The sequence below is a fragment of the Emys orbicularis genome, chromosome 3 (assembly GCF_028017835.1).
Source record: "Emys orbicularis isolate rEmyOrb1 chromosome 3, rEmyOrb1.hap1, whole genome shotgun sequence".
In the NCBI taxonomy this organism is placed as follows: domain Eukaryota; kingdom Metazoa; phylum Chordata; order Testudines; family Emydidae; genus Emys; species Emys orbicularis.
Genome location: NC_088685.1, coordinates 130,128,381 through 130,200,184, shown reverse-complemented (window position 1 = coordinate 130,200,184; position 71,804 = coordinate 130,128,381). Strand labels below are relative to the sequence as shown.

Genomic DNA, 71,804 nt, shown 5'->3' with positions numbered 1-71,804 from the left:
TCACTGTATTATTGGATGTGATAAACAAAAATAGAAAATAATTCTTTTAAATGTCTAGTTCCACTTGTTAATCTTTTTTCCTTGATGTCCAGCACCAGAGAGTATATTTACTAGGAGCAATTACACATCATGAGTGCTTAATCCAGATCAGTTTAAAACACCATTTTTATTTTGATTCTAAAAAAAATCAGATTATCATTAATAAAGTAATGTTGCATATACATAAAATGAGGTTTAGTTTCTGATGTGACCTTTCAAATGCCCAGATTAAGAGAGACATCAAGCAGTTTAACTAGCTCTCACAGCATTTTCCTGCTGTTTCCAAGCAACTTTCACAGGCAGTGGTGAAGATGAACCAGGCACAAATGCTATTTCACTGCTCTTGGTAAAGCAAATTCAGTAAGAAGAATGACAATTAATACTTATCATCTGTAGCATGTCCCATGTTCCAAATGGCATTCAAACATTCACAAATCCTCAAAACTCCCATGTCAGACGCAGTATTGCTCTCCCAGTTTTGCAGATGGGGCATCTGACCAAGAGAAATGGAAGTGACTTAGGGTACGTCTACACTAGAAATGTAAGTCAACCTATATTAGTCGACTCACAGCCACTGTAGTAATTACTGTGGTGGTGTATGTCCACTCTGCCCTCCTTGGGTCGATGCTGCACATCCTCACCAGGAGCACTTCCACCGGCCTAAGAAAGGCAGTGTGGGGAGCTGAGAGCCAGACTCTCAGCTTCGCTAGCAGCTCCCTGCTGGGAGCTCGGCTGCTCCACAGACTCCCGGCGGGCTGCCTGCCCTCCACTCCCCGTTCCCCACCAGGAGCAGGGGAAACTGCCCGGGGCTTCTCCCCTCCTCATTCCCCGCCAGGAGAAGCTGATGTAAGGGATGAAGTGTCTACACAGACACTGCGTCGCCCTAACTACACCAACATAAGCCTTACACCTCTCATGGAGGTGGAGTTATTATGTCAATGTAGTAAGGCACTTACATCAGCGGGAGGAAGGCTGTAGTGTAGACATTGACATAATGAGGTTGGCATAAGGTGCCTTATGTCAACCTAACTGTGTAGTGTAGACCAGCCCTTAGCCAAGTCAATTAGCAATGCACTTTGATAGGACTTAACACTGCTTTGCTAGCTACTCAAGATTCTGTTTACATTAGGCTCCTGGGACAGTGGGGAAATCTCATAAAGGTTATAATTAAGGATGTGATTTTTGTCCCAGCATGACCACTTCTCAAAAGAAAAGCACAGCATAATATAAAAGAGAATCCAATCACTATGTCTAACTGACCTGTGAATCTGGGCCATTATATAGAGAATAAAACATGCTGAGCTACATTTTATTCTCACACCCTGTGCAGTGCCGTTGATTTTGGCCCACTATGTTTTTTATAATTTTAATAGTTAAAACTGGGTGCAGTTGCAACTTGGCAAAATATGCAAAACATGTATATTGCACAGAGGAATAGCATAGCAGGAGACACCACGTATGTCAGAGTATATTACTACTTTGAAAAGAAATGTAATTAGTATTTAGGGCACATTGCAACTTACAGCGCTCTTCAAATGAAACCTCTGCCATTTACCAAGTTTGAAAAATAAAAGCCTTGAGCAGGTGGTGTTATGAAAGTCTGTTTGTTTTTCTTTTTCAGATGTCAGCTTTTCCACTTCAATCGGTTGTCCAGACTTGTTTCCACCATTTCTCCTGGAAGATTTTCCTGACTCTGGGCTTGTCTCGACCTTCTGATTAATGCATACACGATTGAAAGAGCTAATGTCTATTTAAGTGCCTAAATATGGAGTTAGGAGCGTAACTTTAAGCACCCAGGTTTGAAAAATATTGGCCTAAAAGCTAAAGCATTTGTGTGAGCGTCGGTTGTTGTTTTTTTTAAAGAAATCAATGTATTCCATGTGCTGTGGCAATAGCTGCAGAAAACTTGTCGAATCACCTCCTAGAATCTAAACTCAAATTTCTTTCTGGTTGGGTAGGACCAAGCAATGTGCTTCAAAGGCACTTTTTGGCCACTCCTCTCACAGGAATTTTAATGTTGAGTTTAATAACTCTGTTAGGGATATTTTCCTATCTAAATAAGAATCTAACACTAAATATTTATTAAATTTAATATTATGGCAGCATGCTCCACATAATCCTAAATATATAGCTTCACCTGATGTGACTCTTCTGTTTTTACTTCTTATTCCCATCTATTTTTATATTCTAATGATGGAATATGCAGTAATTTTGATCATGTAATATTCCTGTTTAACCTCTAGTTTGTAGACTTTTTATTTTATCTCTTCCTCCCACACTGCCACACTTCAGATCTATCTGGTCCTACCATCTTGTGATTCATTATCCATCATGACATGTACCTGATAAGAGAGAAATTTAATTAAGACAAAAGTCTTTGACACTAGATCATCTATCAAAGCATATTTCTGCTGTATGGCTGTCTGTAGGTTTGAATATGAAAGATCTGACACTTAAGAACTCAACCAAAAGCCTCTGACGTAGAAGATTGGGTCTGATGAATTAAGAAAAAAATAAATGGGGATAATGTGCTCAGTTGGCCAAAATATTCACCCCAAACAATCGTTGACAGTTATCTGTTGTAAAACTCACAAGCTGTCTGCCAAATGCGGTGTTTGCCAGAAGCTGGGAATGAGTGACAGGGGATGGATCACTTGATGATTACCTGTTCTGTTCATTCCCTCTGGGGCACCTGGCATTGGCCACCGTCAGAAGACAGGATACTGAGCTAGATGGACCCTTGGTCTGACCCAGTATGGCCATTCTTATGTTGATCCTCATGATAATTTCAGGGAAACAGCATCTGTTTCCCTGCTCCATGGTCCACTATGGGCACCCACTTATAGGCTTCTGGCTCCCAGATATTGCCTGGCTTGGGCAGAGGCCCACATCTCATTCCCTGCTGCCTGAGTTATTTCCAGGCTGCATAGCTCCCTGCCTACACTGTGGTATCCCCTGCAAGCCAGACTGCCTAAAAGCCCAGAATATGCACTTTGCTTTCTCTCCGGAGGCTGTGACCAATGTATTGCCAGCAGTCACAGGTTATCAGACAGCTCTTTCTAAGCAAGTACATTTATTCTGCAGGTGAAAGCATTACAGAGAGAACATATTTTAAAACAATAAAAGAATCTACACAAGACATCACCCACAAATCCAACTTGGGGCTCTGGTAGGTGTCAGTCCTTCAACGCCCACAAATGTGTTTTTTCCTGCAGTTAATGCATAACTATCTCACATGCAGAACCAGAACATCAAGCTGGGTACTCCAACCATTTCTTTATACAGCTTAGGCCTTTGATCTCCAGTCTCCAGGAACAGGTAATCAGCAGACAAAGGCCCTCTTCTCAGGGTGTAGCTTCAGAAGGCTGGGATTTTGCATGACTGGAGTTGGGGTATTTGCATTAACCTCTCCCTAGAGAGTCCCCAGGAAATCCACTTAATGTGTATTGTCCCAAAAGTTCATACTTGTCTGGCATATTTTCAATATAGCCTTTTGAACTCCCAGGTCTCACATCTGTCACATTTCCCTCCCTACAGAGCTTATGTACAATCCCAGCCCACAGTAATACATAAATCATTTATTTAATAAAATGGAGCCCAAACATATTTTAAACTTAATTCAATAAGGTCTCCCAAAGATATGCAGGAAATTGCCATGTCTGTTAAAATCCTCATGACCTCCAGGCTTCATTATTTTTATTTTCTCTATCTAGAAATGAAACTGCCATTTCTACAACTATTCCAGAACACAGGACCCTATCTGCTTATCCACATGGGCCACCAAATCAAGGTTTTAAGGACTGATCCAAGCTACCAGCAGAATCTCCTTACTGCATGATCATGACCTCATTCAACAGCTATGTTACACTGGAACAATGAGCTGTCTGCCTCAAGAGTGGAACTCATGTGCAGGAGACATTTGGAGGAGAGAATAATTCATCCACCAAAAATACCTGAGATGGGGTAGCAGAACACTAGAGCGTCCTCCCACAAGAAGACAACAGCTGGTAGGGTAGCCAGGGAACTATATGTGGGAGAATATTGCATGCCTTGGTGAGTTCTTCCATAAGTTCAGCCAAACATCCAGGCTTTGAAACATTTGAAGTTCCTTACATCACTAGATGTGTGTGTAGTGTATATATGTGGTGAGTCTTTTGTTTGTGAGTGAAATTTGGCAATGTTAATGCTGGGGTACTGCTCCCCTTGAAAGTTAATTAAAGAGAAGACACTAGTGGTCCATGAAGCACTTATTACTGGTGGTTTCAGAAGACCTGGCTGGTCACATGGTGTTGGTTCTCCTCCTTATTTCCAAGTGCTAACTTTAGTTTAAAAGAGCTCAAAATATATTTAATGTTTTTCTAATATTACTTGTCTATGGAAGCCATTGCTGAGGTTGTCCCAGGGATGTTATGTGTTCATGATTGGAAAGGAGGCATCATGGTACAGAAGGTCATTTCTCTATGATAAAGCTTGAGAATCATTGGTGTCGGGCTCTGAAGAATCAGTACTTTCTTCAAAGAGCTTACATTCTGATTATAAATATGTCTATGGTGCCCTGTTCCTTCTCTCAAAGGAATTTACCAAAGATGGCTGCAAGAAATTTAAAATGGATGAAATTGTGAAATCTCAAGCTATACATGAATATTTCAAATAATTTTTGCCAACTCAAAAGTGTGTGTGCGCACACACCTGTGTTCATACAACTACAAATCCATTAAGTTTATTCCAATAATAAAAAGTTGAAACAATACCAGATAATTCTCTAAGGGTAAAGTTCAGGCCTACAAACCACTTAAGTCTGACTTCAACCCTATTTTTAGGAATTAGATGGGATTTAAATGAAGCATAAGATTTGTGCTGGCCCTTTGCATAGGAGTAAATTTTCAACCTTGAGGAATTGCCTGGTATAAACTGATAAAATTGAATAAACTGAAGTGATTTGTTACCATACACACATGTGTGCACCCAGACTCTAACACAGTTGAGGTTGACATGGAGGATGCTAAAGAAAAGGTTTTCTGTGCATTTAATTTTGCTCATTGGCAACCTTTACTCACCATGCTGACTCAGGCATGCGGGAGCCAAGCTACCTCATTATTTGGACTTTATTGACCCATTTTGTGATACTGAAATGTAGTCTGTCTGTTGTGACTGTGCAGTATACTTGCAGTAGTCTGTCCATTGTTGTGTGATTGCCTATTTTCAATTATTATATTCTTAACATTTTACATCCTTTTATTTTTTCTTCCCTAACTGTGATTCTCTAAAACAATTTTTCAAAAAACTATATATTAGTATGATGTCAGCCTGAGCCACAATTTTCCTTCCTTAGTAATGTGTTAATTGCATTTGTGAGCTTGCAGTTACAACTTCAATGCAAAGCCAGTCTAGACTCTCTGGAGTTATCCTTGTTAGTCTGTGTTCCTTTCACAACCACCCCCAATGTTGTGAAAGAAACAAATTAAATCGGGCAACATCTGGCTTTTTCAGCAAAATAATTTATTCGGATTATTAAAATCAGAGCTGTGAGCAAGAGCTCCCCACAGTTCCTAGCGTCTACCTTCTCCCAGTTGGGGTTAGCTCACTTTATATGTGATCTTCATTTTAAAAAATTTGTTATTCATTCCCATCCTGGCCTAGATCCCTGCAGTTAAATTCAAGAATCCGTAAATCTCTATTACCCCAAGGTGCTCCTCACTCTGCTTTCATGTTGAGCTTGTTTATATAATATTTCTTTAGTGCATTAAATCACTTTGCCAAGTAATAAATAATAATAAATGACAGTTCTTTAATGTTACATCCCTGTTCTCCCATCTTGTCTGTAGTTTGTATAGGCCAGATTGTAAAATCTTAGGGACAGGAAATTGGCCAAGATTTTGAAGAACGGCTAGTGATTTTGGGTGCCTTAATTTTTGGGTGGTCAACTTAAGACATCTTAAAAGGTCTTGATTTTCAGTGTGTGGATCCTTAGCACGTTCTGAAAATCAGGACCCTTCAAGGTGTCTCTAGTTGAGGCACCCAAAATCAATAGTCACTTTTGAAAATCTTCACCTTTGCCTTTGGAAACATCTGTGGAATACTATGTGCACCAGTGGCATTGGAGCTTACCAGATTTTGCAGTTCAGCAGGTATACATAAAAACTCCCTTAATAAACAGTAATACTGCGTCAAACAAATATACAGTAGTACCTTGTTAATCTGCACTGCACTGAAGAGGATAGGGGAGGCCCAGTACACACTGTTGAGGTTTCTGACCTATGAGTGCCAAGGTTGGGGAAGAGTATTCTTAACACCAGGTAATTTTAAATGCCCTAGTCCTGTTTCAGGGTATTACTGGGGGAGAGATTGGGAAGTGAAATTTTGCTCCCCTAATGCCCGGTGGTGAGCATGATGTCAAACACGTTAGTCTGCCCTCAACACAGCAGCAGAATCTGTGCTTCAGTGACCTGCAAACCCAATTGTCAATGCAGATTTTTGGTTTACCTAAGTGGAGGTTAGTGAGGTCTAAACTGTATTTTAAAATAGTAAACATTCTGAGCATCAGAGTCCTCTTCTTATGGACTGAAAAGCCAACTCTTCTGAGGAAACGTTAATGGCCTGGTTCTCATTTCTTACAGGGCCCCTATTTGTAGGCAGGCAGCAATGCAAGTTTAGCAGAGTTAGCCTACCAGGGAGCACCAGTAACATGTTGCCAGTCTATGTGAGAACTAATCTCAAATATTAGCAGTGCTATAGTGGTACTAAGCCAATAGATCCCTACCCCTCTGCTCCGACTGAAATAAGTAGATTGACCTAGAGTGTCATATGGGTAAAGCATTTGAGACTTTACTGTCACAAACCACCATTCGTAAGAGCTTGTAACCCTTTGTTGTCAGCCTCAGCAAGGGCCAGATTCAAATAGCCAGGGGTCCCTCTTAAAACTGACAAACACCACTGGTTCAAGCTCCCACCTAGAATTTCTGGTATCCCTAAATACCTTCCCTAGATGCCCTTAATTGGCAAAACTTCACCACTCACAAGTACTGAGTCTGTGTATGAAACAAGGAAAACTTTATTAGGAGAAAAGGGAACGCAGCATTGACTTGGGAAAACACAGTACCAGTATACCTATGCAAATGATCAATAAAACACTCCCACAGGGTAACTTTGGCAGTAGTCCTCTAACTGTTCCCCACCTGCCGGAGTGAACATCCAACAGGCACATGTCTTTTTACCACGTCACTTCCCTCTGTCCCATCAGCTAAACCCCACTCATGGTTTGGAGTCAGTGGTTAAGGTAGGCCTGTCTCCAGTCCCTGATGGAAGTGCTGCCAGATTCTGTCCTGAGGCTCCATCACCTAACCCAGCTATAGCAATTTCAGCTTTATTTAGTGGCTGGGTGTGGGGGGGCCTCACTGGAGTTCACTCAGCTCTGCTGCTGTCCTCTGCATCTTCAGCAAAGAGCCCTCTCTGCATTGCACCCTGCCAAGGAGCCACGTCTCATTGTTGAGTCCTCCCAACAGTGTACAATCCTCAGTGGAAGAGAACCAGTAGCATATACAGCCCTTGAGCAGAGTTCTTGCCATAAAGTAAGGACTCTTTCTCAGTTCAGTTCCACTAAACAACCAATTCTGAGTTTGTGTACCATAATGGTAACTCCCAGGGTGTCACTGGAGGAATTCTGGTTAGAAGGTTTATGCAAATGAAGCTCTCTCTTTAGCCATACTTCTCACTTTTCATTAATCAATGGGGGCAGAGAGCTCCTTTCAGGCTGGAGCTTCTATCTATCTGGAGTTCTGGGTAAATCACTTATGCAGAGGAATGAGCTCTGTGGCCATTCCTTACCTGTTCACCAACAGATGGGAGCAGAGAGTTCCTTACCCTCTAGAGCAGGGGTGGGCAAACTTTTTGGCCTAAGGGCCACATCTGGGAATAGAAATTGTATGGCGGGCCATGAATGCTCACAAAATTGGGGTTAGGGTATGGGGGGGTGAAGGCGCTGGTTGGGGGTGCGGGTTCCGGGGTGGGGCCAGAAATGAGGAGTTCACGGTGCGGGAGGGAGCTTTGGGCTGGGGAGTGGGGTGTGGGGGCTCTGGGGTGGGGCTGGTGATGAGGAGTTTAGGGTGTAGGAGTGAGCTCTGGGCTGGGACTGAGGGGTTTGGAGGGCAGGAGGGGGATCAGGGCTGGGGCTGGGGCTTGGGGTGCAGGAAGGGTTGAAGGCTCTGGCTGGGGGTGTGAGCTCTGGGGTGGGGCTGGGGATGAGGGTTTGGGGTGCAGGAGAGTGCTTCGGGCTGGGACCGAGGAGTTTGGAGGATGGGAGGTGGATCGGGGCAGGGGCACAGGGGCAGGCTCAGGAGTGCAGACTCCAGGCAGCACTTACCTCAAGCGACTCCAGAAAGCAGCGGCATGTCCCTTCTCCGGCTCCTACGCAGATGCAGCCAGGCGGTTCTGCATGCTGCCCCATCTGCAGGCGTCACCCCTGCAGTTCCCATTGGCTGTGGTTCCCGGCTATGGGAGCTGCGGGGGTGGCGCTTGGGTGGGGGCAGCGTGCAGAGTGGAGCCCCCTGGCTGTCCCTACATACAGTAGCTGGAGGGGGGACATGCCACTGCTTCTGGGAGCCGTGTGGAGCGGCCCTCGACCCTGCTCCCCAGCTGGAGCAGGGCAAACCCCAGCCCCTGCTTCCCAGCAGGAGCTCGGGGCAGGATTAAAACAGCTGGCGGGCCAGATCCGGCTCGCGGGCCATAGTTTGCCCACCCCTGCTCTAGAGCTTTAGACCACAGGGATTACACATTTGTATGGCTTTTCCTGCCCTAGCATGAGAGTTTGTTTGCCATATAATAAAGATGGAATCAATTAAAGCATGTCTGGTCCTGGCTTAGTACATCATTGCAACCACTTGGAACTGGCAGCATTAGACAAAGCTCCACGCCCCACGTGCATCCTCTCATTGGCTTAATTATTAACTGTCTTGATAGTCACCGCACTAACATGAATCATAAGCTCCTTCTTGGGTGTTAATGAAGGCGCACTGTATCATTTCATAGGAATTCCATTGTAAGGGCAAAACTTTCATTGTAGCACATGAAGGATTATGGGCATACAACTCCTGCAGTTAGTAGGGCGTTCAGTGCATAACAGTCCTTGTGCACCACACGGAAATTCCATTCAGAAGTGTCTCATGAGCAATGGTACCATTACTCCATGTACAAGCGCTGAGGATAATCAAATTCACTGCTTATTCATTTAGATGCATCTTGTTTTCTTCTTCATGATAAGTGTTTCCTGAAAACTTCTGTTCTCTATGGCTGGAATTTTGAAAGGGGCTTAAGGAAGTTTGATCCTCAGCTCCCATTGAAAGTCCGTGGGAGTTGGGCCATCTAACTCCCCTGAACCCCTTTGGAAACTACAGCCCAAGCTAATTAAGAACCATTTATTATAGTGTCTTGATGAATGACACAATGGATATCTTATCACCACTGGGTATTCACATACCATGTGATTGGGCACAGTATAAAAACCTGGAGAAAACATAGTTGCTTTCCTAAAGCCCTTACGGTTAAAGTAAAAGCATAGGAAGGAATAAGCACTGGACACAGCTGGTAGGAGGGAATGCAACACATAACCATGACTGAGTCTGAATCTCTGCTTAACTCTTCTTATTTGGAGTACTGCAAAGAAGATGCTAGTAGCTCCAGAAGGAGACCATTCCACTACACCTTTTATCTTTACTATTAGTGTTGGGGTACAGATGATGAGTGACAAACAGAACTCTGCTTCTAATGTCACTGAATTTGGAGGGGAGGTTAATTGCAATGGATTGTATACAAGCAAGGCTGCCGAGAGCGGGTTCAGGCCCTGGTGAAAAAAAAATTTCGGGGCCCCCAGCAAGGGCGGACTGGCTAAACAGAGCCAAGCCGACAAGGGGGGGGGAAGCCAGGCCCTGGGCCCCCTTTCGGACCGCCAGGACCCAGTAATTTGTACCGGCTTCCCCCCCACCTCCTCTCGTCAGCCATGCACACAAGACACAGGGCAATGAGGAAGTTTGCTCTGCAGGGCCAAAACAGGCCTCTGTCAGGAGGATGAGCGTGTGAATCAGACTGTAAGTCTAACCAACGTTCACACCATGTGATTCTTTATCCCCCTCTAGTGGCTAGACTGTATATCTCACTGTGTAGAAATTTATGAGTCTGTGCCTTTGTTTGAGCTAATAGAGCTGGTCCTTCAGCTCAACCAGAAAACATTTACACTTATAGATGTAGAGGTCTTGGATTCAGTTCCTGGCCTAGGGTGTCACTGCATATAGAAAATTTAATGTAGAAATTGTAAGTACTCCATGAAAATTCAGGGCTAAAAAGTCCCTACCTTTCTCTGTCACCCAAGATTGCTTGATGGATTCTCACCAATGACTTTGAGGTAAAAAGCTCTGCAATGTATTACTTACAATCTGAACCATCCAGTGCCTCATTGTACTCAAAGCTATGTAGTACTGTTACTGTGCAGTAACACCCTACACCAGTAAGACTTGGGAACAGATACAAATACTGCTCAGTCCACTTGCCTATATTGATTTGGAAGGAGCCTTGAAACACGTGGTATCAAGGTGCTTTTGAAAATTCCATCCTGAAGTTCCAAAAATAGACAAAATGAATGTGTCTACAAAAAATGAAGATGCAACTGTTTTCGTACTTGAATGCAACACTTGCATCTGCTCCGTCCTCTACTCTTTCCCTTTGTCTACCTGTGGTATGGAATATAAAGCAATGTAACACACTTGATAAGATAAGATACAATTTAAACAACATTTTAAAAACTGGTCTCTCGTCCCACCTCTCTCCCTGTCATAGATAATATATAAATTCATGTTGTCTGTGATAAATCCCTCACTTAATTTGTATAATGAAGCCCTTAGCACAGGCTCCTGGCTGTGAAGTTGTGCCAAAACACATTTAAACCTGATGGTATGGGCTTTTCGCACCATCAGTTCTTATGGATTGCTCCAAACTTAAATGAGTTTAAAAGCATTAAGTCTCTGGTGATTTTTCATAGCATTGCTCCCTAAAGCATAGCTACTAACAGAAAGCAAAAAAAAAAAAAAAAAAAATATGGATTTTAGCACAGCCTAAACGAATGCAATTTGCCAATCTCTGTGAGTGACATTTCCCATAAAATCCTGCTCTGTTTAACCGACCTTTTAATCACCTCAACACTGTGAACAAACAAAGCTCCTACAGATAGACACCTGTGATGGAAATACCTTCTAACAAGCTGCTCCTACTAGTAAGTGGTCCTGAACCAAAACCCCAGTTCTGCAATGTTCAGGTGTTTGGAATCTGATCCGAGATACAGAAAATAATTTTGCAAAAGATTCCTGACTTCACAATTAAAATACCCAGATCCAAACACTGCTGAAATCTAGATCAGGATCCAGATTTTGTGACTTCCTCAGAAGTCAAATTACATGATAGATCTCCAAGTTTATTTTGATTAACTTTTAACTTCCCCTGTCTTTTCCACATCTTTTTTGAAGTATACCGACCAAAACTACACTCAGGATTCTTACTGTTAAAGTAAAAAAAGGGATAATATAACCTTTCTTGTCCTTTATGAAATCTCTCTGCAGTATATACATATCCCAGGAGTGAATTGGCCTTTTGCAGCAGAAATACACTAAGAATGTATAGTCAGTTTGTTATTGACAGTTACCCATATGTCTCTTTAGACATGGTTGTTTTTTAGGTAACATTCTCCCCATGTGTATCATCTTATGCTTCTGCACACTATATCTCATCTCACACTAGTCCAACAAGATCTCCCAGTTGCCTAGTTAAATGTGTATTTGTGTTCTGCTTTCTTCTTTACTTGCTAGATCTCCCAGCTTTATATCATCAGCAAACATTGTTGAATTTACACTAGGTCTCTAGTGAATATGTTGAATAATATTCATTGCAGAACAGGTTCCTTTCATATCCCTGCCCAACCAACCCAACTCCCTCACCCACCAGCTTATCGTGATGTACAGAACAGTCACACCATTGATAACAGCTAGTTGTTTCCTAGCTGTCAACTGTTTTTTGTCTACTTTTATTGTATTATAATTCAGAAAATACATCTCCAGCTTCTTGGAGCTTCCTGAATGGTGCTGTCTGAGAGGTCTTGCTGAAATAAAGACAAAGTATGTCCATCACATTCTCGTTATCCACCCACTCCATTACTGCACTGAAAAAGACTATCAAGTTATATTGGCATGATCTGCGTTTCATAAACTCTTGTTGGTTGTAAGTCAGGTTTGTCCACAACCCTTATGTCTAGGAAGACAACAGCTCTATAGTAATATCTTACTCTTGATGTGTGTGACTCTGTCAATTTAAACAAAGTTATGCCAGAAATGAATGGGCCCCACTATAATTTGAGTCTGGTGTGAAAATGAACTGGTCTAAAGTGGGGTTGCTGCAACTTGTCTCTAAGGCCATGTTTACACTGGGAAAAATGTATCATGTGTTATATAAAATATTTGTAACATGACACATTTTAACTAACGTGGTGTTGAATGTGACACAAAACAAAACCTTATGTAAACAGAGGCAAGTCATGTTTAAAAATGTGTTAGACGGTCATGGATAATCCTGAGGGACTTTGTTCACACTGGCTATGTGTAGACAATGAAGAAGAGTGCTATCAAAAAGGGCTGTGTGTTTTTAACTCAGGTTAGCTAACTTGGGTTACAATAGCAGTGAAGACATGGGAGCTTGGCTTTTAACTCAGGTTAGCTGTTTGAGTTCACCCCCAGGCTTTATCTTGAGCTGCTAACCTGCGTTAAAAGCTGACTTGCCATGTCTTCACTGCTATTACAACCCAAGTTAGTTCACATAAGTTAGCTAACCTGAGTTAAAAACACACCTTTTTTCAGGGAAGACATACCTGAAGTTAGTTTGACATAGTTAGAAAACCCCCTGCATGCTCTGTAGACACTTTTAACACCAAAGAATCATGTTACAACATGGCCAGCTAAAATGATTGCAAAGGAGTTAAATTGGGTCTACCTGACTGTTAAGGGGACTTCACAATCGTGTGGAGCTATTTTAAAAAGCACATTTTTGTCGTGTACACTGTGCCACTAGTGCGTAGATTGTGTTTATCATGTTGATTAATATATTCTGTAACCTGGCATATTTTCCCAGTGTAGACATGACCTTGATGTCACTTCAGGTCTGCTCCTGCTCCTGTTGAAGTCAGTGGCGAAACTCTCAAAATTTCAATGGGAACAGAATTGTAATCTTCAGCTACAAGGAAAACTGAGAAAAAACTACTTGTCTCATAGCCAGTGTTGCCAACTCTTGCAATTTTCTCACAATATTCAGTGTAGAAAGCCCCAGCTTTTGGAGTCATGTGACTACCAGAAGATCTCAGGTTTCATCTTTTAAAAAATAGTTCCAGCCCTCCTGGCTGCAGTGAAAAGCTCGAAAACATGAAGACTCTCAACTAGAGGCTCAAGAACCAGAAGGCAAATAAAAAGAACCCCAGTTTTATTATTTTTAAAATCTCTTGATTTTTAAGCCAATCTTCTGATTCTTGGGAGCTTCATTCCCGTTTGTTGAATGCTTGAGGTTGGCAATACTGCAGATCACTAACAGAATGCCGTAGCAAGACACAGATCTCAGGGGGAGTTTGACCTAGGCTTGGAGTTTAGCAGCTGTTAGGTAGACATGAAGCATCTGGATGATATTAATTTGGATTGATCAGGTAGTAGTGATCATAAGCCACTTTTAAAATATTGAGCATTTTAGATAAGGTAAGCTATTACTTTTAGCATTTTTTGTTCAGTCCTATTCTTATTTGGCCTGATTCTCATTTACACTAACAACCCTTTATATGCCTCTACCAGCAGATATCCCCTTTAAAGCCTCTTGGTGCAAAGAAGACTTAATGTAAATGAGAACTGCATGCACTGAGTCCAAACAGAACTGTGGTTGAATCACCTCTAGTATAAATCTCCCCATAAAGGAGCATAGTATAATAACAGCATGCACCCAGATATCCAACACTGAGTTGTTTCTCTATTTGTTCCTTTTAATTAGCTCCTTCAGTTCCCTGGTGCATTCAGTTTATTACTTCAGTTGTAAACAAAACATTATTCAAGACTGTTTGGGGTTAATTATGCTGTAAATATTCAGTCTGGCTGCTAAATGGCCATAAATGACTATTTGTAACTATAGGACATTCAGTAAAAAGAATAGAATTTAATTGTTTAATGAAATATAGCTGACTGGGTTTTTTTTTTCTATCGTTTAATCGATAATTAGGTGCAGTGCATGTGACCGTGCTTTTAATTTCTATTGAGACCTGCCAAAATTTTAGCTGCCCATCTTGGAAATCTCTCCCTCTCTTTCCTGCTCTTGAAACCCCTTTTCTCCACAGGCACTCTGGGTGAAATTAAACCAAAAGTCCAAACACCGAGGCACCTAAAATCGCTAGTCAACTTTGAAAATCTTGGCCTTAGCTCTGCATTAGGTACCTAAATGAAAGTCTATGGATCTGCAGTTGCTTAGCAGCTCTGAAAATGAGACCGCCTATTAGGTAGCAAAACATGTATTTAGGTATGAGTAACAACAGAAAAATGTGCTTCAAAAGAAATGCCACTCACTAAATTCAGTCAGAACTAGAGAGGTAGGGACAGATCCTCAGCTACTGTAAATCAGCCAAGCCTATTTACACCAGATGAGGACCTGGCCCATAGTTCATTACACAGATAAACAATTTCACATATTATTATTCTATTAAATGGTGCTGGAAATAGAATAGTTCACTGTTGATTAAACCCAGGCATGTTAAGATGGACACTGGATAGTTTTAAGAGCTATGTAAATCCCCAGACACATAGACACTTCTATAGGCATCTTAATCTGTCAAGTGACTTGTAATACTGACTAATTGGTTCAGAAGCCATGGTAAGGGTTCTGTTTCTGATCTCACACCCATTTTGTTGGGGAAATGCAAACAAACATTAATCTGCTAATGTCATCAACTGAGTACTAGGCGCTAGAGGAAGTTCTGACCCTTTAAACCCCATAATCCTCAAGGGAGCAACAGGCCCACCAACTGCATTAGCTCCTAAAACTACTCATTTTAACTAGTATAAATTAGATTGACTGGACGACATTCTGCTCTCTGCTACTAAAGACCATTCCCATAGATTTCAGTGTGGGGGATTACACAGGTGTATCAGAGCAGAATTCGACCCATTATCTCTAAATGAAACAAACTGGAAAACGGATTGGCGGGTGAATTTATTTGAGCGATTCCTGTTCATGGTCCTTGTCTGAGATTGAACTAGCTGCAGTTTGGGCCCCAATCCTGCAATGAGCTCTGTGGATATAACTTGCTATTCATGCAAGGGGCTATTGATTTAGGTACTTACAGAGCCCCCATCACTGTCGAATCTGAGCACCACACAATTTGTAATGTATTTATCCTCAGAAAACCTTTGTGCCTCAGAGTAATACTATTATCCCAATTGTACACATGATGAGCTGAGGCACAGAGAGACTACATGACTTATCCAAGGTCCCACAGGGACAGGGCAGCAGCAGCAGGGAACTGAGACCTAGTCTCCTAAGTCTCAGGCTAGTGCCCTGCCCCCTGAACCTTCCATCCTCACCGTATAAGCGCAGTGTGCATGGGGCTCACTGAAGGAGCCGGGCTTCGGTTTTACTATTGCATGTGTAACTAATCACCTTAAAAATAAATAAATAAATAACAAGCTCTCCTGCAAAGGTCTAGTCACTAATTAAGTGGTGACACAGGGAAGCGTGCAACAAAATGAAAAGTAATTGAGACAAAGAAGCCATCTGTGTTAGGTCTGGGATTTGTTTGGTTGTTTTTTTTTAATCAAGCCAATTAGCATCTTGGCATCTTTCCAAATACTTTATACTAAAATTGGGAATCGTAAATCATTCACCTCAGTCGGTTGTGATCTTTATTGTCATTGCTCGGAGCCCAGTTCTACAACCCTTCTTCGAACACAGTCACACTGAAGTCAGCCATATTGTTCAGGAGCCAGGCTCTCTGACACGAGTGAGGGTTGCTGGGTCAAGCCCTTATTGTTGCAGTGCTGACACTCTCCTCCTAATATTAGCAAACAGAACTCCGATGGTTTGAAGGGTGGCTCTACCCTGAAAGGCGATGCCTTCTTATTCTGCAGGATCTGTTCCCTGGGTGTATTCAGTGTCCTATCTGCCGACTTTACTAGCTAAAAGAAGTACTCAATACTTTTACTCCTATTAGGACTTTTGTCTCTTATAACATTGCTCCCTGGGCCCCCTCTGCTCTATCAATGCTAACAACCTCAACTACATGTTTCTTTGCTCTCCAGTGCATATCTTCCTGCTTGTCTCTGGGCCACCCTTTCTGCTTGGAACACTTTCCTGGGATTGTTCCATGGCAAATGAGGAGGTGAGGTTGAGGAGATGGGTGACAAAAGGATTGGATGAGATGCCAGCATGGGATGAGGATGAGGGTAGTGGATTGTGAAGAAATGAAGTGGGAGAGCCAAGAGTCAAAGCTGATGGGGAAGGAGGTTGAGGAGTAGCTGGGGAAGACTGTAGATGACAGCTACATGAAGAGAGAGAGAAGGGTCAGACGTAGTGTTGTTCAAAGGCAGATAAGGAGTGGGAAATGAGAGAGGGGATGGAGATGGTAAGAGAAGAAGAGAAGTGTGGGATGACAAAGGGTGCCACTCTGTCACCCTTCCTGTTCAGTTTATATATGTGGTCATTAGCAGGGTTAGTAAGGAGGCCTGGAGTGCAGTGTCTTCAGTATGCTGATGACACCCAACTGTACATATCTGTCTCATCCAACTCAGATGATGCAGTTTAGCGCCTTAGCCAATGTCTAATTAATACAGGGGCATAGTTGAGGGCAAGTGGATGAAGCTACTGAGGTGATAATGCTGGGTTAGGAGAAGCAACCAGCGGAGTTGGTGGAGCTAATATTGGTCCCTTTGATTGAGAGTGTGTCTATCATTAGTTACTAGGGTTCATAACTTAGGGGCAACTTTAGACCCCCAGTTGTTGTTGGATGATCTGTTACAATAGTAACCATGTCTGCTTTTTACCAACTACAGCTGAAGAAATGAAAACATGGAGAATGTATTTGCTTGGTATATGTTTGCAGTATAATATATGTATTATATATACAAAATGCAGAAGCAGCCCCTTGCCCACAAGAACCTTCTTCTGCAATGTCCTGGTCCTTACTAACTCTCCCTTGTCTTTTGATTGAAATATTTTTCCTATATGCCTTTCTGTAGTAGACCCTGTAAATTAGGTACAGACAAGAAGTTGTATCCAAAGTTATCCTCATTATAAAAGTCCACTGCATACCACAGATAAACTTGGCCCCATTTATTTGTGTGGTTATGACTGCATGAAGACTTTAGTCCTTTGGGAGTAAGGTGTAAATTAATCCCACCTATGTAAGTAAGTTGTGATCAAAGATTAAATGTGAGTCAGAATTTGTGGTGCAGAGTGTACAAAATGAGACAGGTGTGGTCTGGATTGTGGATCCAGGATGCAGCTCAGTAATGTGATTTATTGGCCAGGTTTGTGGCACTGCCTGGCTTGCAGAGTCCATTGGGAAAGCTGTTCTCAGATGCATCACATTTCAGAGAGGCTGGTGGCGAGCCAAGTACTAATGTGGAAAGAAAAAGTATCATTTGCAGCTGCTTGGACAAAGCAAGCCCACAGAAGATCACACTCTCAAAGACATCCCATAGAGAATTATACACATCGTCTAGAGCCACCATGCGCACTGCTGCTGGGGAGGTTGGGGATGTCTCCAGTGGCACTGGTGGATCATAATGCTGTGTGGCTGCTTTATTTTGTGGCTTTCTATTATTCATTTTTGGATTGTTTACACCATTGCAGTTAAGGCTTAGTGGAACTTCCCCTGGAGCCAGGGTTGTTTTTCCAATCACATCTCCTTTTTTTCTGATAGTTACCCCACTTACACTCCATTGACATGAATGTGGCATCTCATGGAATGCCAAATCCATGCAAGTTACCATAACTTTGCCAACTTTACATCCATTTTCTAATAACTCACACCCAATGACTACTCTACACTACCACATGACTCACTGACGAGCTTTGCCATTTGTGCAGGTGTTGAAAGAGCTTGAGAAGATGCATGATACCAGGACTGGGAAGAAAGAACTTCCTGCTGCCAAGATGGTTCTTGCAATAATTTGCAGGCTGCTTACACCCTCCTTTCTTAATTCAGATCTGTAGGGGAACCATGTCATTCTCACAGATAGACTAAAGATAACAGGCAGTCAAGAGACCATGAGTCTGCATCACGCCTGATAGCTGAGGCTAGGACTTTAGCCAGGAACATCCAAATGCCTGTCCTCACATTGTAATGAAGAAGTTATGCCATCACCAATGCCGTTTTGAAGAAAAATGACCTCTTCAGAATTGAATAGGACCCACAAGAATGATCGTAAACCTTACAACATTCAAAACTGGATGTAACACCCACCTCTGTGCCCAAGCTTTCCTGTAACAGTACCTCTACTCACCCCAAACCACCGCCCCCCATTCAATACTAATTTAAAAACAAGCAGAGAAACAGAAAACTAAGTCTGCCTCTTGTCATCAGGGAAGGAGGAGAGAGATATCAGTCATGTTCTCACATCTGGGAGATGTTCAGATACTATGAGGATGGGCATCTGTATAACAACCTAGACAGTTCCTGAGATTGTTTTTATACAGAAAACTCACAAATAAAACCAGGGAGCAGGTCCAACAACCATAGAAGTCAGCTGCAGAATTCCCATTGATTTCAATGGTGCACAATCAAGTTCCAAGAGAATAAACTGGCTTTTGATTAGTTTGGCCAGGAGTTTTGCCTCAGAGAATATTTAAACAAACAAAGAGTGTTAGCTGTTATCCTGTTCACAATCTCTGCGATTTGAGGCCTCTGCCATCAAAAGAAATAAGGAGGGATGCTACCTGTCAATAAAAAGGTGAGCTTGTTGTGAAGGAAGTTACTTTAGGTTCTATTTACTATTCAGAAAGAGTCAGAGATGTCTCTCCAAAGTTTTCTCTGTTTGTCTTTAGTTTGTGATTTCTGAAAAATAATAAGTAATTTTTAAACTCTACCATTGAGTTGCATTCATTTTCTAAAATGTTAAAATTCAAAAATAACTTCTCATAAAGAAAGGTCTTTTTGAGCCAGTCACAGCATGTTTGCATTGAATGCAGAGGGAAGTATTCTAATGATCACCTGAAAGTCAAGGAGTCTGACACATTTTTTTCCTGATTTTTTTTAAAGGAGTCATTGGCTGAATTTTCATCTGATTGGGTCACAAAATCATGATCACTCAAAACTCCAAAAGTTAGAGGGAAGACGCTGGATAGCTCACAAGGCTGCTAACTGGTCACTGAGGATATGTCTACACCGCAATGTAAACCCAGAGTTAGTGGGACTCAAGTACCCCTTGACCCATGTTAGGGAACCCTGGGCTTGAGCGCCGACACTGTATTTTAACCCTACCTTAAGAATTTTCTGCCCCATGCTCGAATCTAAGGCTCTGGTGTCCACACTGCAGTGTGCAAGACCCAAGTCAAAGTAACCATATCCCAGAGTCCCTTGAGGCCCCCCTCCTGCCTGAAATGTGGCCACTCTATCCCCAGGATCCTGGTGCACTGTGGGAAAACTTTACTGCCTGCCTTGCACATTACCTGGAAGCAGCTCGCTTTGTAAAAGGCTTGATCAGTTCTCTCTCCACTGCAAACTGAGAAAGCTCTCTGATAGTGTGCTTGCAGATCGATGATCAGAAAATAATGGGTTAACACTGACCTGAGCTGCTGCTGCTTGCTAGGGCAGGGGTATGGGGGGGGGGGGAGGGGCTTCTATTTTCAGTACAGTGGATTGCAGATTGTTGGGATAGAGAGGACTAAGGAAGTTGTCCCATGGAACTGAGGGATACTTCCAGATGAGTCCTGGGACTTGAGTCAAGTAGGGCTGTGGCTACACTGCAAAGCAATAGGGCTCAGACCCTGGGTCCCAGCTTGACTCAAGCTTGGATCCTCCAGCCTTGCAGGGTCTTGGGAAACGTGGGTCCAAGCCCTGGGTTAATGCAATTGCAGTGTAGACACAAAAGGGAATAGCCTTGAGCATAGGCTCAAGCACAAGCTTACATACACTCAGAGTATGTCTACACTGTAATGTAAGCTCAGGGATCAAACTCAGGCTCAAGCCTAACCCCCCTACACATCAATTGCCCTAACCTAGAGCTTGGATCCAGGGTTCTGGGACCCCATGGAGTGCAAGTTCTGAGCCTGAGTCAAGCCGGGACCCAGGGTTCAAGCCCTGTTGCTTTGCAATGTAGATGTAGCCCCACTGGACTCATGCTCTGGGAGTTCACCAAAAGTATTCCACAGTCCCACAGGCTGACTTCCTTTGTCCTCTTGATAATCATGTTAGATGGAGAATCAAGTTTTCCCACACTACATCACAAACAAAGGGCGAGGGTGGCCACATTCTGGGAGGGCACTAGGAAGTCTGCGATGTGGGTGGCTGGACTCAGGCCCACATAATGCAGTGTAAACGCAGGCTTCAACAGTTCCTAAGCTGGGGCTATAAATGAGTGTAGACACTCAAGCCCTAGGTTAACAAACCCAGGGTCTGCTAACTCAAGTTCTACTAACCCTGAGCTTACATTGCAGGGTAGACAAACACTGAAGCCTTTCACTTCTAATTCTGATGGGGTGTGACTGAAGGTCATTATGATCCAAATGCCTTTATCAAATGCATCGGTGATTTGACAGTTCCTAGTGAACAAATATCCACACAAAATCCACAGTCACAACTGGCACTACCCTGTACTGCTTGTTAGCAGTTTTAGTAGAGAAACCAGTGTGTGAAGGGATTTAGAGATTGAATTATGCCCTCTCACACTCTAGAGGTGCTCCTTACAGGTCAAGGTTGAGGCATATTTGTAGAACAGGGTGGGGATGGATGAGCTACTGCTGTCCGTTCTATACCTGTTCTGTGGATAATAAATGCCTTCAGGCCCTAGGGCAATGAATCTGACAATCTCATCAGCACTAAAAATTCACTCGGAAAAAAATGGGTATGGGGGAAGAATATTTCAAAATCACAACAGTCAAGTCATAATCTAAGAATATGAGAACCCAATACCTCTGAGTGCTGTTAGAGATTAAATCTCCCAGAGTTAAAGTTAACACAAAAGATCTTTAGTTTGCTGCAACTTGTTTCCATGCAATTTCAGTTGGAAGCAAGGAGAATACTGTTTGCCAGCTGAAATGAAATGAACATCCTGCTGTGGGATATTTCGCTCTTGCTTTCATAGAGTTGTTGAAACAATAACTGCCCTGTCCTCTGTAAGGTAAATTACCTAACCATAAAGTACCTGCAATGGCATTTCTTTTTGGCTTTTTATTGAGGCCCAAATAAAGCTATAAATACAACTAACCCTAATGGAATCAGAGGATACCAACTTGCTAACCCAATGTGTAACCTTGATTTTTAATTGTTCAAATTAATATTAAATTGTTATATCTAAGGAGGCAATAAATCAAACTTAGCTGTTCAGGGTCAAGCCTCTAGGTTGGTTACAGACAATTTAATTTAGTAGAGGACCTTGGATGACACTTTGAACGATAAAACCAAACTTTATTTAGAAGAATGATTAGTTCTGCAAACAGGCATACAATTAACATTTACACAGGTACTACAATTATACTCACATTAAAAGATGGAATGGTGTAACAGGGTGATCAGTCCACTGATAACCAAATGAAGTTATCCTTAAGTTATTAATTGGACTCCTCCAATTTAGCAAGGGTACTCCTTTTATACCCCATTAAAATATGAATTAACATTAAACCTAGCTATTACCATAGTCACATTTCCGCCACCTGTTTATTGGCTCTTTACAGTACAGTATTTAAATTAACATCTGCACCAGTATCCTTCCCATACTGTCAATATTGATAGCATTTTAATAAAACATTCCAAATTCTCAAAAACACTCATTAGAAACCCTGTTAAAATCAGTTATAACCAAAACCTTCCCAAAACATAACCCTGGGTCAGATCCTTGCTAACTTCAGTTTTCCCATCGTACTGTCTCCAACTTATCTCTAACTTTTGCTCACACTAACAAACTCAATTTCCCAGGCTCCTCTATACTGAGCCTAACTTCAGCCAAAGCTTAATTACTACATATTTCTTAACCTAACACATTGTATGGGTTACACCTGCCTTGCCAGTGTAACCGGTGTAGACATTGGTGGCTCTTTAAGAGATTTGATGGTGGTAAAGATGATGATGCTTAGAGAGACAGTGGAAAATGTGACACACTTAATTGTTACTTAAAATCATGGGTGTTGGCAGGCAGCTTCCATATGCACCATGAGTCTGCTTTAAATTTCCTATGGAGTTTGTTTCCTAAGTGATTTGTTGTATGTTTTTTATTCTTTTATTTTTTATTAGCCTTTTATTAACATGCTGCCATGCACTTGTTGTTGTTTCCTGTAACAGTTGTGTTACTAATGCCACTCTTTGTCATTATATATTTTCCATATATGAAGAACAACAGATACTTTCATTAGAATTACCTTTGGTATCATTGTGATGTTGCACTCTATATGATTTTATGAAAATATGCTAATGAGTGTGAATATAATGTAACTGGAATATGCTTCCATGCAAAAGGTTTTTTGTAAGGTATCATTACAAAGCTTATAATCTACTGTGTGGTCATCCTATTTGTATAAATGTATCACTCTTGTATCTAAAACTAAAAATATGAAATATAACTCTGAGGTCCTATTGTAGTTATGCAAAATGTGGGCCATTAATGGTGGTTTGGAATCTTGATGGCTCCCATCAACCAGGACAATTGACTGTGGATGGCTCTGTTTACTTGCAGGCCTTCCTGTGAGTCAGGCTGGGAGGAATGAGGGCTTGAAGTCTTACAGTGACATGTGATCATGTCACCTGAACTGGAATCCATCTTTAAGCTGGTGCTTTTCCATTTATAAGGAGGGGTGGGAACCCAAAGAGGGAAAAAGGATTCTCGTCTTATGCAAAAGATATATATAAGGGGATGGAACAGAACAAAGGGGGCTGCAATCATGAGAAATCCCCTAGCTACCATCTGAGCTGGAACAAGGGCTGTACCAGGGGAAAGGATTGTGCCTAGACTAGGAAGACGTCCAGTCTGTGATAGAAGCGTATTGAAACATCTGAGGGTGAGATTTTATCTGTAATCACTTTCTTACTGTATCAGGCTTAGATTTGCATGTTTTGTTTTATTTTGCTTGGTAATTCACTTTGTTCTGTCTGTTATTCCTTGGAACCACTTAAATCCTACTTTTTGTATTTAATAAAATCACTTTTTACTTATTAATTCACCCAGAGTATGTATTAATGCCTGGGGGGGTGGGGGCAAACAGCTGTGCATATCTCTCTATCAGTGTTATAGAGGGCGAACAATTTATGAGTTTACCCTGTATAAGCTTTATACAGGGTAAAACGGATTTATTTGGGGTTTGGACCCCATTGGGAGCTGGGCATCTGAGTGCTGGAGACAGGAACACTTCTTAAGCTGTTTTCAGTTAAGCCTGCAGCTTTTGGGGGACATGGTTCAGACCTGGGTCTGTGTTTGTAGCAGGCTAGCGTGTCTGGCTCAAACCAGGCAGGACACTGAAGTCCCAAGCTGCCAGGAAAAACGGGCTCAGAGGTAGTCTCGGCACATCAGGTGGCAGTCCCAGAGGGGGGTTCTGTGATCCAACCCATTACGATCATTCTTTATGTTAACATAAAATCTTCAGAAGAGAACACACAGTCTGAGACAGTCTTCCCTGAAATGAACACAAAATGGTCATCTTTACCAAGACCTTGATGGTTTAAAGGACACAGCACACACAAGACAAAGATACAATAATTACATATACATCTATAATGCCAGGTCTACCTAAGGAGACTATGGGGATGAAGAGGTTAGCAATGTATTTGCCAGTGTGAGTATAAATTTCATATCGTTAGCTAGGCTCTTGGTTGAAAGAAGCTTATCATGGTGGGTGGACTATTTTGCAGAGTAACAGACATTTTTTACTCTATGTCCATGTACATGCTCATTAAGATGGAATATTACTTAAACAGAGAATTTAAAAAACATGCATAAGTTGTTCTGATGTTTTAAAAATTAATTATCCTTTATCTTATCATTCCCACATGTCAAGATTGAGAGGACTTAATTGTGTACACTTTTAGACCAACCCTTGTTGCCTCTATGCCCTATGCAAAGGGGTAGAACCTATCACTAAAATAAATGCATGTCTGAGACATATTTAGTGTGTTGCCTAGTACTGGAAGAGCAGACTGCTCCTCCATTTGTGTAATATAGCATTAATGAATAATCAAGGCAAAGGCAGATCGATAGCAATGTCTGATTCTACACTAGAAGAGTATGGTGCTTCAGGAATAGGAATGCAGCACCTCAGATGACAATCCCTCTTGAAAAACCCAACCCCAAACAGAACTCCAGAAGCTCACAAGAAATAATTCATTCCATGACGATGCTCGTAAGGGAGAGTATAGTTTCTCCCAAAATGTTTGTTCTGAATGGAAAAGGAAAATTACACAGGTTCTGCCAACAATTTGTCCAACTGAAATGGCATTAGGGACCTAGGCATCTCTGGTCCCTCCACAAAAGAACTTTGCCACCTCGGCAGAGATCACTTGAGGACAGCTTTCCAGAGGATAAACAAGACTGCATTATGTTTGGTTACTGTTAACAGGTATGTGTAGTAAGCAATTCATGCTGGTAAGGACTAGTGATCCTTCGGGCCTTAAAATCTATGATAACTGTGTAGCCTTTGGGCCAAATTCTAATTTGTGTTATACTCATGCAACCATGGGGTTGCCTGGTGTGATAGGATGTATAAACCCTGCACTGGATAACAGGATCCTGAGCCCATTTCAGCCACTTGGTTGCACTTGGACTGGTATCAGGTGATCAAATACAGCTGAGAAGGACCTGGGTCTTTGTGACGTCATTGACATAAACGGTGACCGTATAGATCATGTTGCAACCACTGTTATATATTTGCAGCAAATATTGTACAAAGGTTGTCGTGTGACGTGTCTATGAAAAGGTTATTATTTGCTGGTTATGATTATGTTATCTGTATGTCTGTACCATTTCTGTAGTTGAAGTTATGAATATTGGCTATGTCCTTGTATCTCAATGTGTTTTGATTCTAAGTAGCCTCAGTGAAGCATTTGGTCAGCTTCTTGCGAAAGGACTATTATCAGTAAGTGCCCAATCAGGAAACACTTAACTAACAGTGAACTTTGGGAGACGCCAATCCACATCTGAGCTTTCCTGGAAACATTCAAACTAACATGTAAACAATGGCGTCGGCCTGCAAACTGAGTCATGCACGGACATGTGACTTGCCCCTGTGACTCCAAACTCCATCTTGCTGCTGTGATTTTCCACAGTAAGAACAAAGGGGTGTCCTTCCACAGGGCAGAGAATATAAAAAGCCCTGGAAACCTCTCCATTTTGTCTTCAGTCCTGCTTCTTACTTTTGGAGGAACCTTGCTACAAACTGAAGCTCTGAACAAAGGACTGAATGACCCATCCCAGCTGTGGATGTACTCCAGAGACTTGATTTAAACCTGCAGTTTATTCCAACACTGCTACAAGCCTGAACCAAGAACTTTCCCATTACTGTATGTAATTGATTCCATTTAACCAATTTCAGCTCTCTTCTATATTTCTTTTTTTTTAATGAATAAACCTTTAGATTTTAGATTCTAAAGGATTGGCAACAGCATGATTTGTGGGTAAGATCTGACTTGTATATTGACCTGGGTCAGGGGCTTGGTCCCTTGGGATTGGAAGAACCTTTTTCTTTTTACTGGGGTATTGGTTTTCATAACCATTCATCCCCATAACGAGTGGCACTGGTGGTGATACTGCAAAACTGGAGTGTCTAAGGGAATTGCTTGTACGACTTATCGTTAGCCAGTGGGGTAAAATCAAAGTCCTCTCTGTTTGGCTGGTTCGGTGTGCCTTAATGGTAAAGGAACCCCAGCCTTGGGCTGTAACTGCCCTGCTCTAAGCAATTTGTCCTGAATTGATACTCTCAGTTGTGTCCCACCAAAGCCAGCATTGTTACAGTCTTCATAAAGGAAGGTGCACAGGGCAGTGGGGGAAAGGCCAGGGACAAGACCAAGTTGAGAGAGAGAGAGAGAGATGGGAGTTTCTTCCATTGGGCTAAAGGCAGAGAGAAGCCTGGAGCAGTGGGTCTTGAGCCTCAAGGAAGCCTGGGCAGCCATGGACAGTGAAGCCTGGGGCTAGAGGTGGACTGTCCTGAGCCAGGAGGAAGCCAGAAGCAGTGAAACCCAGGAGGCAGTGACAGTAAAACCTAAGGGGTCTTTTAACTAAAGTTTGAGAGGCTGCAGGGAGAAAGAGAAGAAATCTGCCATCACTCTTAGTAGTAGAGAGACCAGTGGGGAACAAGAAGTCGTCTTCAGGGTGAGGAGGAAGCCCAGCGGGGAAGATACGTGGAAGTCACAGAACTGGAGCAAGCTCCTGTGTCTGACCCTGTCAAAGCTGATTCCCCACTCTGGCACTTTGAGTACAAAAGGTGGGGGCCTGCAAGGATTCTAAATTTAATACTGGCCACTCCAGGCTTGTATTAAACTCCCAAGGTTACAGCTTCTCTCTTACCTTGGATGGGTAGATGCTGCCACCACCCAAATGCAAAACCCCTTGGAACCCAGGAAGGAGCACTTGGGAATTCCTTCCTGTGGGGTACCCTCAAGCCCTTTCACACACACCCCTCTGGGGAAGAGCTGAGAAAGAAAACAAAGGAAATTAGCTGTTGCCCCCAGCTAATTAAACAACATGCACAAACCTCTTAGGACACCAAAAATCCAATCCTGTTCTTTAAAAAGGTAAATTTTATTAAAAACAAAAAGAAAGAAAATACATCTGGAACTTAGGCTTTTGCTAGATTTAAAAAACCCACTTACAAAAATTAAACATCAAGAATAACCTTGTAGAGGTCCAGCTTAAAGGTTACAAGCAAAACAAAAAGCATTTGGGGTTAGCACAGAGGAGTCCACAAGCTAATAAGAAATAAACAGAAATAAACCTAATCACGTCTTTCTAGACATTTTCTGATTTATGAGTAGGATTTAGGTATGATCTGATGATTTCCATACCTGACAAAAAGCTTTTTACAGCATAGTCCCAGCCCTGTCTCTGCTCTGTCCCCTCTCTCTGGAGAACCACAACACCCAGACAAAGGGAAGTTTTTTTCCCCAATTTTAAAAAGTTCTAGATGGCCCATTGGCTCTTTTGGTCAGTTGCCCACTCCCTTTCTTTTACCTATGTGTAAGGGGACTATTGTCCCCTTACTAAAACTCAGTGGGGGTGTTTTGGTTGGCTAGCTCCCAGTACCAAAAGAAAGGGGAAGAGTCGATGGGAAATCAGGACCCTGAGGCTGGGTCTACACTACAGCGGGGGGTCGACCTAAGATACGCAACTTCAGCTACGTGAATAGCGTAGCTGAAGTGGCGTATTTTAGGTCGACTTACCTGGCTGTGAGGACGGCGGCAAGTCGACCGCTGCCGCGCCGCCGTCGACTCCGCTACCGCCTCTTGCCGCGGTGGATTTCCGGAGTCGACGGTAGAGCCATCAGGGATCGATTTTATCGCGTCTTCACTAGACGCGGTAAGTCGATCCCCGATAGACCGATTGCTACCCGCCGGATCGGTGGGTAGTGAAGACAAGCCCTGAGACTGACAGTCCCCAGAAACAATGGGGAGAGGCCAATGCTCCAGGTCAGCCTGATTGACAGGGTGGGCAGGCTAATCAGGGAGTCCTGAGGCCAGGGGGGTCCCGTCCTCCGTGTGAGCTGGAATTGCCTGCGTCAGACAGAGTGGGGCCGAGATAAGGAGAAAGCAGGGGCCCAAGCTGAGCTGGGGAGCAGAGCTGTGCCAGATCCAGAGGGGCCAGAAAAGCAGCCCAGGGAGCAGATCCTGTGCTGGGAGCAGAGCTACAGCCACAGAGCCAGAGTCACAGCCCAGGGAGGAGATCCTGTGCTGGGAGCAGACCTGCAGCCAGAGGGGCAAGAGAAGCAGCCCAGGGGCTGGAGGCAGAGCAGCAGCATCAGTGCTGAGGCAGAGTGGAACTGGAGCTAGAACAGTGGAGCTGGAGCTGGGGTTGGAGCAGTCTGGAGCCGGGTGTGGTAAGCAACTGGGGCCAGCCAAGGGGGGACCCTGGGCAAAGGGCCCAGCGCAGAAAGACACCCCAGCCAAGGGTCCTTGCAGGCCAGACTGGGAGGGGGATCTTAACCCGACAGGGGGCTGACGCTGGGAAGAAGGGTCCCGCCACCCAAAGCCCGGAGGTGTGTGGCCACCACCAGAGCAAGTGTCCAACCCGCAGCATCCCTGCAGCATAGCCAGGTCCTGAGAAGGAGGCCTGGGACCTACAAGGAACAGACTGTGAACTGCTTGACATTACAGACACTGTTTGTAATGTTCCCTGCCACAGAGCGGGGTGATGTGTTTTCCTTTAACCTTTCCCATTTTTCCTTATTTTTTTTTAAATTAATTGCTAATTAAATAAATTGTATTTGCTTTAAATTGTATGTAATGATCAGTGGGTCAGGGAAGTGTCCAGTGCTGAGAGAGCACCCCGAAGTGGGGACACCCTAGCCCCTGTCCTAGGTGACCACTATTGCAAGGTTGGGGGTCGACCACCCCAGGAATCCTGGGCCCAGCCTTGTTGGGGTTACAAGGACTCTGCCAGACAGGAGAGTGGAAGGGGAGTCCTCGAGGGCAGGGAGGCCTCTGGGTAAAGGAAGTGGGAGCGAGGACTCAGATCCTTTCACTAGCCCATTTCACAGGAGTAGTGCAGAAGCCAGGAAAGTTCCCCACAATAGCGGGACCATTCTCCCGCTTACATATGCAGGGACTTTTTTAACCCTTTACAGGTAAAACAAGCAGAGAACAGCCACCAAGAGGGACTTTATAGCCAACTGGCTGGCTGGGTGTCCATAAAAGGGAGCTACCCCACCTCTCATTCATCACAGACCCTGACACAAGGGCAGGAACTGGACTTCTGGGGAGAAGCCCTGGGAGGTGCTGTTCATTACAAAGAGCCCAGGAAGGGGATGGGGGAAAGGCTAATGGTAGGAAGGAGTCCAGGGAGCCAGCGGCAAGGTGTCTGATGGAGTAGGCCTTGGCTGCCCATCATAGGGTCCCTGACCTGGAGCCCAGCTGGTGTAGAGGGTGGGCCTGGTTTTCCTAACCAGCCAGCGGGAAGGTGGCATGAAGCCCCTGACCTCAGGGCATAAGGATGATTTGAAAGGACCTGGGGGCTGAGAGTGGGGTCTGAGGACCAGATGTAAGGACGTTGGGTTTTCTGCTGGACTTTCTGTTACCCCAGAAGGAGAGGAACTAAAGCATGACCTGGCAAGTCACGAAAAGAGGCCAACCACCACGAGATCAGAGTGACTGTCAGCAGGGGCTGCTAGAGAAGAAAGAGCTGGTGTGGAAAGCTCAGCCTTTAGGGTTTGCATCAGCAGTGAGTCCCTTCTTCTACACATGGGTGCAACTGAGAATAGAATTTGGCCATTTAAATGCACCAGATCACTGCATCTTTAGGGCTAAATTGGTTCTGACTTATGCCCATAGGAAGAGCAGAATTTGACCCCCTGGTAAAGTATATTAAATTTAAAATTCCTTGCATCTGGGCATGTTAGAATGATTGAGACAGTTTCCCACTTTCGCTACAACAGCAATTTTTTTACCATACCCAGCTGTTAAATCCTGGAAACCCCACTGGGATCTGCTAATACAAAAAGATTTTGAACATGAAGTCACCCCTTTTCCATTGATGGAAGTTAGTCTGTGGGGTATATGCCAGCACACAGATGAACTGGCAATGCCATGGTAGGATTAATAGCTGCACCATTCAGCTGAAACAATAAAGAAGGACAGGTTATTTTCCATCTTGATAGGCTATATTTTTTGCCATGTGCATGTGCCAATAAAAAAAATACCCCACAATTGCTGGGGATGGGGCAGGAGTTAACTTTTAGGGTAAAATAAATCAACCAAGAAAGCACAATGAGTAATTATGCAGGTTTCATTATGAGATATTAATTCCGTGATAGGAGCTATCTTGTTATCCACATACCAAGGTGTTATATCTAAATCATCATCAATGTGGTTCAGGAGTTTATCTGACGCCAGAGGATGCTGCTGCAAAGGGGAACTGAGGTTAGCCTCTTTGGTGACAGTCTAGTCTCACTTACCATTTGAGAGATACTCATTTGTCTGGTTGACTAGATCAGGATCAGCTGTTCTGAAATAGAAATTATTTTCAGTCTAAGGCTATTGCAGTACTTTTTCTTCAGTATAAAATTATTGCATCTTGGGTCCTAGTGATATTAAATGCAATCATTATTAGCTTTATTATTCATAGAAGCACTTATTTACATTGCTCCAGTTTAAGGTAACCAGATGTCCCGATTTTATAGGGACAGTCCCGATATTCGGGGCTTTGTCTTGATATAAGTGCCTATTGCCTCCCACACACACACACACCCTGTCCCGATTTTTCACACTTGCTATCTGGTCACCCTACTCCAGTTGCTAGTAATTGGAATCTAAGTTTTGAATGCTATGGATCACGTATGATGGTACTCAGAGAGCTGGCTGACTACATGATGTTGGTTCTCCTCTTTGTTTCCAGTTACTGCATTGCACTGAAGACAATTGAAATATATTACCGGGAAGTATTTTCTGTTTGTGTGAATTAGCCCTTGGAGAATTGCCTGGTTTACAATTTGTTAGGTGAGTATATATCATCAGTAAAGCCCATTCTGACTGAATCTCTCTCTTGAATGAGAATCACTTTCTTATGAGTATTTGCTTCTTAGTGATTATACCTAAGCAAGTTCACCAAAATTAATTATAACCCTCATAAAAGGTCTTTGTATACACACATATAACCTCTTCAGGTTACACAAGTTGAACACTACATTGCTGCCAATAACCTAGATGTGCTTGTCTTGTGGTGCTGTCCCTTCTCGGTTATGGTTTAAAACAAGGCATTTTTGTTCATATGGGAAGAAAAATGAACAGATTCCCCAGTTCTTCACCAGTTCTCTGTGCAAACACACAAACTCCTGGTGCATGTGGTTTGTCACAGGGTAAGAGAAATGTTTGGGGGGTTTTTTAAGTCCCTTGTTAAAATATTGGCAGCACATCACTGGTGGAGTGCAAGCTTTTCTCAAGCTGGCACAGGCATTGCCTTTTCTAGATTTGGAAACTTAAGACTACAGCTCAAGATCTAACCTCGCTTTTATAAAGGGTGCACTTTGCTACCATTTAAATACAATGAGCACTGTGCAAATGATCCTTGATACATGTTATCACCTGCTTTAAAAAAACCACTCCAGCTTTTCATAGGCCTTCTTAAAAGCTTTTATAGTCTTTCTAAGCACAATCTGTAAACTTTTGCTGCTTACATGCCAAGTCGGCCTGGAAAGCAGGGAAGGAGAGACCACAGAAAGGAAAACCAGACCTCCAACTCATCTAAAATTGCAGGGACTGTTAGAAAAACCTGGTGCATGTCCAGATACGATGAAGAAAAAACTACTACAAAAGCATTCTGCTCCATTTTAACAATATAGATTCCTCCATATCAAATTCCTTTAGAAAGAAGAAAGATCCCAAAGAGCTGAAAATATGATCAAATATAACACCTTTATTCACAAAGGAATCTAGGGGAGATCCAGGAAATAGAAAGCTGGCAAAGCTAAACTGCAGCACTCAGGAAAATACTGGAAAGATTAATCACAGAAGAGTAGGACAAAACCTATAGAGCTGTGATAAACAAAACCATAGTTAGAACTGAGTCACAAAGGGAAATAACATTTTTAACAAAGGACATGTCTATACTACAAAGATAAGTCAACTTGATTTAAGTTGACATCCAGCCACTGCAGTAATTAAGTCAGTCGGGCGTGTCCACATCACACTCATTGTGTCGGTGGAGCAGTGCAGTGCATTGTGGGTAGCTATCCCACAGTGCAACTAGTTGCAAGGAGTTTGGGGTTGGGCTTGCAATGCCTCATGGGACCAAAACATTGTCGCAGGGGGAAATGGGAACATGGCTTCAACCTCCCATGATGCAGTTTCCACCCTCCCTCCCCTGATATCAACGGCAAACAACCCATGTTTTTTCACACCTTTTTTTGAAGGCCTGGCTTAGCTGCGCATACGCCATAGCCTGAGAAGCATGGACCCCGCTCAGCTGTGTACTCTTAATGTGAGCATTATAATCACCTACTGCCTTATCCTGCAGTATTTCCAGAGCCGAGACAGGAGCCGCCATGTGGAACATTGCAATGTCATTGAAGCAGCCCTGTTGCAAGCCATAGAATGAAACAATTCCTGGTCGCTGTGGAGCACCATTTCTGGTCCTAGGAAACAAGCACTGATATGGGATTGCATCCTTATGCAGCTATGGAATGACAAGCAATGGCTGCAGAACTTTCAGATGTGGAAGGTCACTTTCCAGGAACTGTGTGCAGAGCTTTTCCCAACCCTGAAGCACAGTAATACTAACATGAGACCTGCTCTGATAGTGGAGAAGCGAGTGGCGATAGTTCTGTGAAAGTTGGCAATGCCAGACTGCTACCGGTTTGAGTGGAATCAATTCAGAGTTGGTAAATCCACCATGAGAGCTGTTGTGGTCCAAGTGTTCAGGGCCATTAATCGACTTCTGTTAACAAGGGTAGTGACTCTGGGCAACGTAAAGGACATAGTGGATGATTTTGCCGCGATGGGGTTCCCTAGCTGTTTTGGGGCAATAGATGGCACGCACATCCCTATCTTGGCACCAGACCACCTTGCCAAAGAGTACATAAACCAAAAGGGATACTTTTCAATGGTGTTGCAAGCGGTAGGGGATCACGGGGTGTTTCACCAACGTCAGTGTGGGATGGTCAGGAAAGGTGCAAGACGGGCACATCTTTAGGAAAACTGGTCTGTTCAGAAAGCTGCAATCGGGGACTTTCTTTCCAGATTGCAAAATAATCACTGATGATGTTGAAATGCCAATAGTGATCCCGGGAGACCCAGACTATCCTTGCTCCTATGCATAGGTGCTGGAAGTATGGGTGTGGGGGGTGCGGTAGCACCCCCTGACTTGAAGTAGTTTCCATTATATACAGGGTTTACAGTCTGGTTCAATGGCTCTCAGCACCCCCACTATAACATAAGAACATACCAAAGGTCCATCCAGCCCAGTATCCTCTCTTCCGACAGTGGCCAGTGCCAGGTGCCCCAGAGGGAATGAACAGAACAGGTAATCATCAAGTGATCCATCCCCTGTCACTCATTCTCAGCTTCTGGAAAACAGAGGCTAGGGCACAGGTGGGCAAACTACGGCCCGCGGGCCACATCCGGCCCACAAGACCCTCCTGCCCGAACCCTTAGCTCCTGCCCCAGGAGGCTAGCCCCCGGCCCCTCCCCTGCTGTTCCCCCTCCCCTGCAGCCTCAGCTCACTGCGCCGCCGACACAATGCTCTGGGTGGCGGGGCTGTGAGCTCCAGGGGAAGCGCAGCTGCATAACCCGGCCTGACCCAGTCCTCTGTGCAATGTAGTGGCGTGGCTGCCTCCAGCCACGCGGCGCGGCAGCAGCGCCGCCACCTACCGGTGCTCCAGGCAGCGGGGGAAGGGGGTAAGCAGCAGGGGGGGTTGGATAGAGGACAGGGGAGTACGGGGTGGTGGCCAGAGGGCAGGGGTGTGGATAGGGGTCGGGGTGGTCAGAGGGTTGGGAACGAGGCGCAGGAAGACAGAATGTAAGAGGAAAGGCAGCAGCGGGCACAGACCAGCAACGGAGAGGACGCAATTCCGCGTCTGGGCGCCGAGCACCCGCCCACGCACCTTCTGAAAGCCTGTTTTTCTCCACTTCGTCGGGAGCGAGAGCAAAAGCAAAAGCAGGGCTGTTTCTGCCTGGTTTCAAACCACGGACCTTTCGCGTGTGAGGCGAACGTGATAACCGCTACACTACAGAAACCAAGGGCCAGCCGCCACTGGGTAGAGGGGCCGGAGCGGCCCCCTTTGGCTGGCCCGAAGGCCACCTCCGGCCCCGGCAAGAGGCAGAAGGAGCCTGGCAGGCGTTGCCCAAAGCCCTTGGTGGAAAGCACTGGCTCCGCTTGCAGACGCAAAGGAGCAGGGCATTGGTGGTTCAGTGGTAGAATTCTCGCCCGCGATTCACGGCCAATGCAGCGCCTCTCTTGCGGGGGCCCCGGCTCTTTTGGTGTGCTTGGCTCGCCAGCGGCTCCCCGCCCTAAGCCTCTGAGCGCCAAGGTGCGCTTTATTTGCTGAGGTTCTTGAAGGGGCCTCTTGGCAGGGGTGCTGCTCCTCTTTGCCCTTTCCTTTCTTTTCAAGGAGTCCTGCCGTGGGGCCAAGAGCAGCTTGCTGAGAAGCATGCAGTTTCAGGTGGAGTATTCAGCCCCTTCCCGCTCTTAAGCCGGGGGCTGCAGCATGTGCACGCGCGTGGGCTGGGAGAACTCCGGCCACCAGGTCAACCCGCATACGGCTCAGGAGCCTGCTTCACCCTGAGGGAAGGGCCCGACGGGTCACTTCTCAGGCCTGTGGGTGCGGTTCCCATCCCGGCGGCTTGCTTGGATGGTGGGCATGGTAAGTCCTGGCTCACGCAACACGAAGGAAAGTCATTCTGCCCTTCCACCCCCCCAATCTCCCAACCGCCAAAAGCTCTCTGTACCACCAGCTGGCCTCGTGGCGCAACGGTAGTGCATCTGACTCCAGATCAGAAAGTTGTGTGTTCAAATCACATCGGGGTCAGGCAGGTGACTGTTGTGCCTTTGTCCTGGTGCGCCTTACGTGGGGAGGGTTCCCTTCCAGAAAGGGCCATGGCCCTGGCTTTTAGCAGCCCTGTGCAGGGCCCAATGAGCTTGCTTTTTCTTTGCAAGACGTCAAAGGGAGGCGCAAAAGCAGGGCCACCACACCAGATGGGCAGCAGGGGCACGTGCCACAAGCCAGGCAGGAGTCGAACCTGCAATCTCCTGATCCGTAGTCAGACGCGTTCTCCGTTGCGCCACTGGCCCCCGGGGCACGGCCGTTTGCCTGGCGTGGCCGCGCTGCCTAAGTGAGGCGGAACGGTAGCATGAGGGCAGACCCTCTCTCTCTCAGCCCCGCTTTCCTCTCCTGCCAGCGCAGGAGAGAATGCAAAAGGAAAGGCAGCAGCGGGCACAGACCAGCAACGGAGAGGACGCAATTCCGCGTCTGGGCGCCGAGCACCCGCCCACGCACCTTCTGAAAGCCTGTTTTTCTCCACTTCGTCGGGAGCGAGAGCAAAAGCAAAAGCAAAAGCAGGGCTGTTTCTGCCTGGTTTCGAACCAGGGACCTTTCGCGTGTGAGGCGAACGTGATAACCGCTACACTACAGAAACCAAGGGCCAGCCGCCACTGGGTAGAGGGGCCGGAGCGGCCCCCTTTGGCTGGCCCGAAGGCCACCTCCGGCCCCGGCAAGAGGCAGAAGGAGCCTGGCAGGCGTTGCCCAAAGCCCTTGGCGGAAAGCACTGGCTCCGCTTGCAGACGCAAAGGAGCAGGGCATTGGTGGTTCAGTGGTAGAATTCTCGCCCGCGATTCACGGCCAATGCAGCGCCTCTCTTGCGGGGGCCCCGGCTCTTTTGGTGTGCTTGGCTCGCCAGCGGCTCCCCGCCCTAAGCCTCTGAGCGCCAAGGTGCGCTTTATTTGCTGAGGTTCTTGAAGGGGCCTCTTGGCAGGGGTGCTGCTCTTCTTTGCCCTTTCCTTTCTTTTCAAGGAGTCCTGCCGTGGGGCCAAGAGCAGCTTGCTGAGAGCATGCAGTTTCAGGTGGAGTATTCAGCCCCTTCCCGCTCTTAAGCCGGGGGCTGCAGCATGTGCACGCGCGTGGGCTGGGAGAACTCCGGCCACCAGGTCAACCCGCATATGGCTCAGGAGCCTGCTTCACCCTGAGGGAAGGGCCCGACGGGTCACTTCTCAGGCCTGTGGGTGCGGTTCCCATCCCGGCGGCTTGCTTGGATGGTGGGCATGGTAAGTCCTGGCTCACGCAACACGAAGGAAAGTCATTCTGCCCTTCCACCCCCCCACTCTCCCAACCGCCAAAAGCTCTCTGCACCACCAGCTGGCCTCGTGGCGCAATGGTAGCGCATCTGACTCCAGATCAGAACGTTGTGTGTTCAAATCACATCGGGGTCAGGCAGGTGACTGTTGTGCCTTTGTCCTGGTGCGCCTTACTTGGGGAGAGTGCCCTTCCAGAAAGGGCCATGGTCCTGGCTTTTAGCAGCCCCGTGCAGGGCCCAATGAGCTTGCTTTTTCTTTGAAAGAGGTCAAAGGGAGGCGCAAAAGCAGGGCCACCACACCAGATGGGCAGCAGGGGCACGTGCCACAAGCCAGGCAAGAGTCGAACCTGCAATCTCCTGATCCGTAGTCAGACGCGTTCTCCGTTGCGCCACTGGCCCCCGGGGCACGGCCTTTTGCCTGGCGTGGCCGCGCTGCCTAAGTGAGGCGGAACGGTAGCATGAGGGCAGACCCTCTCTCTCTCAGCCCCGCTTTCCTCTCCTGCCAGCGCAGGAGAGAATGCAAGAGGAAAGGCAGCAGCGGGCACAGACCAGCAACGGAGAGGACGCAATTCCGCGTCTGGGCGCCGAGCACCCGCCCACGCACCTTCTGAAAGCCTGTTTTTCTCCACTTCGTCGGGAGCGGGAGCGAGAGCAAAAGCAGGGCTGTTTCTGCCTGGTTTCGAACCAGGGACCTTTCACGTGTGAAGCGAACGTGATAACCGCTACACTACAGAAACCAAGGGCCAGCCGCCACTGGGTAGAGGGGCCGGAGCGGCCCCCTTTGGCTGGCCCGAAGGCCACCTCTGGCCCCGGCAAGAGGCAGAAGGAGCCTGGCAGGCGTTGCCCAAAGCCCTTGGTGGAAAGCACTGGCTCCGCTTGCAGACGCAAAGGAGCAGGGCATTGGTTGTTCAGTGGTAGAATTCTCGCCCGCGATTCACGGCCAATGCAGCGCCTCTCTTGCGGAGGCCCCGGCTCTTTTGGTGTGCTTGGCTCGCCAGCGGCTCCCCGCCCTAAGCCTCTGAGCGCCAAGGTGCGCTTTATTTGCTGAGGTTCTTGAAGGGGCCTCTTGGCAGGGGTGCTGCTCTTCCTTGCCCTTTCCTTTCTTTTCAAGGAGTCCTGCCGTGGGGCCAAGAGCAGCTTGCTGAGAAGCATGCAGTTTCAGGTGGAGTATTCAGCCCCTTCCCGCTCTTAAGCCGGGGGCTGCAGCATGTGCACGCGCGTGGGCTGGGAGAACTCCGGCCACCAGGTCAACCCGCATACGGCTCAGGAGCCTGCTTCACCCTGAGGGAAGGGCCCGACGGGTCACTTCTCAGGCCTGTGGGTGCGGTTCCCATCCCGGCGGCTTGCTTGGATGGTGGGCATGGTAAGTCCTGGCTCACGCAACACGAAGGAAAGTCATTCTGCCCTTCCACCCCCCCACTCTCCCAACCGCCAAAAGCTCTCTGCACCACCAGCTGGCCTCGTGGCGCAATGGTAGCGCATCTGACTCCAGATCAGAAGGTTGTGTGTTCAAATCACATCGGGGTCAGGCAGGTGACTGTTGTGCCTTTGTCCTGGTGCGCCTTACTTGGGGAGAGTACCCTTCCAGAAAGGGCCATGGCCCTGGCTTTTAGCAGCCCCGTGCAGGGCCCAATGAGCTTGCTTTTCCTTTGAAAGAGGTCAAAGGGAGGCGCAAAAGCAGGGCCACCACACCAGATGGGCAGCAGGGGCACGTGCCACAAGCCAGGCAGGAGTCGAACCTGCAATCTCCTGATCCGTAGTCAGACGCGTTATCCGTTGCGCCACTGGCACCCGGGGCACGGCCTTTTGCCTGGCGTGGCCGCGCTGCCTAAGTGAGGCGGAACGGTAGCATGAGGGCAGACCCTCTCTCTCTCAGCCCCGCTTTCCTCTCCTGCCAGCGCAGAAGAGAATGGAAGAGGAAAGGCAGCAGCGGGCACAGACCAGCAACGGAGAGGACGCAATTCCGCGTCTGGGCGCCGAGCACCCGCCCACGCACCTTCTGAAAGCCTGTTTTTCTCCACTTCGTCGGGAGCGAGAGCAAAAGCAAAAGCAGGGCTGTTTCTGCCTGGTTTCGAACCAGGGACCTTTCGCGTGTGAGGCGAACGTGATAACCGCTACACTACAGAAACCAAGGGCCAGCCGCCACTGGGTAGAGGGGCCGGAGCGGCCCCCTTTGGCTGGCCCGAAGGCCACCTCCGGCCCCGGCAAGAGGCAGAAGGAGCCTGGCAGGCGTTGCCCAAAGCCCTTGGCGGAAAGCACTGGCTCCGCTTGCAGACGCAAAGGAGCAGGGCATTGGTGGTTCAGTGGTAGAATTGTCGCCCACCACACGGGAGGCCCGTGTTCGATTCACGGCCAATGCAGCGCCTCTGTTGCGTGGGCCCTGGCTCTTTTGGTGTGCTTGGCTCCCCAACAGGTCCCCGCCCATCATTTTAATCGGAGCTGCATTGGTTCTTTAATATATTGAATGACGTTGTGTACAACTACAGAGACCATTTGTCCCTGTATATGGTTTTTATTATATATGCATCCAAGTCTGCACTGCAATACATGCCTCTCACTTTTCAGACTTGCTAGTAATTCGTGTAGGGTTTATTGTGTTGGGAGAGGAACAGGGCTGTGATTAGGGGCTGAGGCTTCCCTGATGAGGGGGCCTATATATGCGGCAATTGGTCAGGCAGCGGCACAGATGCAGCAGCACAGGAGCCAGCAAACAGAGCTTTAAACAGGGGAGTTTGAATGGGAGTTCGGAAGGAGAGAGAGGGGAACAGAGCCCTACGTGCGCCGAGTACGGGCTGCTGCATTGGTGTTGTCGGCGTCCCCGTGACAGGAGCATAGGTGTGAGGGCCGCGGCCAGTATGCAGGGTGCATCAGTGACGACCCAAGCAATGGAATATACAGGGCAGATGACCAGATGTGCAAGCCGCGCAAGTACATGACCCCAGAGCAGGTTTGTCTGTGTGCAGTGCCACCTGCTAGAACCCTGGCTGTCATGCGTATAAGAAGCTCTACTGTTGATGCTGAACAAACCCAAAGTCCCATGGCAATATACCCTTCTTTTCTAGTAATAAGTTCCCATTCAAGCGTATGGACCTTGCTGTGTCACACCAGAGCTGTTAGCCTGGGTTGCTCCCAATCAGCATTATGTTGGGTTGTTACTGGGAATACCTTCAGCTGTTTCTCATCTCGTTCCTCTGGCTCCACCCTTTCCTTTGTCCTTTGGGCATATGCCTTTTCTTTCGGGTCATCAGTCTCATATCCGGGTGCTTTTTTATAATACGGTTAGTGCCTCTCGGATTCTCCACTCCCCTCTCAACCATCCAGCCCATCTATGCTGGTGTCTGTTAGCATGCCATACATTCTTCACTCACACACAAAACAGTAAATAATTTACAAAGCAAGAACTGCAGCCATGACACCTCTATCCTTCTAAAAGCAATAATTAACACATAGAGCAAAGAATAAAACCACAACATTTTCTTCTTACTAAGTGAAGGCTAACAAAATAAGCAAAATGGAGTACACTTGAGACAATTTCTCCCCATTAGGCTTTTGGGCTACAATAGAAGAGAAGATCTGAGGTTCAGAGATGCAGGTAGAAACTATGACTTAGTTTCTAAGTGGGTTTGAGCAGTTAATGTAGGAAAAGCAAGAAGAGGAGGAAGGGAGAAGTCAAGACTTGCAGATGCAAGCTGGACTGGGGATGGGGAGTCTGCTTGGGCAGGAAAGTGGTCCGTGGAAGCATGTGTCTACAAGAACCAGGCTGAGGAAAAGACAGGCTAGTGAAGGAGAAATAGAGCTCAGGAACAGATTTGCTGAGCTGGAAAATGAAGAGGGGGCACAGCAGACCGTAACTGAAGGTGGGAGAGCACAGACGAAGAGCAGAGCATCTACTTCTATAAGAAGAAGGGAAGACCTAACGGAGATACCCAGTGTGACACTGCACCCCATATTCTTCCCAGTGACATTATTTTGATGCGATTATGACATAATTATAGTGTATTTTATGCAAGATAAGTCATGTGAGGTGGCATTGAAAAAGTTATGATTTGCTGAATATGATTATCCTATTTGTATGCATGTATCATTTTTGTATCTGGAATTATGAATATTGTCTAAGTATCTGTATTTCAAATGTAGTTACATCTCAGTAACACCCACTAGACAAAATACTTTCAATCCAGATAGTTTGAGGGGAAGGGCCTATTCAGGGCAATGGGCCATTAGGAAAAAAAACAATAAGTCTTAGGAGAAGCTTATCTCCCACCTGCAGAGCCTTCTTGAAAACACTACAGACTGTCTCCAAGTAATGGCTGTTACAAGTGGGATTCTACCTGTCCTTAGAAAAGGAGAACGAAGGTGAGGCAAGATGATGATAATCAACAGATGGCTCAGGCAGTGTTGCTATAAGGAGGGCTTTGGGATGTCTGACCGCTGGGAGGCATTCATCAACAGAGGACTGTTCTCTTGGGATTGATTCCACCTGAGTAGGGAGGGAAATAAACTTCTGGGATGGAGGTTGGCACAACTCATTAAAAGAGCTTTAAACTAGGAACTCGGGGGAGAATGTTGGGAGATGCTCATGTATTTTCCACCTCCGATTTTCACATTGAGAGGGAGAAAAATCAAGTAAGAAAGGATAGAGCAATGGAGAATGGAACAGCAATGAGTAGTAGAATGGACATTAAGAGGAAAGATTATTAGCTTCACTGGTATCGGCACTACCAGATATGCAACTCTGGCAGGAGAATGACTGTACCCAATCAGGTGAGGAATGTGGGTGAAGACAAGCAGCAACAGTTCAGATGTTTGTACACCAATGCAAGGAGCCTGGGTATCAAAACGGAGGAATTAGAACTACTGGTGCGGGAAGTGAAAACAGATATTATAGGGGTAACAGAAACATAATGGAATAGTAATCGTCACTGGAGTACAGGTATTGAAGGGTATGTGCTGTTTAGGAAAGATAGAAATAAAGGCAAAGGTGGTAAGCATTGTGTATTAATGATGAGGTAGACCGCAAAGAAATTAGAAGTGATTGAATAGATAAGACAGAGTCTATTTGGACCAAAATCACTTTGGGGAAGAAAGCTACCAGAGGTTCCTCGGGGATACTGCTTGGGGTGTGTTACAGACCACCAGGATCTGATTTGGATATGGATAGAGAGCTCTTTAATGTTTTTACTGAAATAAATACTACTGGGAATTGTGTGATCATGGGAGACTTTAACTTCCCAGATATACATTGAAGGACAAGTGCTACTAATAACAATAGGGCCAAGATTTTCCTGGATGTGAAAGCTGACCGATTTCTTCACCAAATAGTTGCTGAACCAACAAGAGGTGATGCCATTTTAGATTTGGTATTGGTGAATAGTGAGGACCTCATAGAAGAACTGTTTGTAGAGGACAACCTTAGTTCGAGTGATCGTGAGCTAATTCAGTTTAAACTAAATGGAAGGATAAACAAAAATAGATCTACAATAAAGGTCCTTGATTTTAAAAAAGATAGCTTTAATAAATTAAGGGAATTAGTTTGGGAAGTAGACTAGACCAAAGAATTCAAGGATCTGAACTTGGAGGAGGCTTGGAATTACTGTTAAGTCAAAGTTTCAGAAGCCATCTGGAGCCTGCATCCCAAGCAAGGGGAAAAACTGTAGGGAAGTTATGCAGACCAAACTGAATGAGCAAGCATCTTAAACAGGTGATTAAGAGAAAGCAGAAAGCCTACATGGAATGGAAGAGGGGATGGCTCAGCAAGGAAAGCTACCTCCTGGAGGTCAAAAAATGAGGTATAAAGTGAGAACTGCCAAAAGCCAAGCAGAGTTGGACCTTGCAAAGGGAATTAAAACTAATAGTAAAAGGAAAGAAGAAGTGGGACTGCTAAGCACTGAAAATGGGGTGGAGATTAAAGATTATCTAGGCATGGCCCAACACCTAAACAAATACTTTGCCTCTCTTTTTAATGAGGCTAATGAAGAGCTTAGGGGTAGTGGCAGGGTGGCTAATTGCAATGAACATATGAAAAGTTGAAGTTACCACATCCAGGGTGGAAGTCAAACTCAAACATCTTAATGGGACTATACTAGGGGCCTAGAAAAATATCCATCCAAGAATATTAAAAGAACTGGCACATGACATTGGAAGCGCAATGGCAGGGATTTTTAATGAATCTTTAAACTCAGAAGTCATACCATATGACTAAAGATTTGCTAATATAGTTCCTATTTTTAAGAAAGAGGGGGGAAAGTGATCCAGGCAGCTACAGGCCTGTTAGTTTGACTCCACTTGCATGCAAGGTGTTGGAACAAATTCTGAAAAAAAAAGTAGTTATGGACACAGTGGTAAATGGTAATTGGGATAAAATACAACATGGTTTTACAAAAGATAGATCGTGCCAGACGAACCTGATCTCCTTCTTTTAGAAGATAACTGATTTTTTAAACAAAGGAAATAAGTAGATCTAATCTACCTGGATTTCAGTAAGACATTTGATACAGTTCCACATGGGAAATTATTAGTTAATTGGAAAAGATGGGGGTTAATATGAGAATTGAAAGGTGGGTAGGGAACTGGTTAAAGAAGAGACTACAACAGGTCATACCTGTGACGTTGTGCAGTCTACATGGTTTTATAAAAACATGATAATAAGTGAATATAATGTAACTGGGATAGTTTTATAAAAAATTTGATAATAAGTGACTATAATGCAAATGGGATATGCTTTGTGCAAAAGGTCTCTTGTAAGGTATCATTACAAAGCTCATAATCTACTGAGTGTGATCATCCTATTTGTAGAAATGTACCACTCTTGTATCTAAAACTAGAAATATAAAATGTAACTCTGAGGGCCTATTGTAATTATGTAAAGTGTGGGCCATTAATGATGGTTTGGAATCTTGATGACTCCCATTGTCTGCAGATGGCTGTTTACCTGTGAGTCTCCCTGTATATGTGTGTGCTGGCAAGTGAGTAATGAAGTCTTGCAGTGACATGTGATCATGTCACCTGAACTGGAATCCATCTTTAACCTGGTGCTTTTCCAGTGGGGGTGGGTGGAAACCCAGAGGGACAAAGGGTTCCCGCCTTATGCAAAAGATATATAAAGGGGTGGAAGAGAACAGTGAGAGGAGCCATCATGGAGAATCCCCTAGCTAACACCTAAGCTGGAACAAAAGCTGTACCAGGGGAAAGAATTGTGCCCAGGCCTGGAAGGTGTCCAGTCTGAGAAAAACTTACTGAAGCATCTCTGAGGGTGAGATTATCTGTATTTAGTTTGATTAGGCATAGATTTGCGCATTTTATTTTATTTTGCTTGTGACTTACTTTGTTCTGTCTGTTACTACTTTGAACCACTTAAATCCTACTGTCTGTATTTAATAAAATCACTTTTTATTTAGTAATTTACTCAGAGTATGTATTAATACCTGGGGGAGCAAACAACTGTGCATATCTCTCTATCAGTGTTATAGAGGGCGAACAATTTATGAGTTTGCCCTGCATAAACTTTATGCAGGGTAAAACGGATTTATCTGGGTTTAGACCCCATTGGGAGTTGGGCATCTGAGTGCTAAAGACAAGCACACTCCTGTGAGCTGGTTTCAGGTAAACTTGCAGCTTTGGGACAAGTGATTCAGACCCTGAGTCTTTGTTAGAGCAGACTGGAGTGTCTGGCTCAGCAAAACAGGGTGCTGGAGTCCTGAGCTGGCAGGGAAAACAGAAGCAGGGGTAGTCTTTGCACATTGGGTGGCAGCTCCCAAGGGGGTTTCTGTGATCCAACCCGTCACAGTGGCGTAGTCGAGCAGGATCTGTGCACAGCTGATTGCTTTGAGATACTGGTAGTGATTTTAAGTGAGTTTTAAGTGTGGTGGCTGGAGAACAGACAAAGTAGTTACTGGTTTGTTATTTTCTGTTTGCTTATTTCGGGAAAGGGAAGTAGGGACAGAAAAGGAAGCAAAATAAGTAAGACGGAAGATCAGAAGAAGCTAAAACTACACAAGTTTCAAATTGCCCAGAAAGACTGAACAATGGGTGCTGGGAATGTCTCTGTTAACTAAGAAGCCCCTGAGCTGAGTGATCTCAGTTTCAGTGAACTGCAGATGGGTGTGGCCCAACCTCTGTCTGTGCTGAAGCTGACTGGAGTGTCTAATTTAGCAAGACAGGAGTGGAGGGGTGCCTGTTCTGGCAGGAGGGTGTTCTCTGTGGTATCCCAGCTCATCAAGTGATGGTCTCAAGGGAAAACAAATGGAAATTGATGTACAATTTGCCTGGAAAAAGGCTGACCTGGAAAAAGAAAAGGCTGCCCACCAGCCTGGACTTAAGAGACAAAGCAAGTAAGACCCAGAAGCATGACCTGGCTGTAATGGAGTGGAAGAGGTGCACAGAGACATGTATCCTGGAGCTGGAAGTTGGGGTCCTGGTGACTGCTGCGGTGGGAACAAACCCCAAGGACTCTAGCTGGAAGCAAACCCAACCTGAGTGAAAGGGGGGGGATTTTGCTGGCCAGCGAAAGGTCCCTCATAGCTGGTAGCTGTGAACCTACAGCTGGGTCAGGGTCTCTTTCCCTTTTGGGGGACACAGGAGTGTCTGCCCAGTAGGGGAGCCCAAAAACAAATTTTAGGTATACTGCCTCCGCCATGGTCAGTGTCCAAGTCTCTGGCAGTAAGTTCAGGAGGAGGGTGTGACGTTGTGCAGTCTACATGGTTTTATAAAAACATGATAATAAGTGAATATAATGTAACTGGGATAGTTTTATAAAAAATTTGATAATAAGTGACTATAATGCAAATGGGATATGCTTTGTGCAAAAGGTCTCTTGTAAGGTATCATTACAAAGCTCATAAGCTACTGAGTGTGATCATCCTATTTGTAGAAATGTACCACTCTTGTATCTAAAACTAGAAATATAAAATGTAACTCTGAGGGCCTATTGTAATTATGTAAAGTGTGGGCCATTAATGATGGTTTGGAATCTTGATGACTCCCATTGTCTGCAGATGGCTGTTTACCTGTGAGTCTCCCTGTATATGTGTGTGCTGGCAAGTGAGTAATGAAGTCTTGCAGTGACATGTGATCATGTCACCTGAACTGGAATCCATCTTTAACCTGGTGCTTTTCCAGTGGGGGTGGGTGGAAACCCAGAGGGACAAAGGGTTCCCGCCTTATGCAAAAGATATATAAAGGGGTGGAAGAGAACAGTGAGAGGAGCCATCATGGAGAATCCCCTAGCTAACACCTAAGCTGGAACAAAAGCTGTACCAGGGGAAAGAATTGTGCCCAGGCCTGGAAGGTGTCCAGTCTGAGAAAAACTTACTGAAGCATCTCTGAGGGTGAGATTATCTGTATTTAGTTTGATTAGGCATAGATTTGCGCATTTTATTTTATTTTGCTTGTGACTTACTTTGTTCTGTCTGTTACTACTTTGAACCACTTAAATCCTACTGTCTGTATTTAATAAAATCACTTTTTATTTAGTAATTTACTCAGAGTATGTATTAATACCTGGGGGAGCAAACAACTGTGCATATCTCTCTATCAGTGTTATAGAGGGCGAACAATTTATGAGTTTGCCCTGCATAAACTTTATGCAGGGTAAAACGGATTTATCTGGGTTTAGACCCCATTGGGAGTTGGGCATCTGAGTGCTAAAGACAAGCACACTCCTGTGAGCTGGTTTTCAGGTAAACTTGCAGCTTTGGGACAAGCGATCCAGACCCTGAGTCTTTGTTAGAGCAGACTGGAGTGTCTGGCTCAGCAAGACAGGGTGCTGGAATCCTGAGCTGGCAGGGAAAACAGAAGCAGGGGTAGTCTTTGCACATTAGGTGGCAGCTCCCAAGGGGGTTTCTGTGATCCAACCCGTCACAATACCAACAGGTGAACTGTCAGGCTGGAGGGAGGTTACTAGTGGAGTTCCTCAGGGATCAGTCTTGGGACCAATCTTATTTAACATTTTTATTACTGACCTTGGCACAAAAAGTGAGTGTGCGCTAATAAAATTTGCAGAGGATGGTACAGAGTTGGGAGGTATTGCCAATACAGAGGAGAACCGGAATATCCTACAAGAAGATCTGGATGACCTTGTAAACTGGAGTAATAAAAGTGGGATGAAATTTAACAGTGCAAAGTGCAAGCTCATGCATTTAGCGACTAACAACAAAAAATGTTGCTATAAGCTGGGGATTTATCAGTTGGAAGGGACAGAGGAGGAGAAAGACCTGGATGTATTGGTTGATCACAAGATGACTATGAGCCTTCAATGTGATGGGGCTGTTAAAAAGGCTACTGCAGTCCTATAATGCATCAGGCAAGCTATTTCCAGTGGAGACAGGGAAGTGTTAGTATCATTATACAAGGTATGGGTGAGACCTCATCTGGAATACTGTGTGCAGTTCTTGTCTCCCGTGTTTAAGAAAGATCAATTCAAACTGGAAAAGGTGCAGAGAAGGGCTACTAGGATAATCCTAAGAATGGAAAACCTACCTTCTGAGAGGAGACTCAAAGAGCTTGGCTTGTTTAGCTTAACCAAAAGAAGGCTGGGGGGAGATATGAGTGCTCTCTATAAAGTCTGAGTCTGGTCACCTACTTAAAACTATTACAAGAAACACACAGTTGACTTAAATTGAGTCAGGCACCAGATGTTACATTGGTAACAGATTTCCCTAATACAAGCGATCAGAGCCTTCAATGGGTGACTTGCTTAATAATGCACTCTCAGCACAAACAATCAGAAGAATAATTATTCCTGCTAAAATCCATGAATGTTTGGGATTCACGAACTTGGCTGAATACTCAAAAATGAATTAACTTGATTATTAGAAACATAATGAATTGGATGTGGTGCTTTTATTCACAAGAGTATTTGAATCTTTTTATTTTCTTTAATGTGACTGAGACTAGTCCTCAGAGCCTTTAATTTAATCTCCAGAAGAGAAGGTGGTTCTTGACACCAGAGCTAACCACTGTTAGTATATTCAAATGGCCCCAACTGAAAGTATTTAAAACTGTTTGAGCGGAGCTGGCTAGGAATTTTCCAACAAAATGGTTTTTCATCTAAATTAATTTTTTGTGTGGAAACATATCAGTTTCTAAACAACTTTCACTGGGAAGGTTTTTCATGTGCAGGAGGAAATTATTGGTCAAAGCCAAAGAGAGAGACAATACCCACCTGGTGGTAAGAGCACTCACCTGAGATGTGGGAGACCCAGCTTCAAGCTGCTGCTCTGAATCAGGCAGAGCAGGGAGTGGAATCTGGCTCTCCCACACTCCAAATGAGTGCTCTAACCCCTGGGATGTTCTGCATGGGGGTCAGGGCCCCACTCTAGGTTTTTGTGAAGAACTGCAAAAGCTCTTGGTTTTATCCAGCTATGAAACTACAACAAAAAACCTACATTTTTGCAGGATGGGAAACTGTTTCCCACCTAGCTCCATTTATAAGATTTGTGTTTTTGCAACCGATTGTCTTCCGGTTCTCATTAATAAATAACTGCTCCAGGTGATAAACCCTCCTTCGAACCACCTGCTGTTAACCTCCAAGAAAAGTATGTTGAGAACCTTGGTATATAAACCGGACTTTTCTTTGTTTAAGAAGGATGTGCTCTAGGCTAGGTTAACTTCTTAAAATCAACACAAAAACCAACAAGCAACAAAGGGATCCAGCTTTATGACTCTAGTGGTGAAGAGACTGGCCAAAGCATTATGGATTAGTCACGCTCCTATCCCTTTGGGTCTCAATAGAACTAAATGGGCCAGAACAAGTATTTGATGCTGCCAACTTTCAGCCAAATGGGTTATCAGGGTGTAGAACCACACAATTAAATGTGTAACTTCAAGTGCAAAATGCAAGATGCCTGAGCCCTAGGCATCAGTTAGGGATGAGGAGTACTCTTCAGGACATAAAACATGTGATGTTTAGTTTAATGTTCCACATTTGTTTGTTTTGCTTTTTGTAATACATTTCATACACTCTCTCATTTGCAGAAATTATCTTCGCCAACAATGGGTTGGAGTATTTATCCCAATTTTCTCAGTCACCACCAGTTATTCGATCTGAATCTTCTCCCAGAAAAGACAGGTACAGTTTCGATATGCAAATTATAAAATATATGAACAGTTGTTCTAATGTACAATAACTAAGTAATTCAAACACTGTGTAATGCTTGCAAAGTAAAATTGATTTTGTCAACTCGGTAATAGACACATGATAGTAATATTAAGTAAGATAGCACAGCCCTGATACAGGAAAGCACTTAATTCTTATTGACTTCAAAGGGACTTCAGCATATGCTTAATTTTAAGCGTCTGTGTGATTTTCAAAAGCACATAAGTGATTTAGGAGCACAAGGATACATGTGCCTAAAGCACTTAGATGCTTTTGACAATCTTGTGCCTGTGCTTAAGTACTTTCATGAATGGGGGTGTTTTTCTGAATTGAGGTCCATATAATAGTAATGAGAAATAATGATCCTTTCATTAAAAGAATCAAACAATTGCTACAATAGGCCTGATCATAGTCCTTATGCATCCAAAACTCCTACACTAGTCAGTAGGAGTTTGGGGTGAGGGTGGGATCAAAGACTGCAGGATTGTGTGGAATGAACAAGAACTTGTATCAAACTGTAACAATAAGTTAAGCATAAAGAATGACAATGAAAATACATTTGTCTGTTGCTCAGTGTTCTGCGTGATTTGCCCCCTTCCTCCCCACTCTTTTCTGTGTGTTTGTGTCTTTCAGTAAATTTTTTGGTGGGATTTTCAAAGACACTTTAGGGGATTAGGCATCAAACTCACTGGACTTCAATGGCAGCAAGGCAACTAAAACCCTGAGAGCAACTGGAAGTCCCAGCCTTATCAAATGAGCTCTAACTTATTTTTTAAATCTCGTCTTTCATGTTCCATATAGTGGGATGGAATATACTTGTGCACGCCCTTAGTATTCTTAGGCCCTGCAAACATTTACACACGTGCTTAATTTTGCATGTGACTGAATAGCCCCATTGGCTTCATTGGAGCTACTCTTGTTTTAACGTTAAGTACTGTTTACGGGGTGACTGGCCCCTTTAAAGGGAAATGGGCTCATTTCACCTTGTGAGTTATCTGCTGCATGGGCGGCACGTGAACCCCCGTTCAGGGAGGCTAGTTACCTGCCCCACCCCTTTCACCCAAGGCCCTGCCCTCACTCCTCCCCTTCTGCCCTCCTCCCCCCCACTCCCACCCACCAGGGCCAGAGGAGCCCTGAGCCCCCCACCGTGGACAGAGGAGCCCCAGCTGGCCTGGCCAAGCCACCCAGAGCCCCAGCCCACCCACCTGAGCTGCCCCCAGCCTGCCCGCCTGAGTCACCCCAAGCCCCGGCCCACCCATCTGCACTGCCCTGAGCCCCAGCAACCCAGAGGAGGCCTGAGCCCCACTACAGCCTGGCCCCAGGGCCGTGGCAGAGAACATTAGCTCCCCAAACCTCCATTACCACCACCCATGATCATCTGCCTCCCAGCTGAGGCTGTTGGTTTAGGGGTCAGGTAAAACCCTGAAGAGCACCTGTCCTTATAAAAGCCTGGAAGAGGGGGTGGATGTGTGTGTGTGTGTTCTCTTGTGAGACTCCCGGGGAGTGAGAATTAGTAGGAATCCCTGAGTCAGGACACTGGGTAAGAGCAGTGAGGGGAAAGCCTCTGGGAACTGTTGCCCTTGTTGGTATTTTGCCCAAGTTTCTGTTTAATAAATTGTTCCCTGAGGCAAAGGCCTGAAATAGACTCTGGGTTGGCATTGATCCTGGTCAGATAGCACAGAGGTGTACAAATGTATGTAAATATTTGCAAGTTTGGAGCCTTATAGCCTTGACTAATCAAGGAAACCCCAACATTTTGAAACATCCTCTAAAAAGACTAAATGTCAAGGACCTTATGAAATTGTACCTGTTGACGAGGTGGCAAGATAGCTAATAATATCCAACAATGTAGTGTTGCCAATTCATGAAACTAGATGTTTTTCTTAAAGCCCCTGCTCCTGGAGCTGGGTGATCATTTGAAAATATTAGCTTTCATTTTCTTTTAAACTATATTTTGTGCCCACCTGCTTATGGAGAAAAACTTGAAAATGTAACCTGAATATCTATTCTACATAGGTTTTTATACCATACTCATCACCTAATAGCTCAAAAACCAGAAGGCAAATAAAAAGAACCCACATTTTATTATTATCTTTTAAAGTCTTATGGTTTTTGAGGCCTGACTCATGATTTCTGACTGCTTGCAGTTGGCAACACAACAAACCAAAATATCATTTCTAAAATCGCATTCTTAAGGAAATCTGATTAAATTAAAACAATAGGAAAGGCTTTTTATTGAAAAAATAAGGAGGGAGACATCTGTGAAAATGAGTATTTTGGATGAAAAAATTGAGTCTGGTGCAACCTTACCTATGGTGCTTTTCCCACTCTACTGTAATACATGTGGAGCAACCAATTTGCCAGGTGCCCAAGTGCTGAAACAACATTGTATCTAACTTTAACATTTTTAATCAAAATTAAATATAGGCAGTCATATTTTCTTGGTATTTCTATCTTCATCTACAAAATGAGTACATGTTCTTGTTTGAGTTCCCTAGTAATAAAAGATGCAGTTTCATCAGATTTGTCTTCAGTCACTTGGAAAGGACAACTGCAGTCCACATTTTGGAACCCCACAGAATACACTCTGCCCATGGGCTGCACTGTTGCACCTCTGTGTTTATATTTATTTCTAAGCTTCTTGGGAAGGAAGGGGATTTTGCACTGTTGAACTGACTCTTTTCAGATACAGGGGAAAAGATTTAGAGGGAGGAGCTTTTAAAATCGGGTAGTTGGCACTGATGAGTTTAACAGGATGCTAAAGTTTTGTTAAACGATTCTAAGGAAGACGAGAGTCGTTTGTAAACAGGAATAAAAAAAATAGTGTGTGAAGGGGGGAAACCTCTGTAAAGGCTACAGTGAATGTGGCTTATAACATTCTTTCACAGCCGCTAAGCTTGCCTTTTATACCCAGCAGAATGTTACGTAGTTTGAGAGCAGCTGGGTGGCCAGTAAAAGTTACACAGGCAGCAGCAGCCCTGATATGGGAGTAGAATGGAGGTCTTCGTGCAAAGCATTTTCAGCAATAACTGATCAACAGCCTAGGAAAACACTTACTGCATGGACATGCATTACAGTTTCAGTGAATAAAACAGTTAAAATTATTACAGAATGTGTTGAGGTCAGTAAGAGAATAGTCTTTTATTTCTACGTATCCTGTTCACACCCAGCACAGGTCAGTAGAAACCAAAAATCATCTAATCTTACATTGTTTGATATCCTGTGTGAAATTAGATGATTCCATTGGAAACTGGACTACGAGGCACAGGTATACACTCTGCAAAAAACTACCCTCACAAACAGAACTAACTAAACTGCTTGTTGGTAGTATCAGGAGTGATCACCTCTAAAGAAATGCTGTGTGAGGAAAAGCCCAATGCCTATGCAATAGCTGTTCTGTGCCTTAAAAAAAACAAAACACATACACACCTCTCCACAAGGCTTCCAACCCAGTCACAAATTTTGGAAGAAATCTAAAACCTCCTGCTTCAGGCTTTAAACCAATCTCTAGCTATTAGAAATTAGGAAAAGACCTTCATGGGGGGCAGATTATCCCACATCTGCCTGCAGTAGGGTTTCTTGATGTGGGGTTTTGTGTGTGTGAGAGTACAAGTTTGGTTGATAAAGGTAGGAGTGTTGATGTAATACACTTAGACGTCTGTAAGGTATTTGACTTGCAACCACGTGACGTTTTGATTTTAAAAAAATCTAGAACAGTATAAAAATAACCTAGCACACATTAAATGGATTAAAAGCTGGCTAACTGATAGGTCTCAACATATAATTGAAATGGGGAATCATCACTGAGCAGGTGTGTTTCTAGTGAAAGGGGGAGTCCATCCTCAGAAGCAGTGACTCTGAAAAAGATTTGGGGGTTGTGGTGGATAATCAGCTGGATATAACCTCCCGGTGTGATGCTGTGGCTAAGAGAGCTAATGAGATCCTTGGATTCGTAATCCAGGGAATCTTGCGTAGGCATATATAGGTTATTTCATTTGGCACTGGTGCGACCGCTGCTGGAATACTGTGTTCAGTTCTGGTGTCACTGATTCAAAAAGAATGTTAATATATTGGCTTGATTACAGTCTGTAAGTGCCTACATGGGGGACAAATATTTGATAATGGGCTCTTCAATCTGGCAGAGGAAAGTATAACAAGAGCCAATGGCTGGCAGCTGAAGCTAGACAAATTCAGACTGGAAATAAGGATTAAATTTTTAATGGTGAGGGTAATTAACCATTGAAACAATTTACCCATGGTCATAATGTATTCTCCATCACAGGCAATTTTTAAAACAAGATTGGATGTGTTTCTAAAAGATTTGCTCTAGAAATTATTTTGGGGAAGTTCTATGGCCCGTGTTATACAGGAAGTCAGACTAGATTACCACAATGGTCCTTTCTAGTCTTGGAATCTATTAAAACCTTCCTTTAATACACCTAGTGCTACCCACTATCAGAGAAAGGCTACTGGGTAGATAGACCTTGGGTTTGATCCAGTCTGACAATTGCTATGTTCTTATGTTACAGTCCAGCACTTTTTACAAGCATAAAACTTGTTTTAAGAAATGTTATATTCATGGACTGAGACCATAGGAAGTCTGGCCATGATTATAATCTCTCCATTAATGTCTGCATGGCTTCTATCTGAAAGAGGCACAATGGGAAAGATTTATCAGGAATCTCTTAAATATTCCATTGCATGGTTCCACCTTGTTAACTGAAAGCAGCTTGAAACAAAAACAGCTTTTCCCTAACAGTTGGTACTCTTTAGCATAACAAGAATGAAACAGCAGCATATTGTTAACGCAGGAAGGAATCTGTGGTTTTCTCATAATACTTTAAAACATGCTAAAAACAATACCTTTCTATAGCTATAAAATTAGTGTTTAGGAGAGACCAAGACGCATGTTTATAAGCATCACTCCAGGCTAGGCTCCTGCAGGCTGGAGTTAAAGGTGCAGAAGGGAATAGTGCAAAAATTCATTGAGGCTTCAGAACTAGCCTAGAAATACTGAGCCTCTTCATTCTGAATATCTCTTTCCTTTTTCCAGTCTTACAGGACCATTCCTGATTACAGCTGAGCCACAATCTAATACCAAGGATTGAAACTAGTTTAGTTCAATATCACACTAGATCCATGTCATATAAAAATCAAGAGAATGGAGTCCTGCAGCACTGAGATGAGTCACTATCTTGTGATGACAAGACAAAGGTACTAACGTCAATCATTGAGAAATCCAGAGTAGATCCAGGTTCCAACTTCCAGAGGGGAGGGACAGCAGAGAACAAAGGATCTGAGGTCTAGCCTGTGGAAGGGAGCTGAAACCAGAGTTGCAGCCACTGAGAAGTTACAGGTACAGTCTGAGAGAGAGCCAGGATTTCAGAAACTGACAAGACTCTTCCAGTGAAAGGAATCCAGATACAGACATTTGATTTGGGTAAAATACAAATTGCATCTTTTAATTCCCAAATCAAAAAGCTCTAAGGCCAGGTCTACACTACCGCGGTAGTTCGACAGCTGGCAATCGAAGTTCCGGGTTCGATTTATCGCGTCTGGTCTGGACGCGATAAATCGATCCCGGAAGCGCTCGCCGTCGACTGCGGTACTCCAGCTCGGCGAGAGGAGTACCGCGGAGTCGACGGGGAGCCTGCCTGCCGCGTGTGAACCGCGTCTGAACCGCGGTAAGTTCGAACTAAGGTATGTCGACTTCAGCTACGTTATTCACGTAGCTGAAGTTGCGTACCTTAGTTCGAATTTGGGGGTTAGTGTAGACCAGGCCTAAGCTTCACATGCAAAACCTTTTACAAACACAAGCCCACAAAAGCAAGGAAATGAATAGTTAACAAATATTACATTGCCCACATCATAAATAACACATTCTTACCCAGTATAAATAAATCCACGTCATCACAACACAACACTCTTAACTCTGACACACAAATTGTTGCATTTTATTAATGTATTTTTTTATCTTTGGGGGGGAGGTTGTATCTAAATATTTCAAGGGATGCTGTTAAATAGAAAATATTATAAGTTAATATATTTATAAATGAACGGTATAATTTTTGGTAGATAACAATGCTATTTCTTGAAAACAGATGGAGTTCAACAGAAACAGCACAGAATATCATTACTTAATGGTAAACTTATTTATGTATGTGGATTTACATGCGAGTCTGGGTAATGCATTATTAATAGGTACATACAGAGAACCCAATTCTTTGTTGTCTTGTGCCTTCCGTAGCCATTACCTCCATGCACAGAGGAGGTAAAACTCTACTAAATCAGAATAGTAGAATTTTACACTGACTCTGCACTCACATTATGCAGGCAAAAATGGCCATGCAAAGTGCAAAACTTTGAAGAACCAGGTCTAGATTTTTTTCACACAAAGAGGATTTTTTTTTATATTTTGGCGGTGGTTATATTTTGAGATTACTGGTGAAGAAATAGTGTGTATTTGGGGTCAGATTTAAGTGTGTTGTATTGAAATATGCATTTCTTTATAAGAATAACATGTTTGTTACATGAGTAGTACAAAATTTCTTGCTTTTCATAGACTATCAGGGTTGGAAGGGACCTCAGGAGGTCATCTAGTCTAACCCCTTCTCAAAGCAAGACCAATCCCCAAATGGCCCCCTCAAGGATTGAGCTCACAACCTTAGGGTTAATAGGCCAATGCTCAGACCACTGAGATATCCCTCCCCCGAAGTGCTTGAACTCCACAGTGAGACAGTGTTAATACTAGAGCTGGGTGAACAATAATTTTTGGGAGGATTGTAGAATAATGTATTTGAAAACCATAGTAATATCAGTACATTGGGTGACAAATATTATTCAATCAACTCTAGTAAAAGCTAGCATTATGAGCCCAGGTATCCTGACTCAGTCTAATGCCCTAGACCACAATGTCACCCTAGACAAGTCCAATAGCCTGCTTGAGCATCAGTTTTCAAATATGTAAACTCATGAAAATACCTATGGATTCTTTTTATTGTGATGGCTCCTAGAGGCATCAGCCAGGTCTGAACCTCTGTGCTAGCAATTCTATAAATATATAGAAGATGACACTCCAAGCCCTATATATTGTACAGTCTAAAAGACTATAGATAACAAGTGGATGAGATGAAGAAGGGGTTGGGGCACGAGGGACAGACAGAGTAACAAATAATAAACTGTGTACAATTCTTAGCCAATCAAGAGCAATAATCACAATTTGCCATCTGCCTAGCGGTTATCAAGTTGTAGTTTATTGCATGCATTTTTGAAGAGGGACAAGTTTGGTGGCTTGATGGACTTGAACTGGGATTTTTTTTTCCCAGTTATAATGGGTGGCCTGGGAGAAAGTGTGAAAGTACTTGTCAGAGAAGTAGGCGCTTGTGGATGATGGATTCTCCCGTCGCTTCGATGGAGGGGTGTTCAGATAGTATTGACTTAAGTTATTGGTTTATTTGTTTTTATGGCTTCTCACCTGGGAAGCAAGTCCAACCCTGGATTTGCAAATACAGTTGCAGGTCTTGCAAGTGTAGTCATTGTTGAGGGGCGGGTTTAAGGTATTGGCCTTACAATGTGCTCTCTTCTCCTGCAAAGACCTCCCATGCCACTCCTCAAAAGCGGACACAGCCTCATGGCACATACCTCTCCATCGGGGTCTGTCCAGTAAAATGAGTTCCCAGGTTTTAACAACTATCTTGCATGCTTTGAGCTTGACCTTCAGGGTATCTTTGTATATGAGGATTTGTCAACCTTTAGAGCAGCTTCCCATGCTCGGTTGGCTGTAAAGCACCACTTTTGGTATATGTGAAGCCTCCATGCAGACCACGTGTCTGACCCAGTGAAGGGTCAGTGACGTTGAGTCCTGATCATCATGCTTTCAATACCAAGAATTTGGCACCTCTCAAGGATTTCAGTGTTGGGAATCCTGTCCTGCCGCTTGATGTTGTAGATGGATCTTAGGCAGCAAAGGGGAAGCTCTCCAGCTGTTTGGTGTGACATTGGTAGAGAATCCATGTCTCACAGGCATAGAGGAGTAAGGTGAGAACAACAATGTGGCAGATTTTTATCTTGGTTCTGAGGCAAATTCCATGCTCCCTCCAGAGCCTGTAGGTGAGCCTGCCAAATGCTAAGCTGGCCTTTGCCAGGCGATGAATGATCTCATCATCCAATATGGTGTTGCTGGAAAGTATGCTACCTGAGTAGCAAAATTTCATGACTGAGTTGAGGGGTGTATTGTCAATTGTCACAATGGGATCATGATGCTAGTTATGCTGGTGCTCTGTTACTGGCCGGTACATGACCTCCATATTTTTCAGGCTGATTGTGAAAATAAAGCATTTTGAGGCGTAGGCAAAGCAGTCTATGAAAGCTGAATGTCCTTGAGTGTGTGTGCGCAATGAGGGCACAGTCATCAGAACAGAAGTTCTCTCAATAGCTGTTCATTTACCTTGATATGGGCCCTGAGTTGCTGTAGATTGAATAGGCCCCCATCTAATCTAAACTGGATGTATATACCTTGATCAAAGTCTTGGAATGAGAACAAGAGCATGGCTGAAAAGACAATGGCAAAGAGGACCGGAGCCATTACTCATTCTTGTTTGGCGCCGTTGGTGACAGGGAAGGTTTCTGATGAGTCACCACACTCCATCATGCTATTGTGAAATGAGGGGATGACAGCAATTGTCTTCTCTGGGCAACCAAATTTATGGAGTTTCCATAGGCCCTCCTGATTCATCATGTCGAAGGCCTTGGACAGGTCAAAAAACACCATGTACAGATCCTTGTTCTGTTTATGAGCCTTCTGTTGTGTTTGTCAGGCTGCAATAATCATGTCCATGGTGCCATGGCCAGCATGAAAGCCATACTGTGACTCTGGATACACCAAGTCCACTAGGTGAGAGACAAGCCTCTGGAGGACAACCCATGCATGAATCTTCCCCACTATAGGCAGCAGTGAGATTCTGCGATGGTTGTCACAGCTAGATATGCTTCCTTTTGTATAGAGGGATTAGGAAGGCATCCTTATACTCCTGGGGCATGATATCCAGTTCCCATATAGTCTTGAAAAGGCTGGTGAGTTTCATGACCAGCTGGATACCTCCACATTTGTACACTTCAGATGGAATGCCATCAGGGCCTGGAGACATGTCCGTGGACAGGGGCTTCATGGCCTTAATAACCTCATCTAAAGAAGGGTCCATGGACAGCTCCTCTAGGATAGGATGATACAGTCATGGCTTCGTCATATATAGTGGACTGACAGTCCAAGAGACTTTCAAAGTGCTCTGCCCAGCGAGAGAGAATATCACTTTCATCTGTGAGCAGCTGGTTACCATCTGCTGTGAGGGCAGGGGCTGTACCACTTGACTTGCGGTCATACGCAGCATGGAGACATTCGTAGAAGGCTTTCATGTCATGCTTGTCAATGGCTTCCTGCAGCCTTCTGCTCCCACCAGTGATTCTTCATTAGCCTTAATCAGATTTGTAGTGCATGTTTGGCCAATGGTACCTGGCCTTCTTCATTGCTGATTTCTTGTCCAAGGAGTAGAACTTGTGTGTGGCGTGTATGGTCTCCTGTAGCTGGTCTGTTTCAGGATCATTCTCATCGAAACAGTCTTGGTGTTTCCACCTTACAAAGTCACAAACCTTGGATGCCGTATTATATGTCACATCTCTGAACTTCTGCCAGGTTGCCTCAATATCTGTGGAGTTCTCTGGGACATCAGATAACTCGGTCTCCAATGTCTATACAAACTTCGCTTATTTGCTGGGGTCTTTCATGGCAGCCACATTGATCTTGTGTCATTATTAGATAGCTAAATACTGTGTGCATTCAAGAATTTACCAGTGGTAAATATTATTGTCCCTGTTTACAGCCGGGAAAATAGGCTGAAAGAAAAAATTACCTGCCATGGGTGGGACTGTTTTCATCTAGTGGATTAGGCATAGGCCGTAGTAATGAGTTCCTCTGTATTCTAATAGACAGTTTTTCCATCGTTTATGATATATTGTACTTTTCTTAAAGCTCACAATCCAGGATTCATGTGATTACATAAGAACGCAGATTTCTAGCCCTCACAGTGGCAGAGAAAAGCTTGAAAATATAACTTCTAAAGGCTATGACACCAAATAAAAATACCTAAAAAGTTATTTTTAATTGAAAAGAATCTTGTGTTTTTTAAGCCAATCTCAGGATTTTGGATGTTAGACTCATGATTTCTGAATGCTTGCGGTTGGCAGTACTGAATCTAGCCATAAGATATGGGTGAATGTTAATGAGAGGTGCAATTCTTGGGTTAATTACTTTGATCTATTCAAAACCCCACATTTAAGTGCTTCCTTCCCCCACCCACTGACTGACTTGACTTTCTGGTACTTTAAAAATGACCAGTAAGTCAAATTTTTATGACTTATGTGAGCTGGCTCCCCAACTGACAGATTTCCTGAAATTCCCCAAGTTATCCTTTATAAAACAAATTCTAGTATTCGATCCAATCATTGCCCAAAACAGAGCAACATCACTTGTATGCTAGCATGGTTTGGGCAATTACTCTCAAATAATGTTGCACGCTTTTTAGAAGCACACACAGCTATTCCTCTGAATAAAGTAAGAGCAAGCTTACCAAAAGAGAACTGCAGCAGAACAAAAGAAACTGCTGCTGAGACAAAACTCAGAGATCATGCTAATGAACTGATTTCCAGGGCCAGTGTGGAATACAGCCCCCTTCATTATGTACTGGCAGAAGGAGCTCTCCTAATTGACTCTTACAGCCTCTCCCTTTTCCTGAATCTGTCTGTGTGCAAGAGCAAAATAGGAATACAATTAAGTTTGGGTCCCTAGTATAGTGTAAACACCACTGGGCCCCAGCAATTAAGGGACAAAACAAGTCTTTCCAATAACTACCGGCAATTTAACTTCAGCTGACTTGTGTAACAGAAGCACCCTTTTATGTGAGCATCTTTTCAGGGATCTCTTTTATTTGGGGACAGGAAATACTGTTTCTACCTATGTCCCAATCTATGTATTCCTCACCTTGGGGTTACCTTTGTTACTGCTAGACTTTGGCTATTTGGTAAATTGGGCTATTTAAAGCAAGTTGACATGCTGGCAACTCTATTTCCTTTTAATGTTACTACAGGCTTTCCCTATGCCAAGGGCCCTGGTGCCTGTCCTACAGCAGAGCAGTTTAGCTGTGCTCGCTACTTGGTTGAATATGATCGTCAATGCCTTAATGCTGAGCTTAGGAGCAGTTTTGTGCAGGGCCAGCTCTAGGTTTTTTGCTGCCCCAAGCAAAAAACATTTTGGCTGCCCCCCGTCCCAGCCCTGGGCTCCTCGCCGCACCCCCCTGCTGCCCCAGCCCTGGGCTGTCCGCACCCACCCACCCACACCCCCTGCCGTCCCAGCTCTGGGCTCCCTCATTCCCCCCCACCATTGCCACACACACACACCTCCTGCCGCCCCAGCCCTGGGCTCTCTCCCCCCCCCACCTGCACCCTCCTTCCGCTGCATCTCTGGGTCACTGGTAACTCACTCCCACGGCAGGTCATTCAGCATGAATTTTAGATGTGCACAGAACACAGACAGGATTGGTTCCCATATGGTTACAGAACTGCAGTAAAGTGGAACAATTTTCAGCTTGTGTGATTGGAGGATATCTGGCTGCATATTATAAGACTGTCCTACATAAATGAGGAAAAGTTGAGGTGCCTTTATTATTCTTTTCTTCCACTCTTTCTTTCTATGGGGAATTTGCCAATGCAATATCACTGTCTTCCTTTTAAACAAACAAACAAACAAACACTGTTGAAAATAGCAATTCCAGTCCTAATAACCACTGGGAAGCATTTCTTGCTCAATTTTATCCTACTTTTTCTACAGCAAGTTACAGTGGATCAGTATATTTGATTTGGGAGAAATGAAGTAACAGCTGCCCAAACTGAGCTTGAGCACTCCTGAATTTTGAGGTGTTCAAATCTGGAAGGCAGGTGCTGGGGGTGGAGGGGGAAGGGGGCTGTGGCTCCGTGGGGGAGCACGGCAGCATGTATGCAGCAGTGTGTCTGGCGCTGCACGGAGCCAGACATGCTGGTCTGAGTGGCACGGTAAGGGGACTGGGGGGGTTGGATGGGGCGGAGGTTGGGGGGGGCAGTCAGGGGCAGGGAGAAGGGGGGGTTAGATGGGTCAGGGGTTGGGGGGGCAGTCAGGGGACAGGCAGCGGTTGGATAGGCATGGGAGTCCCGGGGATTTGTCAGGGGACAGGTAGGGGGTGGGGTCCTAGGGGGGAAGTTGGGGCGGTCTCAGGAGGGGGCAGTTGGGGACAAGGAGAAGGGAGTGTTGCCGGCCCAGAGGGCCCGAGGGGGCAACAGGGGGTTCGTTGCCCGGTGTGCGTCACACCAATAGTCACACCAGGGTGGAGAAGCAAACCAAGTTTATTCGAGATCTCGAAAAGGCACTCAGGAGACCAGCATGTCTCAAATCAGAAGCGCAACAAATACAAGCAAGTTTCCCATTTTATATTCCAAGCCGTTTTGTGTAAGCCTATTGTTCTGTTTTCCCCTCCACCCCTCCCTTCCCAACAGCAGTTACAGCAGGCACTACATTGTGGCGTGTTAGAAAAGTTCTCGTCCGCATGTTTATCTTTGGCCTTGCAAGCTTAGACGTAGTAAACTTCCCCCCTTCCCCCCCCTTTCTTCCTTATCACTACTGCTTCTGCTAGTGTGAGCAAAACTACAGCTGTCTGCTAAAAAAAGCTGACTGTTACATATTCTGCTTTTAGGCTGGTTAACATTGAGGCTGGTTAAAGTTCACAAGATGGAGTTACTTTGGCTCACTTAGACCCAGAGCAGGGGGGTTTCATCGGCACTTATGGCCTTCCACCCCCCCCCCCCCCGAGTTACCTGGTAGCTATGCCTAGTGACATCAACAGAAGGCTTAGATAGGGGGTGGGATCCTGGGGGGCAGTTAGGGGCAGGGGTCCCAGGAGGGGGTGATCAGGGGACAGGGAGCAGGGGGGTTGGATGGGTTGGGGTTTCTGTGGGGGGCAGTCGGAGGGGGTGGATGGTGGCAGGGTGGGGCTACCCTCCCTCCCTGTGGAGTGTCCTATTTTTTGAATGTTAAAATATGGTATCCCTACCCTTCACAGTGCAGCTCTCCATTCATAGCAGGCTGCAGCATGAGGTCTCAGCTTCCCCACTCCCTCCCCCTCTTTTCTGTTGGTAGTGACCAAGGAAATGCTGGGAAATGTAGTTCTTTCCCTGCTCCAGGGCTGGCTCTATAGGCAGAGAGCTAACCAAGGAACTACAGCTCCCAGGGCCCCCTGTTGGTTCTCAGCTCCCATGCTGGATCCCTACCGCCCCTGCAAATGGGCTGCCCCAAGCACGTGCTTGCTTTGCTGGTGCCTAGAGCCGCCCCTGGTTTTGTGTGCTGACTCTGGCAGGAGGGTAATATAAAGGTGGCAGCTATAAACATGTGCAGTGCTTGGGAACTAAATGTACAGCTTGTGTCTTATCATAATTCTTGCAAGTGTCAGAGTGTGTACTGTAATACCAGCAAGTGCCTTAGACAATAAATCCTTCTTTGTCATATAGTCATTGTTATTGTCCTGGTGACATAAGGTCACCCAAATAGCTGCTTTACAGCCAGATAAAACTGTGGACCAGCTGGGAAACTCCATCAGCCTCCCTGCATTGGATTTCCTGTAAAAATCTCCTTGCAAAAAAGGAGAATTTCTAATGGGAAGTCCCCCAACTCCAGAGATGCTGGGCCAGGGAAGGAGCTCCCTGATCTGCTATAAAAGCCCCTGTCAACATGTCCCTCCATGTGGCTCCACTGGTCCTCTTCCTCCCCCCCCCCCCCCAATCAAATCATCCTGTCACTGGCTGGGTCCCCATACAGCTGCCCCATTAGCAGCCACAGAGAGGACCCAAAGAAAGATGGTTCAGTGAAGCTGCACTAGCTCCAATATGGATTTCTGCATAGAAATCAAGGGGCTTTGCAAGGAAGAATGCCATGGAGTTCAGTCTCCACCTCCTTATCCACTAAACCCAATGGAGTCCCAGGGAGGGCCTTCCATAGTGTGAAGGGGGAGCAGTGCCCCTGAGTCAGCACTTCCTCCTCTTACATGGAGAGGGGAGATCTGCCCATGTAGGGTCCCCTCCAAGCACATAATACTAAAGGCCTCCCTTCTTTTTAGTAAGGTGTTTGTTAATTTGGACCTTTTCGCTGCAAGGTGCTGAATGCCCTACAGTCTCAGACATCAAGGATCAGGTCCTTTGAGCCAAGAACCCTCAATTTTCAGTGCCTTCAAAGAGTGCCTTCAAAGAGTGCCCTGTGATTTTCAGGAATCAGACCTTTTGTGTCTTATTCATTGTAACTAATAATTTGCTATATAATTGTAAGCAGAGTCAGGATAAGCTCTACCCTGACATCTGGTGGTGAATTATGGCGAGGGTGGAAAAGAACTTCAGGGGCTGATCTTGTTTGCATAGGCACACCCACCCGCCTAGCCTGGGACAACAACAACTGAAAGTGGTTACTTTTGCTGGTGTGGGATCCCCAGTTTCTCTGTTATTGGGGCAGGAAGAATAAAGAGTTGTTACCGTGATTCTGTGAATCAAGGCCAGTGGAACTGTTGTATGACAGAGGGACTCACCAGTAACTAAATAGCACTTGCTAGACAAGGGGCATGGGTTACAAAACCCAGTGAATTGAGAGAGGTTGGGGATAGGTATGTATGCCTGATGGTATGGGACCCTTTTGAGGGCCTGGAACACCAATTGCACTACCCTCTCTCCACTGTTGAATAGCAGAGCTAAGTTTGCTTCCATTAGGAGTCTAGCTAGAAGTTGCTGAACTGAATTCACTTTGGGCCAATGGTGCACCAGCACTGGGGCTCCCCTACTACAAGCTGAAATCACTAAAAGAGCTAAAATTTCTGAGCTGAGATCACTGAGTGCTGTGTTAACCAGTGGGGGAGCCTGAAGATATATTACTAAGCAGCTGGCAGAGCCGAGCAGTTTGTGGGACGGTTGGAGTGGCCCATGGAACAGTGAGCGGAGCGGCACAGAGCGGAGCTGAGCCATTTGCAGGGGCAGCTGGAGCAGTTCATGGGACGGCGAGTGGAGTGGAGTGGAGTGGCTGGCAGAGCTGAGCAGTTTGTGGGACGGTTGGAGCGGCCCACGGAACAGGGAGCAGAGCGGAGCAGTTTGCGGGGACGGCTGAAGGAGAGGAGCGGAGCGGCGCGGCTGGTACAGCGGAGCCATTCATGGTAAAGGCTGCAGTAGAACTCCACGGAGAGGTGGGGCAGTCGGCCTTGGACCACGTAAGGTACCCCTTAACATCCCGTGTGCCCCCCCCCATTTCCGCCCAGGCTGGGGGGGTAAAACTCTGCAGATAAACTTTTGAACTCTGGGGCGGCACTGACCAGGGACAGAGACTTTGGGGTTGTTGGACTTTGGGGTGATTGGACTTAAGACCCTGAGGGGAAAAGGACACTGCCAAACTTACTTGGAGGTGGGTCTTTTGCTCATGGTTTGTGTTATGAATCCTGTTTGTGGTGTTTCCCCAACATAATGCTGCATTGTTTCCCTCCTTTATTAAAAGGCTTTTGCTACACTCAGACTCCATGCTTGCGAGAGGGGAAGTATTGCCTCCTAGAGGCGCCCGGGGGGTGGTATGTAATTGTCCCAGGTCACTGGGTGGGGGCTCGAGCTGGTTTTGCATTGCGTTATTGAAACGGAACCCCTAGATACTGAACCCGGCCCTTGTTGCTGCCAACTCTGAGAGACAGAAGGGTTACATTTTTGGGGGCTCGTCCGGGATGTTAAGGGGCACCTTACGTGGTCCGAGGCCGATTTCTAAGGTGCTCACACCCAAATGCCTGGGAGTGCCTAACAAATATAATTGAATCAAGATTTACAAATCGTCTGCACGGCCTAATTTATTGAGTGTCCAATCTGGCAAAAATATTAATCCATCCGGAACCTTACACTTATTCTGCAGTTGAAAATTCACCTTATTGTGTAATTCATTTCTTGACTGGGGCTGAAAAATGTGCACAGCACAGATTACATTTTCTTCTTCCTTGATCCAGACAAAGTAACCTATCCCATAACAATATCAGACAGCAGAAGATTTTACCTTCTTGAATGCTTAATCACCCAGGGTGCTGTCCCATGCATAAGGTGAAGTATTTGACAGTGTCTCCCTTCCATTGAAGCCTCAGAATCTATGGTGATTCTTGCTCCAGGTGAGCACACCAGTGAAGGGGTTAAAAACAATGATCAGCATACATTTAAAAAAAAAAAAAAAAAAGCTTTATCAATTTTCATTGGTGAGAGTTGGAAACCTGCAGCTATCTGTTTTGCCTTGCGACAGCTAACATCAGGTCTTCAATCTAAAGTACTTATATGCAGCTCCCCTTACTATAGGAACTGAACACTTCACAATCTCTAATGTAATTAGCCCCACAACATCACTGTGAAGTAGGGAAATGCTGTCATCATTTTTACAGAGTGGGAATTGAGACACTAAGCACTTTGCCCAAGGTCATACAAGAAGCCTGTCACCAATGAAAGATTTGAACCCAGGTCTTGGGTGGCCCAGGCTAACATCCTAACCCATGGACCATCCTTTCTGCTTGAGAGGGATCATCTGCTGTTTTGTACATAACCCAGCAATTGCCCAGCCAGTGGGTATATCCTAGTCTACATTACACTCTGCAGTCTTATCCTTGTGCCTCCAAACATCATTTCTAAAGCAGATCAGTGGAATGATGGGAAGATGCTTGTGCTATCCCTGCCCTGTCTGTCTTTCATGAGCTCTAGAGCCATTTAAAAAAACAAAAAGAGCCAAAGAAGAGTAAGAGGTTATTCTGAACATCTGAAGCATGAGGGAGAAAGCAAGACATCCCACTGCATCTGCAATTAGAAAAAGCCTGCCCTACAGGAGCCAGTTTAAAAAGTAGGTGAATTAACCCTTCTTCCCCCGGGTGGGACACTGGACAGCCTATTCACCGAAGACTGAACCCTCCTGAGAGATGTGGGTTTCAGCAGATAAAATAGGGAGTGTTGCACACCCGGACTGTATCTCAGATGAGCACAAAAATCCGTAACACTCAGATGAAACATTTCAGCTTGCAAGTCTATGCTAACAGAACAGGAAATTTTGCAGCAAATAAAAAGAAGAGTACTGGGGAGTAGTGGGCTACTGCATTTCCCTTTGACTTCCGGAGACCTGAGGTTACCATAGCCTTACCTGGATCATAGGTAGAAGTGAATTTGATGGGTGTCATTGGGGATCATGGTGGATAATCAGCTGAAAATGACCCCAAAAGGGCTAATGCTATCCTGGGATGCATAAACAGGAGAATCTCAAGTAGGAGCTTGAGACTAGTGTGACTGCTGCTGGAATGGTGTGTGCAGTTCTGGTGTCCACAGTTCAAGATGGATACTGATAAACTGGACAGGGTTCAGAGAAAAGCCATGAGAATGATTAAAGGATTAGAAAACCAGCCTTACAGTGATAAACTAAATATATTGAGCTCCTCGAGTCTAACAAAGAGAAGTGTAAGGGATGAATTGATTAGTGACTCTGTAAGTACCTACATGGGAAATGAATATTTGCTAATGGGCTCTTGAATCTAGCAGAGACAGGCATAATGTAATCCAATGACTGGAAGTTGAACCTATACAGATTCAGACTGGAAATAAGATATAAATTTTATCCATGAGAGTAACTAACCATAGGAACAATTTACTGGCGTCATGGTGGAGTCTCCATCACCAACAATTTTTAAATCAATCACAGAACCGTAGAAATATAAGACTGGAAGAGACCTTTAGAGATTATCAAGTCCAGCCCCCTGTGCTGAGGCAGGACCGAGTAAACCTTAGCCATCTCTGACAGGTGTTTGTCCAACCTGTTCTTAAAAACTTCCAATGAGAGGATGCCACAACCTCCCTTGGAAGCCTATTCCAACCTATCCTTATAGTTAGAACATCTAATCTAAATCTCCCATATTGCAGATTAAGCCCATTACTACTTGTCCTACCTTCACTAGACATGAAGAACAATTGATCACCATTTTCTTTGTCGCAGCCCTGAATATATTTGAAGATTGTTACCGGGTTAAAAAACACACACACACACACATCTTCTTTTCTCAAAACTGAAAATACCCATTTTTTAACCTTTCTTAATAGTTCAGGTTTTTTAAAATTTATACCATTTTTGTTACTCTCCTTTGGACTCTCCAGTTTGTCCACACTTTTCCTAAAGTATGATGCTGCCCAGAATTGGACACAGTACTCCAGCTGAGGGCTGGAGTAGAGTGCGACAATTAGCCCCCATGTCTTACATGCAACACACCTCTTTATAAACTGCAGAATTATATTAGTCTCAGGACTGGATGTTTTTCTAAAATATATGCCTAAAAATTATTTTGGGGAAGTTCTATGGCCAGTGTTAGTCAGAAGGTCAGATTAGATGATCACAATGGTCCCTTCTGGCATTGGAATCTATGAATTCTAGTGCTGTTTGTCCACAGAGCCAATGATCTGGCAAAGTTCAAAAGGACTAGCAGTCTGTGCTGAAGAAATCGGAAGTATCAGAAGGTGTTGCGGGTCCAGATTGTAGCATCATGGCTTACCTGTGAGGAGAGGGCTCAGAGTGCCTGCCACACTGTGCCTCATGCCAAACAGTGAATCACATTTTCCCTTTCATTTACCTCAGATGATGGGGTGGAAAACAAGACAATGTAAGAGTTCTATGACTGAATTGATATAATGAACTTTAATAGAAGATGGAAAATAACTACATATACTAGACATTGCTCAACAATGATGTTCTGCCAATATTTTAACAAGGGCTTTCTGGGGTGGGGGAGGGAATCCCGGTAACGTGATGAGCCTCATATAACAAGAGTAACTAAAGGAGAAAAGAGGGTTAGGGAATAGGAAAACCATCGAATTGTTTCTCCATTTAAACAAAATATGTTCTCTGGTAACCATAACTAAGGAGAGAAACAACACCATGTGGCAAACATATATTAAACTGCTCTCAGCTGGAAATGTTTATGCTTTGTTTCTGAAAACAGTTCTGAAAACTAAGAATTTTGATAGTCTAACAGTATTCAGCTTGTCTCACTACCTGTGGGGGGAGGCAGGAGGTGTAGATCTTGAGAATCTGTAGTATCCTCTTCTGGGATTTTTTTTAAAATGTTTCCTGTTTGATGCAATCTGGTGCATTCCAAAGACAAAACATTTGTACTTCAAAATATTTTGAGCTACAGGGGATTTGTTTTCTACACTAGAGATGATTTTGTGTCCAAAGGGACACAAATTTTTCCCACTCTTCTCTGAAATTCAGTGGCAGAATTTTAACAAAGGGATCCTAACAACCTTCTTTGGCACAGCAGCATTGATAAAACCAGGGTCAGGTGGTAGGTGGGTTGGCATCGTGTATGGGGACTGCAAAAGAATGTTCTAGCTTCTTAAGGAGCAAGCAACTGAACAGTCAGGAGAATAGATGTAGCCTGAGCTGAAAATCATGACCTGGATATGAACTTTCCCAATGCTTAAGGGTATTTGCAATTGGGGAATTTGGTTCAGGTCAATCTCTAGTCAGGAGTGATGGTTCCTTAAATAAATTGAGAGAGCGCATATTGGATCTTTCTCATGAATGCCTGCCATAGGCGCACGTCTTCTGAACATGATACAGTAATTCCTGGGAGAACTTTAAAAATCTGGTCCTTAAAAGGCATAGGATAGACACCTACCAGTCATAGCCGCAGCAGCTGCATTGGCAGCACTATCCTGCCACCTACTGGTGCATATGATGAGGTGACAGCTTTAGTTCAAGTAAATCTGAAAATGACTACAGGGTCATCAATACTTTTATTAGTAGTAGTTATTTGTATTGTGGTGGACCTAGAAGTCCCAGTCGTAGACCAGGGACTCTATAGTAGTAGGTGCTGTTCTAAAACAATCCCTGCCCGAAACAGCATTAAAAGTAATAGATGGTGATGCCCCAGACCTGAAGAAGACCTCTGTGTGACTCAAAAGCTTGTCTCTTTTACCAAGAGAAGTTGGTCCAATAAAAGATATTACCTCACCTACCTTGTCTCTCTTAAAACTAACAGTCCTTTTTAATTCTTTTCTTGCTTGTCATTTTAATCTTTTGGGTTTTCCAGATTGTGAGAGGGAAATGGCATCAGAGTAGGGAATGAGGAGGCCATTACAAACAGAAATTTAGCTCTAGCACAAAGAGAAGGTGTCTATCAAGTGTCAAGTAGCCATCGAAAAATATTCATATGGGAACAGATTATTCACCATCTGCCATGCCTGTCAGCAGTGTGCAGTTCAGCTGGGACGTTTCTGAGCTATTTGTTTAACAGGAGGTGGGAGCTGATCCAATAATTTATTCATTCATGTTTTAGAGTTCTTAAAATTCACCGAATAAATTTAAAAATTCCTGAATTTCAAATCACTTTATATCAGACCCAAACAATATGAATCATACGTGATTCATTTGCCTACCTTCACATACTATATGCTAAATATACATATTTAAATTGCATTTCTACAGTGGAAATTGACTGTGCAGATGTGGCACCAGCAGATCTACTGCCTTGGTGAAATCCTGGGCCAATGAAGTCAATGACAAAACTCCCTTTTGACTTCAATGGGGCCAGGATTTCACCCCAAGTGAATACACACACACACACACCAAGGTTAGTTTAGCAGTATCTCAAAATTGTAACTGGGGCATTGTAACTCACCTTAACTGCACGTGTGCTCATTAATTACTTTTGGAAATGCCCATGAGCCCTCTGCTATGGCTACCTGGTGAGTTAATGAAATCCTGCTCCAGCAGGTACTTCAGAGCTTTTTCCTGGGATGTGCACTGTAAAGTGTGCATGGATCCTTCATCCTGAAATTGTAGCCTGTTAATTACAAGCTGTGATTGGCCAACAGCATGAGGCTGCCTCACAGTCCCAGCAACGAACACAATAGCTATTCACTAGAAATGCCCAGTTAGCCCGGAATGGTATGCTAAGTTACGGGCTATCCATACAATTGGAAAAAATAGCTTGATAGAAAAATGAGTAAAATACAGATGACTATATGGATGTTAGGGGTTTATACTGCCATTCATCATTGTAGGATCTGAGTGCCTTCCATCTAAATATATATATATAGTATACAATAGACTAAACTACAGTGTTTTTCTACAACTATTGTGTGAAGTATTATTTGAGCCAGAATGATCTAGAACAGGATTAATCATAGGGTTACCATCTTTCAGGTTCCCAAAAGAGGACACTGCCAGGAGGGGAAGGAGTATTTGTGGGGTGGGGTATTTGTGGGGTGCTGGAGGAGTGTTTGTACTGGGAGGAGTATTTGGGGGGTGCTGGAGGGGATACTCTCCAGCCTCACTCTGGAGGTGTGGGGCAGTGTCACTCCCTGTCATGGTGGCTGGTGCAGGCCCAGGACACAGCACCAACCAATCCATCAGCGTCTCTCTGCCTCTCCCACTCCCCAGGGTCAGGAGCAGGGGCCTCAGTGGGCAGGACCCGGCAGCTGCGGATGCAGGGGAGGGACCAATCGGGGCACAGAGATGGCTCTTTCTGAGCTGCAACTTGTGCTCTGCAAAAATCCCAGACATTTCCTCTTATTTGAAAAATCCACCCAGACAGAGGGCAGGGGATCAAAAAAGAGGAAATGTCCAGGAAAACCCACACATATGGTAACCCTAAAAGAGACCAAAACCTGAAATCCTTAATCACTCCTCCCTCAACCAGATTTCCATCAATTTTTCAATGAAAGTTTGGCCTGAGTAAGGACTGAACAAACCCGGGGCCCAAGTCTACCCCCTTTACTTACATGAAGTACTTGCTCACTCCTCAAGTAGTGCCATGAATTTCAAAGGTGTTGTTGTGGAGGAATTTACTGCACAATGGGAGTGTGGTTGGCAGAGCTGGCCCTTGAGGGAGGACTTCAAGAGTTGGTCTGATACAAATAACACTATCAGTGTCTAGTGCTAGATTGTGCCAGGTGTAGGAGATGGTGTGGAGCTGCACTGCTCCATTCTGCCTCCAAGAGGTGTGCAAGGGAGGACACCAATTAGTCCCCTTCTTTACAAGAGTCAGCACACAACTCTGCTGGCCAGTGGGAGGGAACAGTGCAGGGGAGGGAAGCAGAGCCATGTTTCCATCTATTCTCAGCCATTTAAGGAGCCCAGGGTCAAATTCTCAAAGGTATTTAGGTGCCTAACTATGCAGATAGGCATCTAGGCCCATAGCCCCAAGTTATTACGTTAGGTACCTTGGAAGATCTGGGACCTACCAGGATTTTCAAAAGTGCCGAAATAGGTTAGATGCCTAACTCCCAATCCAATGTAAGTAGGTTAAGTGCCTAACTTTGACTGGTACTTAGGTGCTTTTGAAAATCCCACTAGATGCTATCTGGAACTTTAGATGCACAAATGCCTTTGCACATCTTCCCCTATGGGCCCCCCAAGGAAGTAATTAGAGAATGATCCTATGATCCCCTGAGCACAAGGAAAGCAGTTTTGGCCAGCCCTTGCCTACTCTGTATGTGGGTGGGAGCCCCTATCAGGGGCATCATTTGCTATGCGGCAAGGGGGACAGTTGCATCCCCATACTTTTCATAGGTCTATATGCTCCATTTTTTGCCATGCCCAGACTTTGAAGGATAGAATATAATCACATATCATGTTCTACATGCTGACATAACTTTCCCCCTCCCCCCAGAATTCTTCTGAAATGAAGCCTCTGGTGGCTCTTTACTCTCTCTTCCCCCGACTGTGCACAAACAGAACGGCCAACTTCCAAGCAGAATCTTGCCCTTAATAGCCTAATTTTCATTTGAGTCTAGTCACAATAACTGTTATACTGAATACAAGCTGCCCTTTTGTAGATCCTTCTCCACTTGGACCACAAATAAGTGGAAGAGGATTTTTTAAGAGAGGTTTCTTTCATTCTAATTTACTCACCTTTTTTGAAGAGGAGCTTTTTTGCTTTTGAACTGATTCCTAAAGTTCCTGGTAGTAATCAGCCTGTGTTTGCACCAAGCCAATAACACACAGTGAATATCAAGTTGGCTTTCCTCTCTGATTTAAGATGAATTTTTCAATGTTTAATTTATCTTGAATTGTCTGGGCATTTGCAACATAATTGATGCAGCCACTGCTCCCACTCCACGATGTTGTTTTTAATCAACACAATTTAAGTTAAATGTGTAAGGTGGCTTATGATGACTGCTGCAAGCTGTGCTCTTCAATTAGGCAAACATCCTGTTGTAATGGGAGCAGCCTCATGAGGAAAATTCCACAGCAATGAACTGGGGGCAGAGCTCTGAAAAGCACTAGTTTGGCCTCTCACTTGATTCCAATAAGGCTAAAAAGCTCTAAAGAGACCCCAGATATGAGGCAGAAGGCAGCTGCCAAGCTTGTTTATGTTTATGTTGGTGTATGCA

At 44.7% G+C, this 71,804-nt stretch overlaps 8 non-coding genes across 8 annotated transcripts; 3 read left to right on the top strand and 5 right to left on the bottom strand.

The window, feature by feature from the left end:
• Positions 1 to 34,092: 34,092 nt before the first annotated feature.
• Positions 34,093 to 34,165, bottom strand: TRNAV-CAC (transfer RNA valine (anticodon CAC)). The gene has a single exon. It is a non-coding gene; the product is annotated as a tRNA-Val (tRNA).
• A 719-nt stretch (positions 34,166 to 34,884) lies between these two features.
• On the top strand, positions 34,885 to 34,956 carry TRNAW-CCA (transfer RNA tryptophan (anticodon CCA)). The gene has a single exon. It is a non-coding gene; the product is annotated as a tRNA-Trp (tRNA).
• A 190-nt stretch (positions 34,957 to 35,146) lies between these two features.
• TRNAR-ACG (transfer RNA arginine (anticodon ACG)) lies at positions 35,147 to 35,219 on the bottom strand. Its single transcript has one exon. It is a non-coding gene; the product is annotated as a tRNA-Arg (tRNA).
• Positions 35,220 to 35,490: 271 nt separating this feature from the next.
• TRNAV-CAC (transfer RNA valine (anticodon CAC)) lies at positions 35,491 to 35,563 on the bottom strand. Its single transcript has one exon. It is a non-coding gene; the product is annotated as a tRNA-Val (tRNA).
• Positions 35,564 to 36,281: 718 nt separating this feature from the next.
• On the top strand, positions 36,282 to 36,353 carry TRNAW-CCA (transfer RNA tryptophan (anticodon CCA)). The gene has a single exon. It is a non-coding gene; the product is annotated as a tRNA-Trp (tRNA).
• A 528-nt stretch (positions 36,354 to 36,881) lies between these two features.
• On the bottom strand, positions 36,882 to 36,954 carry TRNAV-CAC (transfer RNA valine (anticodon CAC)). The gene has a single exon. It is a non-coding gene; the product is annotated as a tRNA-Val (tRNA).
• A 719-nt stretch (positions 36,955 to 37,673) lies between these two features.
• TRNAW-CCA (transfer RNA tryptophan (anticodon CCA)) lies at positions 37,674 to 37,745 on the top strand. The gene has a single exon. It is a non-coding gene; the product is annotated as a tRNA-Trp (tRNA).
• A 528-nt stretch (positions 37,746 to 38,273) lies between these two features.
• Positions 38,274 to 38,346, bottom strand: TRNAV-CAC (transfer RNA valine (anticodon CAC)). Its single transcript has one exon. It is a non-coding gene; the product is annotated as a tRNA-Val (tRNA).
• Between the last annotated feature and the right edge of the window lie 33,458 nt (positions 38,347 to 71,804).